General features: G+C 45.2%; 3 protein-coding genes across 4 annotated transcripts; 1 reads left to right on the plus strand and 2 right to left on the minus strand.

Annotated features, from left to right (window-relative positions):
• Positions 1-27,586: 27,586 nt before the first annotated feature.
• STX4 (syntaxin 4) lies at positions 27,587-44,004 on the plus strand. Of its 2 annotated transcripts, none has more exons than XR_010794585.1 (11): positions 27,587-27,947; positions 32,904-33,014; positions 35,247-35,346; positions 35,781-35,855; positions 36,056-36,126; positions 36,228-36,336; positions 39,560-39,636; positions 39,736-39,873; positions 40,279-40,389; positions 41,228-41,363; positions 42,444-44,004. XR_010794585.1 is itself a non-coding variant. In XM_066631109.1 (11 exons), exons 1-10 carry the CDS (start codon positions 27,918-27,920, stop codon positions 41,309-41,311), a joined length of 906 nt encoding a protein of 301 aa, XP_066487206.1. In that variant the 5' UTR covers positions 27,587-27,917; the 3' UTR covers positions 41,312-41,322; positions 42,444-44,004. The 2 variants fall into 2 exon arrangements, 1 of the variants encoding a protein (XP_066487206.1); XM_066631109.1 differs by having other exon boundaries at positions 41,228-41,322.
• Positions 44,005-47,810: 3,806 nt separating this feature from the next.
• On the minus strand, positions 47,811-49,966 carry LOC136653517 (perforin-1-like). The gene is made up of 3 exons (XM_066630410.1): positions 49,952-49,966; positions 49,169-49,773; positions 47,811-48,882 (listed from the first exon to the last, which is right to left on the minus strand). Exons 1-3 carry the CDS (start codon positions 49,964-49,966, stop codon positions 47,811-47,813), a joined length of 1,692 nt encoding a protein of 563 aa, XP_066486507.1.
• Positions 49,967-61,402: 11,436 nt separating this feature from the next.
• Positions 61,403-68,337, minus strand: LOC136654180 (perforin-1-like). Its single transcript, XM_066631095.1, has 3 exons — positions 68,269-68,337; positions 65,446-66,008; positions 61,403-62,588 (listed from the first exon to the last, which is right to left on the minus strand). The coding sequence occupies exons 2-3, from the start codon at positions 65,991-65,993 to the stop codon at positions 61,436-61,438; spliced, it is 1,701 nt and encodes a 566-aa protein (XP_066487192.1). The 5' UTR covers positions 65,994-66,008; positions 68,269-68,337; the 3' UTR covers positions 61,403-61,435.
• Positions 68,338-71,073: the final 2,736 nt, after the last annotated feature.

Below are 71,073 nucleotides of genomic sequence, written 5' to 3' on the forward strand. Positions count from 1 at the left end.
CAGGTTTTCATGTTGGTTGGATTTTTTGAGGAAAACAATTGACAAGGAATGGGAAGGCAGAGAGGACTGGAGGGCCAGGAAGTGCGTGTTAAGTTTTACAAGCTATTATCTGCCCCCTTGAGGCCTAGAGACTTAAAGCACATTAAGAAAGAACACTGAATGTCTAAGGATGCTAAATTCCATGACAGCCAGCAAACTGAGCGGTCTGAACAGGAATTCCACATATACTCCTGACTGAAAAAGATGCACTGTACACAATCTGTGAATAGGGTCCCCACTTCAAATTCTTAATAGCAGCAATGGGGAGAGGATTTAGATTGGAGGCCATGCTGTTAGGATTGGATTCACCAAGGCTGGCCCCAGGGATCAACAGTGTTGGGAAGCTTCTAAGAACCCTTCTGAAGGGCTAACTGCTGATCCTTGGGACCACCTCTGTGTCCACAGCTTTTGTGTGGCAGTACTGAAGCAATTCACCTGTTACGCACCCACATAAGATGTGGCCTTGCTGAGGGCCCCCTGAAATCTGAACCTGGCCCCAAGTTTAATTGTCCTCCCATGCTTATATGAGATGCCCACATGGCAAAGAGCAGTCATGGGGGTTATTTCAATCAGAAAAATGGCATGAGAGGTCCCCAGAAATGAAGCCCCAATTTGGACTGCAATGTTTTCTTTTTTTTCATTTTTAAAAAAGGGGTAGATTCCTCTGTGTCACATCTGGTCTGGGACCATCAGGGTGGCTTTAGACACTACCTGAAAAGAGGATATACCTGCCACTTTAAGCATCCTCTTTTAGTTGCTTCCTGATGATGTCAGAAGCTACCCCTCAGAGCTTTGATGAAAATCCTGTGCCTCCTGGAAATGCTAACAAATATGGCTGAAGCAGACCCTAGAGGCTTAGATATTAAAGCAAATGAGACAGAACATAAAAGCCTCATGTTAAAAAGAGAGTCTCATTATCATTGTAGGTGGCTGCCTGGCTTAAGGTTCTAAGAATGTATGGGTTGTCCACTCAGAATCCTTGCTACTGAAGGAGACTGCAACCTGTTGTGAGAGCTGAATGCACATGTTGATTACAACACATGTATATGCACTCAGGCATTTGTGAGAAGGAGGGAGGAATGTCAACAGACATGGGAATGAATGGTATAGAGAAGGAGGAAAGAAGAGAGTTATATAAATGAATTAGCCCTCCCCCCCAACCCTTCTTCATTTTTTTCTGTACTGTGTAGATAATAAGCAAGGGTATGTGTAGTCCTCAGTTCTAAAACTACTGCAAAAACATGACATTTGGTACCGAGAACAATATTCAAAGGTATTCTGATTTCATGGGGAGGGGGGCAGTTTCCGAATGTTTCTGGTTCTTTAGGCTACAGAGATAGGCTTGGGAGTGTACTGACAGGAGATAGAAGTCTAAAGGGGGAAAGATTGGACTTTCCCATGCACCAAGGGTGGGGACTCAGTGTCCTGCATACTACTCTGCCCTTCCTCATGACCAGCAGGGCACAAGGAGGTGCAACAGCAAACATACACTCATCTGTGCCATCTGCATGAGTTGCAGAACTCAGCTTTTCTTGCTGCAAACTATTAGAGGGGAGATTGTAGCTCAGATTAGGCATACCTCTGGTTATAAACCCATTGAGTAGAATGTTTGTTATTTCTTTAGCAGGGATGGTCAAACAAAAGCCCACTGGCCAAATCTAACCCCCAAGACAAATTTAAGAACATAAGAACAGCCCCACTGGATCAGGCCATAGGCCCATCTAGTCCAGCTTCCTGTATCTCATAGCGGCCCACCAAATGCCCCAGGGAGAACACCAGATAACAAGAGACCTGCATCCTGGTGCCCTTCCTTGCATTGGCATTCAGACATAGCCCATTTCTAAAATCAGGGGGTTGCACATACACATCATGGTTTGTAACCTGTAGTGGATTTTTCCTCCAGAAACTTGTCCAATCCCCTTTTAAAGGTGTCCAGGCCAGATGCCATCTCCACATCCTGCGGCAAGGAGTTCCACGGACCAACCACACGCTGAGTAAATAAATATTTTCTTTTGTCTGTCCTAACCCTCCCAACACTCAATTTTAGTGGATGTCCCCTGTTTCTGGTGTTATGTGAGAGTGTAAAGAGCATCTCTCTATCCACTTTATTCTTCCCATGCATGATTTTGTATGTCTCAATCATGTCCCCCCTCAGGCGTCTCTTTTCTAGGCCAAAGAGGCCCAAACGCCGTAGCCTTTCCTCATGAGGAAGGTGCCCCAGCCCAGTAATCATCTTAGTCTCTCTCTTTTGCACCTTTTCCATTTCCACTATGTCCTTTTTGAGATGTGACGACCAGAACTGGACACAATACTCCAGGTGTGGCCTTACCATTGATTTGTACAACGGCATTATAATATTAGCCGTTTTGTTCTCAATACCTTTTCTAATGATCCCAAGTATAGAATTGGCCTTCTTTACTGCCGCACATTGGGTTGACACTTTCATTGAGTTGTCCACCACCACCCCAAGATCTCTCTCCTGATCTGTCACAGACAGCTCAGAACGCATTAGCCTATATTGAAGCTTTTTGCCCCAATGTGCATAACTTTACACTTACTTACATTGAAACGCATCTGCCATTTTGCTGCCCATTCTGCCAGTTTGGAGAGATCCTTTTGGAGCTCCTCACAATCACTTCTGGTCTTCACCACTCAGATAAGTTTGGTGTCATCTGCAAACTTTGCCACCTCACTGCTCACCCCGGTCTCCTGGTCATTTATGAAGAGGTTGAAAAGCACTGGTCCCAGGGCAGATCCTTGGGGCACACTGCTTTTCACCCTTCTCCATTGTGAAAATTGCCCATTGACACCCACTCTCTGTTTCCTGGTCTTCAACCAGGAATTTATTTGGGTCCTAGGTGGTGCTCCCAAATTGTGATCATTGTTAAGATGAGAAGTTGTCAAATTGAACCTATGAAGTTGCCCTCATACAGGACTGTCCACACTGACTGGTAGTGGCTTTCCAAACCCTCAGGCTGGGGCCTTTCTAGCCTTGCTACATGAAGCTCTTCTTAAGTGGAAATTGCAGGATTTGAACTGGAAGCTTCTGTTTCCCCCTCCTACTTGTTTCAAGCAGAGAGACATTGCCTCAATTTAATGTTTCCTCTCTCTTGAATTTTACATGCCATGTGCACATGAGGAGCTTCATCTGTGCAGCAATTTTCCCTTCCCACCACCGCTGCAGACCACTGCCAAAAGAACAGAGTGGGCCACATGAAAACTGACATTTGGCTATCCATGCAGTGCAGCATTGAGACCATTTTTGGTGCTAAATATAACAGCAGTAAGATGGGTTGTTAACAGCCCACTGCTACCTAAGTTCTCCTGTGCCAATGCACCAGCACCAGCATGGCTTCTGCTACATCCTAAGGGGAAAAGTTTTGGCTGCTGGAGGTATCAGGCCATAGGCCCATCTAGTCCAGCTTCCTGTATCTCACAGTGGCCCACCAAATGCCACAGGGAGCACACCAGATTACAAGAGACCTGCATCCTGGTGCCCTCCCTTGCAACTAGCATTTGTCTCTGCAGGGCAAAAGAATATTTGTCCCCTTTCCCCAAAGTAAGCCTCAGCAGCTGCTATGGGGCAACTTGGACTTGCATCAGGGATATTGCTGATGTATGTCCACTCTGCCGCATGTTAGAGGATCAGGCCAGGGAAGGGGGATAGGATACAGCATGTACTAGTGCCACAGATCCTGCCTCCACCCTGCTACATCCCCTCCCCGCACCCCATGCCCCTGAACTGCTTTCGTGCTGAGTTTATCTGCTGTAGCAGGCACTGCCCTTGTGCAGATGGGAAGACTTTGGCCTTCCTGCCAGTGGGGCTAAATGGTGTGCTGTTGTAACATGCTTTACCGCACATTTGTAACAAAGTGCACTGGCGGAGCACTTGCTCTGCTGTATACACTTCAGTTAGGATTGTGCCTTATAATCTTTAACCTTGGCAGACCCAAGTCCTCCACATTTAACACCAGTCAGTAGGAGAATCACTTTTAATTTTTTATCCTATATGTCATAATCTTCCCCCTTGTGTGTGTGTTTTCCTTGCTCTTCTCCTCTTACTTTCTCTCTTTGTCTCCTCTACCCACCAATCTTTCTCTTCTGTTAAAAATCATTCCAAACAGTTAAGAAAATGTTAACACTCCTGATGCAACTCACACAAAGTTGGGTCACCACACAGTTGTGGGTCAGGATACACCTGGTGAAGACCACCCAGACAGAGAATGGGTGGCTATATAAATATGGAATATAAGGGGAAGAAGACTGACCCGGTGCTGAATCAGGCCTGTAAACAGACACTTAACTGATCACTGTGATACCTGCAGAACTACCTTTAGGTGATATGAAAAGATGCTTTTGTAAACTGAGAACATGTTTCTTTGTCCTTTCAGGCCAGTGATAAGCCACAATTCACTTATACTTTCACTTATTGTTTGGAGAGGTAGCTAGTAAATCAGCTATTAGTGTTTTCAAAAATTTCATACATAGACCAAACAATACAACAAAATTGGTACAAGCTTCCATTTTATCACCATAGCTCCCACCAGAATAATAATTTCTAATCCAAAAAGGTAAAAGGGAGAAAACTTGTACAGATTTTAAATAACTCCAGTCTACAGAAGCAACTGAAAAGTTTAATGCATATGTAACTACTGGTTTCCATTCCTCTAAAACTTCCTTATGTTTAGGATATAAGTCTTGATAAGCTGATCGTTTTTTTAAAAGTCAGCAGCTCCCAGATTTTACTGATTCAATCTTTTCCTTTAATTGTGATTTCCAATGGTTCGCATTGATTATTCTAGTTGCAGTTAACTTAAAAAGAAATGCTGTAGAATGCTTACAACTGGTATCAACTTCTAACATCATTGGGAAGACATTCTAAAGGGCCTAGGTTCAGCCGCAACTAAAAAGTTTTGTGGATAATGTTTGGCACTTTCTTATTTTCCAACAGTAAGCTAGCTTGTCACTTTTGTGTATGATCTGCAAAGTTGGGAGAGGGGTGGATGGGTGAGCACTGACTGGGGTTTATTTGAGAAGGATCTCAACAGCTACTTGCCAGTGCTTTCAAAGCCCTCCATGGTCCCCTTCTCCCTGCCTCTCATATCCCACTATCCTGCCTGTGCCCTTTGCTCTTCCAGTTTCACCACCCTCAACTGTCTGAAGGACTCCTGTTCTGCCAACAAGTTCATTCTTCCTTATTTGCTGTCCCATATGCTTGGAATTGCTTCCTGGAATGCCTGTGGGATGCTTCCTCACTTTGTTCAAATTTAGTCTTTCCATGGACTTTGGCATTGTGCCTTAGTCCCCACTTCCCTACTGTAACTAGGGTAAGCAAGCAAAACAGAAATAATCTCATATGCTTCCCTTGCCTACACCTACCTCTCTCTCCTTCCCCTCCCTTGTCACTCTTATGTCAATGTCTTTCTTTCTTTCTTTCTTTCTTTCTTTCTTTCTTTCTTTCTTTCTTTCTTTCTTTCTTTCTTTCCATAAAGTAAAAGGGCTTCCAGAAAGAGGAATGTGGCTTTCATCTGTGGTTCACTTAAACCTAGTAACCCGTCCCTAATAATATCTCATTATGGTAAATGCAGCATGTCCTGCAAATCTCAAAGATTTGTAGGATTTCACCCCCATCCACTATTCCTTCTAAAATTTTCTTCTTCATTCCATCTTTTATTACCCTACTCCGCTAGCAGAAAAAAAAATCTGGGAACTATAAGCTACACAGGGCGGTTATTCTTTGCTTCCACCGGTTTATATTTTCTAATGCCTGGCAATGAACTAATTAACAACTTGTTAACTAGTTGTTAGATTAACAACTAATCTAACAACTAAAGCTCAAACTGTGGGGCTTTGCACCATAACAAGAAACTTGGCATTTGTACTTTGTTTTTTAGTATAGAACAGCCCAATCCTAACCTACACTGGTGCATGCTGTATCCAGCACAGGTTAGGAGGAGGTTGGAGGTCTACTTGGGGAATGGGGATATTTATCCCTTACACCGGATAAAGCCCCAGTCTGCCCTATTAGCTGACGCAAATCCGGGAAGCCCAGTGTAACACCAGGAGGCCTGGGAAGTGAATTACAATACAGCAGAGGAGGCCTCCGCCAATCCCAGCCCCTCCCGAGCTCAATGTGTCCCGTTCTGCCCTTCCCCACCCAGAAATGCCCCCTCCCCACTACCCTTCCCATGCCCCTGTGCAACTCTGCCCCTTACCTGTTTGCACTGGCAGCCCAGGCTCCTGATGCAGCGTTGGTGGGCCGGTGCAGGCCTTCCCGCTGGCACTGCTTGCTCGTGAGTCAATGTAAAAGTGCTTTATGGTGTTTTTCGATGGCTTGCACCAGCGCAGCAACTGCTGCACTGACACAGTACAAGGATAAGTCTGCGCTGTCATACACTTACTTGAGAGCAAGCTCCCATGAAACTAAATGGGAAACTAAACTGAGTAAACGAGTACAAGAGTTCCTGCAACAACCCTAATAAAGTCAGCATTGTTAAACCCATATTGCAAGTGGGGTGGGGTCAGGTGGAACAGAGGCTGAGTAGTTTGTTGAAGGCCATTCAGTAAACTCATGGCAGAGGCGAATTCCCATTTCAGAAGCTGGAGAGAAAAAGAATAGATTCCCAGCCCCCACATAAACCCACGCTATGCCTGTCAAGTGGTCCCTTCCCTGTTCATACTACAGTACTTATTTGTGTGTGTTTCTAAGGCCCAATATCACAAAAGAAACCACTGAACAGCATTATCTTCTTTTTATTCCCTCCCCCCCTCCCCATTGCTCTCCACAGCACATCACTGAATCCTTCAAGTTTCTAGTCCTTATTTTCAAAGCTTATCCTAATTCCAAAGGACAGAATTTGCAATAGGAAGCAGAAGACCATTTCTGAAAATCTTCAACCCTGACTCTACTGCATTCATAGGCTTTCATTTTACTATCCTTTTCATGTTCTTCATTCTCTCCATTCTCATCTGCAGGAAGGCCCATTTTGTCATCTTCTTCCACCTCTATTTCTACTTCTTCTGCCATACTCAAGAACAGCATTCAGCCTCTCTTTCTCAAATCCCTCTTCAAGACCTTCAGCAAAATATTTCCTAGGCTCAGTTTACCTGCATCTTCACCTGCTACCCAATTCTCTGCTCCTCAACCTCGTGATCACATTTCAGTCCCTGAACCTCTCCATCCCTGTCGTGTCCATTTAATGAACATGGTAAGTCCTCTGGGTATGCTTCATATCACTCCTAGAACATTGCCGGCACTTAATAAATAGCTAGAATCTAGGGAGCTATGCATGGTGTCTGGGGAACTGAAGACACAGCTCTCTATTAGGGGGGTCTGCATCTCCCTAGAGTCACTTTCAATTCCTGTCCATTGTAATTGACTACACTGCACCTAACTAGTTGCACTGAACCTGTGGCTGCTCCACAACTATGGAATTCTCTTTTCTTGGGGACTATCCAAAGCCTGAACTTGAGAATCTTTTTAGAGGCATTTAAGATTGACTTTTCCACCTTCTCTTCCAAACAGAAGGCAAATCTCAGTTGACTATTACTGGCTGAAGCACAATGTAGCAGCATAAGAGGGAAGAGGTTTAGTAGCAGCTAGATTTATCTAGTTAATATTCTTTAATGTAGCATTTTCCCTTTGTTGGAGCAGGGGTGGAATGAAATACCAAAACAAAATAGAAAATAAACAAATAGGCTTATAATGATGGGGGCAATATTTCCACTCTGCACCTCTCCACTGAACCAGATTTACAAAGAAATCTTCTCCCTTCTTTTGTGGGCTTAGTAACCCAGTTCAGGATTGTACGTTTTACAAACTTGCACAGCTCGTGGGTTCTTCACCCCATAGGATTCCCTGCTACAACACTGCTCTCATTATCCACTCTTTTCTTCCAACAAACCTGCTTTTATAATCTCCCCCTCCCGCAAAGAAAGCACTCTACATATGTGTGTGTGCACAAACATAACGCACGCGCATGCCTTCTTTGGTACTGCATTCAGCTACCAACATTATCAACACTGATAGGTGGGGGGGGGCAGAAAGAAAGAGAGGAGATAGAGACACATACACACAAGCCTTTGGCTCCTGCAGCAAAACTGTCTCCTCCATCATAACCCCCCCCAACGCACAATGCGCCAACGATAAAGCAATGCCATATTCTCTTGCCTGGCCAGAAGGATAGGCAGGAATGCTGGAACCCATTCTTTGCCCGCTGGCAGAGAGAAGATTTGGGGGTGGGGGTTGTGATAAGGAATTTTTAAATCTGCCTTCAGCAGATCTGAAGCAAAGCTCATCACCATCACCTCATATAAGGATCCATTAAAGATATACCCTGGATTATAACAGTTTCTGGTTTTATCCATGCAGAATCAAAGGGAGGGAGAGAAGAAGAAGGGGGGTTGGAGCTGCACTTATATATATATATCACCAGGATTCCATTAATGTCAGCTGCATCTACCACAAATTACCCTCAACCTGGTTATTTAAAAAGAAAAAAAAGAAAAAGAAAAAGAAAAAAGGTGAGTGGGGGGGAATAGCTGGATGTTGTTGTCTCTGCAGATGGAAGCTTACGGAATGGTGATTAATACCCATCTCTCTGTCCTCCACTCCAATAAGAAAGGCATGGGGTGGGGGGAAAAGGAAAGGAAAAAATTCTACAAACCCTTAGAAAGGTCACTGAATTATTTCACCAACTTTGCAATTAAATTATTTGAGGGCTTCGTTTTTTCCTTTCTCAGTCCTTGGAAAGTGGTGTCACACAGACACCCTTTCGCCACTAAAGCCCTCAAATGCACACAAGCATAAAAAATCCAGAACATTTGGGGGAAAAGCTACCTGATTGGTTATCCCTTCCTCATCCCCAGCTCTGCACAAATCTATTAGACACAGGGAGAAAAAAAAATGTAACACAAATTCTCTTCCCTGCACACAGACACATTCAGAGGAAATATCTCCCCCCCACTCACACACACACACACACACACACTTTCTAAAAAGACATATTTCCTCATATTCCTACAGAAGATATTGAAACGGATCAGAAAAAAACCCACAAGCTGAGTGGTTATGGGGGGGGGGGCAGATGTAAATTAAATGAAATAAAATCTTCCGTTATTTTTCTAGATCATTAATTACCCCAATGTGAGATCTACAAGAAATTACATTGCATGAAAAAATTGGATCCCTCCCATAGGATCACCCCACTTTTCCTGCCCAGATCAGAGCAAAGCCCTCCCACTCTCCCCTTTCTGATTGCTTTACGTATATGAATGACTCCATCCCCCTGGGCGGGTGGCGGGGGGGGGGGAGGGAGGGAGAGACTAGAGCCAAAGATTTGCTATGTGTCTCCAGGCTTAAATGGAAATCAGAGTCACGTCCTATCTGAGCAAACCAAAATTGGGGGGTGGGGGAAGACTGGAGCATAGTGGTTCATGTGGAAGGTGCTAGTTTATAAGAAATTATTTCAAATGGCCTCCCCTTAGACCTCTAACAGATACACAAACTATCACTCCTGCTAAGCGGAAAATGACATTAACTCAATGAGCCATAGAACTCCTCCCCCCCTCCACTTTTCACCCCAAAGCTTTTCCCCTTGAGACAGCATCTATCAGATTCAATTGGGCTCAGCCTTCAGCCGTCCCTTCCAAAAAGGGGGTGGTAGGAGAAGAATGTATCAATCCTTTTATAACAAGAGTGAGGATTGGGGAGGGGGAGAAAGTTCCTCCTCTTGTATCCCCAATTCACACACTTCCTGGAATATTTGACAGTCGGAAGGGTTAATCCTCTTTCTGTTCCCCCACCTTGGGGAGGGGAGGGATTGAATGACCTATAAAAATTAGCGAACCCCCCCCCCCTTTTTACAGACATGCATTGGCTGGGAAAAGGTTTAGAGTTAGAGACTTCACATCTCATTCCTGAGAAGCCTCATGTCTCTTAAAATCTTTATACTCTCCTCATCTTCCTCATACTTTGGGGGAACACTAATGACCTACTAAAATCCTCCCCCCTCCTTTCATTTATACTAATAGAACATTGTGCTTTGGACAGATCCTTTGGAAATCTAACCAGATGCCTTTCCTTGGCTACTAAAAGATTAGCCCCCACCTCAAGCCAAATCCCTCCCCTCCCCATCCTGAAAATGGGAGACATCCTTATCTACAGATTCCAGGGAGACCATAATTCTGCAGTCCAGTTCTTCTTCTCGCCAAATAATCTGACAGTTTCTCTCCCATCCCTTCCATCCTAATTTAGACGCCTAGGGTTCCCCTTGCCACCAAATCCTTGGCTACTCATGATATTGCAATCAAAGGATCATTTTTATGTGATGGGGGGGGGGGGAGAGAAAAAGAATAAGAAATACCCAAAGGCGGAAATGGGGATGCACTGCAAGGTAAGGCTCCTAAGAATTAGACTGAGGTGGAAAAAGGAAAGAGCATCTTACACTTCTTAACTCCTGGGTGCGATCCTTCATTGCGCTTCCTCTTGAGGTTGTGTGTCCTCAGTGGGTTTTCTCCCCCCCTCCCTGTGGCACAGCAGACAGACACGGTGGCTGGCGTGGACCCCTCTTCTCTGGGGTGATGAAGGAGGAGGGGGAGAGAGGTTACTGATAATTGCAGTAACAGATCAACTGAGCTTCCCTGCTCAGCCAAGCTGGGAGGAGAAAGATGCTCTAAGGATGAGGAGAGGTTGGTGCTGATGCAGCAGGGCAGGGTGGGAGGATGCAGAAGAGGGAGCAAAGCAGGGAGGGAGCGAGGGGGAAGCAGAACCAAGAGGCTGGGCATGCTCATTACACCCCCTCCCATTCAGGGGGCTATGGGAATTGTAGTCTGCCACAAGGAGGGTGGCATCACAGGGAAAGATTGGTTTGTAAGAGGTCAGATGCCACGTTCACAAGATCACACTGCCTGGACTCTGCACGAGATCTTCAGCAATGTCTGCTGCCTCTTGGGAAACTCACTTAGGACTACTTAACATAGATTTGTTTCCAAGGAGGGAGAAAGAGCATTCTGAGGAAACCTGATGCAGCAGCACTGCTGAAACTAAACAGGTGAAACCCAGATCAGAAATTGGGCTGGAATATCCCTGGAAATCTCATGTAGAACTGGGATATAACTATAATAAATAGTTCAAAAATGCAGGTTACTTTCCCTTTGATATTTTGGTTTGTGTTCACAACCAAGCTGGTTAAGGAGTAGTAAAAAGGGTGAGAAGGGACAAGCAGCAGTTTGCCCTTTCCACACATACTAATGGATGGAACTTTGGATTTGACATTAGTGGATGCAAGGGAGGGCACCAGAATGAGGTCTCTTGTTATCTGGTGTGCTCCCTGGGGCATTTGGTGGGCCACTGTGAGATACAGGAAGCTGGACTAGATGGGCCTATGGCCTGATCCAGTGGGGCTGTTCTTATGGTGGCAGTTACTCTGCATGAAATAACTCAGAGCATCTATATATAAGCACAGCCCTCCAGCTGGGTGATTCTAGGTCCTGCCTTGGACAGCACTTTGCAGCAGGCCAGAAGTTTGCTACAGCAACTTATGGAAAGCATCTGCTTCTGCTAGTGAATGCATTTCTCCTGCTTAGGAACAGCAGAAAGCAAAGGAAGGCAAGCAATTATTAGTCCTCGACTCCTAAAGAAGCAAAACTTCAGTTTCTGTAGCTGAACTGAACATGAGCTCTTCCTGATTATTCTTGCATGGCTAACAAGCCAAGTTAGAGAGGCTGTGAAGGGCAAGGAAGCTTCCTTCCGTAAATGGAAGTCTTGCCCTAATGAAGAGAATAAAAAGGAACATAAACTGTGGCAAAAGAAATGTAAGAAGGTGATAGGGGAGGCCAAGCGAGACTATGAGGAACGCATGGCCAGCAACATTAAGGGGAATAATAAAAGCTTCTTCAAATATGTTAGAAGCAGGAAACCCGCCAGAGAAGCGGTTGGCCCTCTGGATGGTGAGGGAGGGAAAGGGGAGATAAAAGGAGACTTAGAGATGGCAGAGAAATTAAATGAGTTCTTTGCATCTGTCTTCACGGCAGAAGACCTCGGGCAGATACCGCTGCCCGAACGGCCCCTCCTGACCGAGGAGTTAAGTCAGATAGAGGTTAAAAGAGAAGATGTTTCAGACCTCATTGATAAATTAAAGATCAATAAGTCACCGGGCCCTGATGGCATACACCCAAGGGTTATTAAGGAATTGAAGAATGAAGTTGCAGACCTCTTGACTAAGGTATGCAACTTGTCCCTCAAAACGGCCATGGTGCCAGAAGATTGGAGGATAGCAAATGTCACGCCTATTTTTAAAAAGGGAAAGAGGGGGGACCCGGGAAACTATAGGCCGGTCAGCCTAACATCTATACCGGGTAAGATGGTGGAATGCCTCATCAAAGATAGGATCTCAAAACACATAGACGAACAGGCCTTGCTGAGGGAGAGTCAGCATGGCTTCTGTAAGGGTAAGTCTTGCCTCACCAACCTTATAGAATTCTTTGAAAAGGTCAACAGGCATGTGGATGCGGGAGAACTCGTGGACATTATATATCTGGACTTTCAGAAGGCGTTTGACACGGTCCCTCACCAAAGGCTACTGAAAAAACTCCACAGTCAGGGAATTAGAGGACAGGTCCTCTCGTGGATTGAGAACTGGTTGGAGGCCAGGAAGCAGAGAGTGGGTGTCAATGGGCAATTTTCACAATGGAGAGAGGTGAAAAGCAGTGTGCCCCAAGGATCTGTCCTGGGACCGGTGCTTTTCAACCTCTTCATAAATGACCTGGAGACAGGGTTGAGCAGTGAAGTGGCTAAGTTTGCAGACGACACCAAACTTTTCCGAGTGGTAAAGACCAGAAGTGATTGTGAGGAGCTCCAGAAGGATCTCTCCAGACTGGCAGAATGGGCAGCAAAATGGCAGATGCGCTTCAATGTCAGTAAGTGTAAAGTCATGCACATTGGGGCAAAAAATCAAAACTTTAGATATAGGCTGATGGGTTCTGAGCTGTCTGTGACAGATCAGGAGAGAGATCTTGGGGTGGTGGTGGACAGGTCGATGAAAGTGTCAACCCAATGTGCGGCAGCAGTGAAGAAGGCCAATTCTATGCTTGGGATCATTAGGAAGGGTATTGAGAACAAAACGGTTAGTATTATAATGCCGTTGTACAAATCTATGGTAAGGCCACACCTGGAGTATTGTGTCCAGTTCTGGTCGCCGCATCTCAAAAAAGACATAGTGGAAATGGAAAAGGTGCAAAAGAGAGCGACTAAGATGATTACGGGGCTGGGGCACCTTCCTTATGAGGAAAGGCTACGGCGTTTGGGCCTCTTCAGCCTAGAAAAGAGACGCTTGAGGGGGGACATGATTGAGACATACAAAATTATGCAGGGGATGGACAGAGTGGATAGGGAGATGCTCTTTACACTCTCACATAATACCAGAACCAGGGGACATCCACTAAAATTGAGTGTTGGGCGGGTTAGGACAGACAAAAGAAAATATTTCTTTACTCAGCGTGTGGTCGGTCTGTGGAATTCCTTGCCACAGGATGTGGTGCTGGCGTCTAGCCTAGACACCTTTAAAAGGGGATTGGATGAGTTTCTGGAGGAAAAATCCATTATGGGGTACAAGCCATGATGTGTATGCGCAACCTCCTGATTTTAGGAATGGGTTAAGTCAGAATGCCAGATGTAGGGGAGAGCACCAGGATGAAGTCTCTTGTTATCTGGTGTGCTCCCTGGGGCATTTGGTGGGCCGCTGTGAGATACAGGAAGCTGGACTAGATGGGCCTATGGCCTGATCCAGTGGGGCTGTTCTTATGTTCTTATGCCTCCATGTTTCCTTCCCTCCTTTGTTGCCTCCTCCTTTATTTAATTTTAGATTGTAAACTCCCTGGGACAGGGACCTGGCTCCCTGCCATTCCTCTGTAAAGCACATTGCATGCTGATAGTGCTATAGAAATAATAATAATAATAATAATAATAATAATAATAATAATAATAATAATAATACAAGTGAGGATCAAGTGGTACGCTAACTTCTATTGGCAGGAATACATTCTTAAGAGCACAATTGTTAATAAAAGTTACAACCAGAGGCTCTAGCATTTGACAGTGGCACTGTGTGGAGGAAGAACTTGGAACAGGGAATAGAAGTTAGTATTCTGAGAGACTTCTCTATTCATTAAAAAAAAAAAAAGTTTCTAGCCCCTAAGAGTAAAAAGCAGGGCATGTAAACATACAATCAATGCCTAATGAAACCTCAGAAGCTTGGAGGTGGAACAGAGAAGAAAGCATCTGAAAAGGTTTTCTAGTAGGCTCAGCTTTAAAGTCTCTCCCCATGACTAGCTAAAAACTGACTACATAAGCAAAAACAAAAACACCACAATTCCACTCCCAGTGTATTTACTTAATTTGCATCATTTATATCAGTTGTTCCCAAATGTTTTAGCAACAGGAACCACTTTTTAAAATGACTATTGCAGTGATTCCCACTATAGCGGAGTTGAGAACCAGGTAAGTCTGTGAGGGTGGCACCAGCGCCACAGCGATCGCAGTGCCACAGCAATTAAAGGGCTTTTAAACTTACCTGGGGGTAGCACCAGCCATCTGGAGGGTGGGGGGGGGACTTGCAGCTCCATCTGTGGGCCTCCCCACTGCTCCAAACAGCTCTCTTCGGCAATCATGACCCATTTCTGAGTTGCAATTGCAAAACTGGAAGTGGGTTGCAATTGCTGAAGAGAGTTGTTTGGAGCAGCAGGAAAGCCTGCACAGAAGGCTGTGAGCCTCCTTGGGACCCCCCAGATGGCCAGTGTAACCCACCAGGTAAGTTTAAAACCCCTTGATCAATGCAGTGCCACAGTTGATGTGGTGCTCTCACTGAAATCAATTTTTGGCCCTCCCCTTAAGGGGGATTGGCCTCCTTCCAGTTCCCCTGGTGGGTTGGAACCCATCAGTTTGGAAACCACAGCTCTATTGAGACCCACCTAACTTTATAACACTTTAAAAAAAATGTTTCACTTTACCATTCAAGCCTCTGTTTTTATCCTTTTTACTATTGAGGGACACACCTTCTGAAGCATTATTTTAGCTCCGTGTTGGATCAGGACCATTCTGGTGGCCTTGCTTTCCCCTTCGCTTGGCCATGGATAAGAGCTGAGGCACATTTATCTACTCATGAATAAACGCACACATGTGGCTCAGTTTCATTTTCCATAGGGCTTAATGCATTTTCCTTGTCAGCTTGGAGGGGAGCTTCCTTCTCAAGTGTTGGGGGCCTGCGTTCATTGGATTGGGACCATTCTGGTAGCACTGCACTTCTCTCAGCCTACCCTTCAAAGTGGACTGAAGTATGTTCACCTACCTGAGTAAACACACACGTGTAGCTCAGTTTCCCTTTCCATAGGGCTCAATAAATTTTCCATGTCTGTGCTAACCAACTGCTGTGCTACATCCAACCCCTTCTGTGCTACCAGTTGGCCCCACAATTGATAACCCAAAGCAAAAGTAACATGTGAAGAATAGAGAAGAATGAAGGCTGTGGCTGGAGGATTTGCTGGCCATTCACTTTGATGAATGGAGCCAGAGACTTGATCCACTGACCTCCATTTCCACTTCAAAGTAGTTATTACACTTGTTACTGGCCAATGACAATCTTAGTATGGTCTGTCAGGTGGAGCAGGTCATACCTTTGGAAATATAAAGATAACTGCAATGCATTCAGGAAGACCACTGGTGATATTTCTCTGCAATCTGGAAGTGTTTGGTCATATATAGTTGATTTGAGGGAATGGCAGAAGCCAAATGCTTTCAGGTATACCTGAGCATGTATTACTTGTTTTGCTAATATGTGCTGCTGAGCGTGCTTGTGAGATTATGTCCTGTGGTTGAGGAATGTTCTTGTCTTGGCTGTATCCTGCTGTATGAGAATGCACCACTGCCCCCTGCTGGGGAGAACAAAAGCATACTGATGTGCTTGTAATGCATTGGGATTGTGCAGCTGTGAAATTGGGGTGGGGGGAAAAAGGTCACTGCCTGCATAATCATGGGTGGTTATGCATGCAACAGAAGCATGACATGAAGAAGGGGGTCATGTGTAGAAATGCAACAGCAAACTGATAAATGGGTCAGAAGGCAAATCCTATGAGGAACGGAACAGAAGCAAAGTGTTTTCTAGGGCTCAGTCTGCTCCAGAACCTGTTCTCAGTAGGTAAGGGGACACTGGCATCAGTGGATCAGGGAGCTGATCATTGGGACATGAAGGATGAACTGGGTTTGCATGCTTCTCTGAAAAAAAAAATGCTTTTTAGCTTTCCAGGAATATATCCTAGTAGTGTTGGAGGGGAGTGCTAAGTTTATCAGGGTGCCTCAATGTGCCCTATAAGCCACCCCTCCCCCTTGCTGTCAGAGTCATTCCAGGAGGCAAGAGCAATGTGAAGGTGTCTCCTCCACATGGCTCTTGTCACCCAGAATGGCTCTGACGGCGAGGGGGAGGGGTGGCTTACAAGATGCATTAAGGTGCCATAGAGCTTTGCCTCCCTTCTGGGAATGCTACAGTATGTCTTGTAGCTGCTAGAGCAGCTATTTTCAACCGCTGTGCCATGGCATACTGCTGTGCCACAAATGGTCCCCAGGTGTGCCGTGGGAATTTGGAGAGGGTCATTTCTCAGTAGGGCCATTGGGGGATGTGAACCCCTCATTGATAGCACAGTGTGCCTTGTCAATTATCAAAAACTGATGGTGTGCCTTGACCATTTTAGTGCCTTGCCAGTGTACTGTGAGATGAAAATGGTTGAAAATCACTGTGCTAGAGAAATGGAACTACTAGTTCCACAGTCTTTGGATGGTAGTGAACACTTAATTTTTTGTTTGAAGAATTTTTCTTTAAAAAATGACCAAAAGGGATAACACAATAGACACTCTGATGTGCTGGTGCCCCACTTCTCCATGTAGCAAGAAGTTCCAGGAACTGCAGGACAACCCTGCTATGCATGCCACGACATGCGAGTTCTAAGCATGTCTGTAGCTGCTGGGTGCCAGCTCTTCCTCTTGGCTTCTACTGCAGTTTGTCCAAGGTCAAATTCCTTCTCCAGCTCTTTCTCTTCCAGAAGCTACAACAACCAAACCTCTTAGCCTAGACTACATCCTCTGCCTGAATTCCAGCCTACTGGATTTTCAGCTTAACACAAAGAGCGAACCAACTAGAATTCTATCATGTAAGAGCAGATGATCTAATTCTGGAAGTATAACTCTTCAAACTCATTTCCTAATCCTGTAACAATACATTGAATGTGAAAGAGTTCTGTAATCTCTTAAAAAAAATAAAACCTTTATAAGCTGTAGTAGTATCAATAACTAAAGGGCTTCAGAAGTTCTAAACCAGTGCTTCCCAAACTTTTTTGCACCAGGACCTAGTTTTAAAAATGACAATCTGTTGTGACCCACCAGATACAGAGATAGATATAGAAGATAGCAGAGTTAGAGATATCACCAGAGATAGATATAGAAAAATATTTCATTTATGATTATGAGATTTTTGCACAGTCAGGTAGATGTTATTAACTGGTTTGTTTTACTAGACATCGAATCCTTCCCAAGGATCTGGGATGCTTGGTTTTTATCCTATTTTGCTGTTATAAGTATTGTTGCAAGATGTAAGCTGTTCCCAGTAAAGCTGCTTTTTGGAGTTGGTGGATGGCAATTTTTGTGGCCCCAATGCTGTTCAGGTGCTCTTCAAGGTGTTTTGGAATAGCACTGAGGGTGCCAATCACCACTGGGATCACTTTGGTCTTCTTCTGCCACAGCCTTTCAATTTATACTTGTAAAACTTTGTATTTTGTTATTTTTTTCCAGCTCTTTTTTTCCACTTTACTATCCCCTGTTATTGCTATATCAACGATATATCTATTATTATTATTCATTAATAAAAATTATTATTATACATGAAATATTCTTTCTTTTTCTATCTTTTTTATTCTCTTTTCCAATTAGTATACTTCCAATTAAAGTATGCACATGCCCGATCTCGTCTGATCTTGGAAGCTAAGCAGGGTCAGGTCTGGTTACTACTTGGATGGGAGACCGCTTGGGAATACTGGGTGCTGTAGGCTTATAGCGTACTCTTTCGAGACTGAAGGTTGCCAACCAACCAACAGTAACAATAATAAATTATTTATTAATAATTAGGATTGTGTGGTCCCGTGACTGCTAGAGACCTTTCACATAGTATGTGTAGACGTGTGTAGACATCTGTTAGTCTTTCCCTACAAATGGAGTTCAAGGACTGTTCCCCCAAACCTTTACAGTCAATCCTAGGTACCCAGAAGGCTGAACTGGAAAGCAAGATGTGCAGTTAGGGACTTCCAGGTCAGACAAAATGCTGAAACTGAGTTCACACATGATCTATGGCATACCAATTACTAGAGGAAATAGAAAAATGTGACATTTTAATTTGGGGGTATGAAGATTACCTCATATCACAGGTTAGCATTTCAGTTAACAAATTTCTTCTGCAAACTGGGCAAGGATGCTTCAAAGTAGTTTTTTCTTTTTAATGTAGCAAAAGCTTCGGTTCAAAAATCAGCTCACGACCCACTGTTGGGTCCTGACCCACAGTTTGGGAAACACTGTTGTAAACAATAGGTTCTCAAGGCCCATGACACAGCCATCTTGCTGAAGCTAAGCAGGTCTAAATATGATTAGTGCTCAAATGAGTGACTGGCTGAGATCCCCATGTAAGCTGCCCTGAGTTTCATGATGGAAGAAAGAAACTCATAAATGTCCATTGCAAAAATCTAGTTTATACTTTAGCCTTCGATATCAAACATCTATCAGCTGACAAATGCTGCAATCTTATACACACATACACAAAATAAGTCTCATTGAACTGAATGAGATTTACTTTTGAATAGATACACAGAGGATTGTGATGAAAGTTCATGGACCATTTGAACTTAAAAAAAATCTTCCAAAGATTATTAAGTTCATTATTCTTCAAACCCAGTCCCAAGGAGCATACATCTTACAATGTACAGAATAGGTAATCTATGCTAAACAAATACCACAGAATGTCATAATACTCTTCAAGGAGTAAATATTTTATTTTAAACCTAAACCTAGAATTATTAATAAATTTAAGGATAATGTAACATCTAATACTATGTGGATTGTATATAGTGATGAAAACAACAGTTTTGCTCTAAGTAATATTTTAAAAAAATAAATCTGATCTAAATCTAATATAATCTACCTGAGCTCCTCCTTAGAGTGACAATCCATTAAAATTAGAGGCTGACTACAAAAGCAGACAAAGGAATCTTGAGGGAATGATGGCTTAAATGCTTGTCTTATGATTTTTGGGGTGAAGTGGAGGAGGGTGGGTTGAGATTTTGAATCCACTGCAAGTCAGCACATTTAGCTCCCTGGGCCACCCTGAGCTGACAAGAAGACTCCAGTGCTGTGAGAAGACGTGTCACACTTCCCAACTTGCCAGAAATTAGTTTCCTGAAAATGAAACAGCACACAGGCTGGGTGCCAAAAAGGCACAACTCATGCAGAAGGATTGCAGCTGGACACCAGAAGAAGGCTCTTTTCATTTATGCAATGTCAAGAGCAGCAGTGAGCTGTTGCCTTGGACAGCACATTTGGGGGGCTGTTAAAGGAGGCACTGCCTTGTTTCCAACATTGCATAGCTTACAAAATAGAGGCATGCTAGTAACACCCCAATTCACATACTAAAGAGCACTCCTGAATTAACCCCCTCCCCCTTCATGCACTATTTCACAATGCTGGTGTATTCATTTACTCCACAATTGCCTGTCATCTGCCAGTTTAAAGATTAAAGAGGGTTTGTTATTTTGGTTAATAATATACTTAATTAGGGAAAAAAATGGACCAACAAAGGTTTTTAACCATTCAAAATCTACCAGAGCTACAGCAGGTTCTGCAGCGCATGAAGGTTTAGAGTTCATGCACATGCACTTACATGGACGTGTACAAGAGATAAGATGCATTCCCCCCCCCCCAAAAAAAATTCATCAAGAGACTCTTGGCAGGGAGTGGAACCCTAAGGAATGAATATTCTAGTAGCTCAAACTAAATCTTTTAAAATCTCTTCCCCTCCCCACCAGGTTAAAAATAAGGAGAGCAATGAATGGAACAGGGACTAGAAAACAGCGACTGCCCTTGATAAACAGGACCAGTTGGAGTGTGTTGCACTGTAGAAAGACGGAAAGGTCTGACTGATAAGGAACAACTCACTCCCCTCCCCAAAAAGCAGTTCTATAAAAACCCCACATAAACTATAGGGAGCTGCATGAGAGTGCAGTGGCTATCTTTCAGGAATGCTCATGCTGAAGAACTTCTATCTGGATTCAGCCCCATGATAATGAGAGTGGGGCAGGTGGTTTCACTTTGGGCACCAACATGTCTGGATTGGTCCTCCCTCTAGCACATAAAGATACACAAAATGCTTAGGCCAGTCTTAGCCAGCACACAGCCGTGATACCATCTGCTTCTCCTGTTAAGACCGATGTCACAGGTAGATGGCCCCCACTGCGGGATGCAATCTTTCATATCCTGCCTGTCTGAACCGTGTTTGTGCATCTACTCCTCCTCCTCTCCCCCCTCCCGCACCCTTGGCTGCAGGGTTCCATTCATCCCTGTTCCTGTCACGAAGCTTTGCAACCTCCTGAGTCACTGGCTGCGCTATTGACACAGACAGCCAGGGCACACTGCCAAGGCAGCCAGCAAAGGGACTGGCCTGACGCACGGCTGGAGCTGCCAACACTCCTTTGGTTCTCCTAGCAACAAAAAGCCAAGCCCTCTACCTGCAAAGCAGCAACCCCTCCAACCTTGAACATCACAGATTTTACCAGTAAAGGTACTTTTCTGAGAAGTAGGGCATTCAAGAGGTTCACCTTTTAACATTTATTTCCTTGCAATATAAGGAGACTTAGGGAGGGAGGGAGCACTGAGTTGTACTTGCTCATGGGAAGGACTGAGGCTCAGCGGCAGAGCACCTGCTTTGCATGCAGACGGCTCCAGGCTTGATTCCTGGCATCTTCAGGTAGGGCAGAGAAAAATTTCACTCTGAAATCCTGGAGAACCACTGCTAGTCTGTGTTGACAATACTGACTAGACAGACTAATAGTGTGATTCAGTATATAGCACCATTCTATGACTCTCAAGACAAGCAACACAACTCCTAATTCGGCATTGGACATTCACACAACAATGGTTTAGTATAGCACACACAGCCAGGCTACATACTGCACCCACAATTTCACTAAGGGCACAATCCTAACCAGGTCTACTCAGACGTAAGTCCTATTTTGTTCAATGGGCTTACTCTCAGGAAAGTGTGGTTAGGATTGCAGCCTAACACTGTCTAAAATACCCCCCCTCTCCCTGTGTGTGTGTGTTCTTACCTAAATTCAAATTGCTTTGGGGGGGTACAACCCTCAAAAAACCCCACTGGTAGAACACTGATCACAGGGCCCACGTTGCAGGTTGCTCATTAAAACAACCGAATTGTAGCCCCTGGTTCAAATCCTGCCTCTGCCATGATTTTTTTATGGCCTCTCACTCTCACTCAGCCTGCTAGCCGAAAGGGCTGCTGTAAGGACTGCAAAGTGATAAAATGCTTTGAACAAGCAAAAGTGACATGCCAAGTATAATGCTGCAAAGACTTCAGTTGATGTATTTATGTTTTGCTGCTGGCTCTCCTTTTAGTGACTACTGTTTAAATGAGTGGCTCATTCTGGAGAGTCTCTTCAGAATGGTGTTGTGATAATGCTGTTTCAAGCAAATGCAACTGAACTGGCTGTTGAATTGAGATTATATGGAAGCAGTGGCAGCACAACCTGGAACACTCTGAAGCCACCTTCAGATGTAGAAATACAGGACTTCTAGTCTGATTTAAAGGGACCATGCAAATGAAGAGCTGCTTCATTTGCTCAAGGTCTGTATATTAGCTTGGAAGCACTGCATTTCTGTGTTTGAAGAAACTGCACCTAGAGCAAGGTAAGGAGGCAGGTGATCCACTTTCCACTTGCTTTTAGCAGGTAGAAAGTGGATCAGTGCAGGTGGTCTGCGGCAGATTGGAGGAGGTGATAGCAGACTCGAATCTCCCCAAATCTGCCATCCTCTCACCTTTTGGGCACCCAAATCTGCCACCCTCTCACCTCCCTGCAATCTGCCACTGATGCAACCCACATCACCTTGCCTAATAGATGGGCCACTTCTGTATAGAATCACTTCTGTATAGAAATGTGGAAGAGTAGCATTTAATTCATTTATCCTTTTTATTCAGGATGGATATTCTAAGGCTATAATCCTATACAACCCTGGAAGCAAATTCCACTAAACTTAATAAAACTTACTTTTGTATAGACACATCTAGGATTGCACTGCAAATAATAGACAACAGGCACAAACTCTACCAATGGAAAGGAGCGCAGGAACCCCATTAGTTTAACAGTTGTGTAGAACAGGGAATTTCAGGAGGCACAGCATTTTCTCAAGATGCTAACCAACCATTCCTCCATTTCTCAAGATGCTAACCTTCAAGATAGGAAAATTCCCTTTCCTATACCACTACCAATGAATGGTACAGGAGTCTCTGTCCTTTATTCAAACTGGTTTCCCTTTTTACTGTGAATGAAAAATACAGAATATTATCTATTTAAAATGACACATCATGTCCACATAGACAAGCAATTCTGAGACAGGGCTGCAAATCTTGCAAAAATGAAAACCTAAATTAAAAAATGAAAATGGCTTGCTGGAATTCGTATACATTATTTTATCAAGGTGAAAGAATGAACAAATATACCCCATGAACAACTGTTCATAATATTTTAAAACTGGTCTTTTCCAACTTTTTCAGGGACATAATAAACAGTATTATTGATTATCCTGAACTGCTTGCCAGTAAAGGGCCCAATCCTATCCAACTTTTCAGTGCCGGTGCAGCTGCAATGCAGCCTTGAGGAAAGGGAACAAATGCTCCCTAATGTTATGTGCAGAACTTGGGCTCAATCTGAGTTTGTCTGAGGAGGTCCAGAGGGAAAACCAGAGGAGAGGAGGCTGTAGTACCAGGGAAGGTAGAGGCTGCTGTGTGCAGAGGCCTATAAAAGGGGCTGCACAAGCAAAGAGCAGGAAGACCACCAGGGAAGAGTTGCTGTGAGGAGCCTTGGAGAGCGAGCTCTACAAAGGAAGGAGGACAACTAGGGAAGCTGACTAGGGAAGAGAAGGAGCTGCAGGAAGGAGCGGGCTGGGGGAGAGACCAAGCTGCAGAGCTAAAACCTGAGAGTTGAGGATAGAGCTGCAGGGAAGGAGCCCCTGGAAGAGGCTCTGAGAACCAGGGAGCAATCACCCAGCCTTTCATCTCAAGTCCTGCTGCCTCCTGCCTGCATAGTGCCTGCCTCAGGTCCTCTCAATTGGGGAAAATTTGGAACGAGGTTGTTTTTATTTGGTTCAGATTCCATGCCTCATAATAAAAGCCTTAAACTTATGTTGGTTTCAGTGGTCTCTTTGATCGTGCTAACTTGAAGGACTAACTTCGACTAACTTGAAGGAGGCCTCCATGATTGCCCCCCTACTACAGGATGCAGTGCATGCCTCATTGGCTCGGCTGCAGTGTCACTGGAAAAATTGGAAAGGATTTGGCCCAAAGTTAACTCAGGAAGACAAACTAATAATAATACAATAATAATAGGTAATAATAATAAACTATAGGTACTTGGTCTCTGATCAGGTTAAAAGGTGGAATGATCCCTCCAATCCTAAGGATTGGATTCCAATCCTAAGGATATACAAAATCCTAGTTATCAGATATCCAAGGCAATGCCATGCCATTCCTAAACAGGATGGTTGGTATCCCTGCTCTGAAAAGGAAAAAAAGGAACATGAAGAGAGTATAGGTGACAGAGGGATATGTATATGCTACCATAGAATGTATCAATTAACAAGGTACAAAAGACACCTTTAAGGTAGCAGAGTTACAGCATATGTTTCAGTTACCTGAGGAAAAATTACCACTTTAAAAATTCCATTTATAAGATGAAAAATGTCAGAGCAAGCTTACTGTTTGAAGATTGGTAACAGACAGTCAGCTGGTCATTTGTAGTGCATTAAGCATTGTTGTATCATCTGGGCAGCTTTCAGATTTAAAATATATGAAGGGAAAAAGAGAATTCATCACAAATTTGGCAGGTACAAACTGTACTACAAAGTCTCCAACTCCTCTTGTGTTTACTGTAAGTCAAGTTAAGTTAAATGCCACTGTAACAGTAACTGGCAGCACAATCCTGTTGTGCACTGGAACAGGCAGGTCAGGAGGCCTGCACTGTATCCAGCACAAGTTGGGGGCCAGAACTAGCTCAGTTGGAGGCAAGGGGAAACTCTTCCCCTTACCCCTGGGTATGCCACCACAGCCCTTTTGGGTCTCCTCGGACCTGTGCCACCTCAGGAGTCCAAGGAGAACAGAGCGGCTTGGAGTCGCTCCATGCTGCTTGGGGAACGCGGTTGGGATCCATAACTGCCAGGTCCCAGCCCCACCTCCTGCTCGCCAACCCCCTGGAATGCCCTCTACCGCCTTCTCCTGCCCCAGAACGTCTCCCTCCCGCCTCCTCCCCGCCCTCCCCAGACTCCTGTATCAGCCGAACTTAGCTGATGCAGTCGTACCTCTCCGCATCGGCGCAGAGACTGGATGCAGCCTCTGTGGGCCAGCACGTGTCTCTGTGCTGGCCCAGTCAACACACAAGGAGGCGCAGATGTGCTTTACAGCATGTTTGCGACCCTCCTGGGCTGGTGCACAGGACTTGCGCCGACCCAGGGTGCACTTAGGATTGCGCCCTGGGTCTTTCTCCTGGGTTTCTCTCCCTGTAGCAGTGATATACTGTACCAGTGACTGTCAATCACTGTGACAGTTGAGGAGAGCAGTGGACAAAGGACAGTTGCTCAAGAGCAGTTGAGAAAGTGACAGTTGAGGAGATTCATTAAGAAAAAACAGTTGCTGCAGAATAGTGGAGGAGAACAACTGTGAAGAGAGAACAGCTGTGGAGAACACCTGGGCCAACCAACACTGTATCCATATCTGGGCATAAGCTTTTATCTGGGTATATCAGGGCATGTAACACAGTAAGGGTACAATCCTAACCAACTTTCCAGCAGCGAGGTAAGGGCAATGCAACTCTAAAGTAAGGGAACAAACATTGCCTTCCCTTGAGGAGGCCTCTGTGACTGCCCCCCAACTGCAGGATGCAGCACATGCCCCACTGGCACAGCTATACCAGAGCTGGAAAGTTGGTTAGGATTGTGCCCTTAGTGACAGCTGGAACACCTGGCCCAACTGACCCCATGGCCTTATAAGGGCAGGAGTCTAGAACCTTCTGGTCCATGACCAACTATGAGCATAAGCTTCCTGCTTGCTGTATAAAAGAGAGGCTCAGCCTTGTTCAGACTCCTCAGTCACTCATACAAGGGAGATCCATTTTCTTTCTTTCTTTCTTTCTTTCTTTCTTTCTTTCTTTCTTTCTTTCTTTCACACAAGCTCTCTACCCTACAGTTTAGAGTAAGGCACTTGTTAGTCTCTGATCTTCCCTGCCCAAGAAGCCATCTCAGGGGTGTTGGCTCTCAGAAGCCACTGGAGCCATTGAGCTTTGGCTGTCAGCTCTGGATATCACCAGAACTGTTAGCCACTTGCTTTCATAACTGCTTCTCTTCCTCTACAATAAAATTCAGGCTGTGTAATTAAAAACCTTGTCTAAGCTTGTTTCCTTTGGTCCTTGTGGCCAGAACTGACTTATCTGCCCAATACAAAGCAGGAATGTTGTGGTGTGGGGGTGGCAGGTGAGGCAGAACTGCCCCATTGTAATGTGTGGTAAAGTACCACAGCCTTCTTACACCTTCTTACACCTGAGGAAGCTTTCCTTACACTTGAGAAAGTGGGTGTAAGGTGAGCCTCCTCAGGTATAAGGAGAACCTCCTGGGGAATAAGCAGGTGGAGCAGCTGTGGTACTTTTCCATGGACAGCAATGGGGCAGTTCTGCCTCACCTGCTGACCCTGCACAGCATGTCCCTGGCACAAAGAGTCCAGCACATTAATCTATGTTTGGGCTTCCATCCCAGATTGGTTCCCCCCCCCACCCGTGACTAACTGCCACCGAATAACCAATGCTCCATGAATTTTTCTTGTCCACTTTTAAGTTCTCCTAAATATCAACAAATTTTCTGGCAGTAAATTATATGCATTAATGATGCACGCTGTGAAGAAATGCTTTCATTTCCCTGTCCTGAATCACTCATCAGTCAACTTTACTGGATAACCCCAAGTTCTAGTATTATGAGACAGAGAAAAAAAAACTCCCTCCACTCTCTCACCACACCAAGTATAATTGTATAAACCTCTGTCCTGAGTCTTCCCTCCACTGCCTTCCTTGTCAATCAAACAGCCTTATACACAGCCTCCTTTCTTGGTAAGGAAGGTGCTCCTCCAACCCCAGGTTCATTTTAGTTGCATTGTCTTTTTCAGCTCTCGGTATCTCTTTGAAGTTGTATGCAGCATCCCAAACGTGGCCACACAGCCAACAAAAGTGAGGGCCCAACTGTTCAGCGCCAGCACAACCACAATGTAACATGTTCCCCTACCTTGAGGAGGCCTGCCCACCACAGGATGCAGTGCATGCCCCACTGGAAAATTGGATAGGATTGGGCCCTGAGTCACTGGGGATATGGTGGCCAACTCTGACTTAAGCTTTTCCTGGAGGTGTTTTGTTTTGTTTTTTTTTAAATTCCAACCTGGCATGATGTCAGGATGGCTCTGTTAAGATCTCTTGGATTGCTTTCAGTTCTCTCCTAGAGATTGGTGCTGATTCCTGGAAGGCTGGCAACCCTATCTGTGACACGTTTAGGTCCAAAGGAAAGTGGTGGGGGGGAGAGTGAGGGAGAAGGGGTGGCAGCCATTCTTTTCCAATTTACAAATGGAGGTTGGCCTCTTTAACCCCTGGAAGAGTCGGGTGACAACCACATAATTGTATTCAGCTGTGGGTGGAGGTTTTTCCCATCATACATCAGGGGCATGCGGTGGGTGGGGAGGCAGGTGAGGTAGAGCCTCCCCAGCGGAGTCCTTTGAAAAGTGCCGCCACCACGTGAGGTTCCCAAGCACCCTCAACCCACCCTGGGTTGAGGGTGCTTGGGCACCTCACATGGTGGCGGCGCTTTTCGCAGGACTCCCCTGGGGAGGCTCTGCCTCACCTGCCTCCCCGGGTCTATGTGACTTTCAGTGGTGCACTGCCCACAGCCAGCAGTGGAGGGGAGCTTCCAAACTGTGAGCTTATGGGAGTGACTTCAGGGCCTCTCCACCCCAAGCCAGTTCCCTGAGGCTGTCAGGGCAAGGGGGGGAGGAATAGGTGGGGGACGCTCTATCCGCCCAAGTGGCTCTATGGTGTCACAACATCCGGTAGGGGTCGCTGGACCTCCGGTGCACCTGAGGCGGGAAAGGGGGCAAAGAGGAGGGAGGCTGAGTGACTTCCGGCCTTGAAGGGACTTCCGGCTGAGGGGATAGACTAGGCCGCGCACAGGCACTGACACTCTACTCGGAGGCACGGCCAGCGGATGGAATAGGGCTTCCTCCCAGGGAGGAGCGGGACTGTGGGCGGTTCCCTCAGGCCCCTCCCCTTTTCCCACTCCTGCGCAGTGGGAGCAGGCCGGCCGCGTGTCCCTCCCCCCACCGCTCCAGGGGCTTTCCTCCCAACGCCCCACCTGCGAGGAGGTGCTGAGGGAGCGCGAGCGCGCCAGCCGGCTTGTTTTCTGTGCGCATGCGCAGTACTTCCCGGCCCCTCCATTAGGACCGTCTGTCCCCGGGGTGTGAGGTGGAAAGAAAATAGCGCCAGCCATGCGGGACCGGACGCACGAGTTCCGAGAGGTGAGCACGGCGCCTTCCCGCGGCGCGGAGGCCACGCCCACAACGGTCGCCCTGCCTTGCCCCGCCCCCCACCTCCCTTGGGACTGTGCGCCCCCGCGCGTGGCTCTGCTCCCTCAGCTGGCTCCGCCCCTCTGGGCGTCTCACCCTCCCCCAGCTGCCCCTGCCCCACTCCAGCAGGGGCGGCCCCTCCTGCGCCCTGTCCAGGCTCTCCCCATAGCTGCCCTCCCCAGGCCAGGAGGGGAAGCCTTTTCCGCTCTGGCAGCACAAGGGGGAGGGGGCATCTCCTCTGCCACCTGCCTCCTCCTCTGCCTGTCCCCCCACCCTTGCTCTGTTCCCCCCCTCCAGGGACCCTTCCCCTGAATCTGCCCCTGCTCCTGCCCCCGTCTCTCACACCCCTTGCCTCTGTTGTCCCCCAGCCCCTCTCTCTTCATGTGGCTCCCACCCTCCCCTTGCTCTCTTCCGCTTCCAGAGACCCTCCCCCTGCCCCCTGTCTCTCAGACCCCTTGCCAGTTGTCCCCTGGCCTCTCCCACCCTCCCACTGCCTGCTGCACACTTGTCCTTCAGCACAACCTCTGCAGAGCGCCCCAGGCAGCTCTGCCATCCCTTCCTCTCGTTCCTGCCCCCTTATCTTGTTCCTCTACCTCAGGGTGGGCAAACCCCAGCCGGGGGCTGTTTGCGACCCTTAGGCACCCCCACTTTGGCCCACAGGGAGCCCCCACTATCCAGTGAGCCTCTGCAAAGGCTGTTGAGCCCACACCATCCCACAACTGTGGTTTAGGTTGTTTTATACCCTGCCTTAACTTTTCTGGCTTGGTCTGCATGTCTGGAAAAGGCGCATCCGTAATTGTCCCGACTGCATCAGTTCATGTCTTCATGTGTTTTCTGCTTTTCCCTGGCATTATTTTACCCCCCCCCCCCCGCCTCTGAACAACTTATGTCTCCCTGTGTGTCTGGCTTGGTCTGTGCAAGAGTTGGGAAACAGTTCATAGTTCTCATTTGGTTCTACATGCCTGTATTGTCGTTCTCATGTGTACATAAATAAGCTCAGTATAATTCATTCATTCATATGTTCTGTCTCTAATGTATTCACTTATGTAAATTTATGTACATTTATTCAAATTTGAAATGTAAATCCTTTTTTCCCAGCCCCCACCACAGTGTCAGAGAGATGATGTGGCCCTCTTGCCAAAATGTTTGCCCACCCCTGCTCTAGATCAGTGGTTCTCAAACTTTTTACACCAGGACCTACTTTTCAGAATGACATTCTGTCAGGATTGTTAACCTGGAAGTGATGTCATCCGCCAGAAGTGACTTCATCAAGCAGGAAAAAATTTTAACACCTCCATATAACAAAATCAACTCAATTAAGTAATTAAACATTTATAATAAGTATAAGCTTAAACATTTATTTAAAATAAAGATCCCTCTTAACCTTCCGAAGCAGTTGCTGATCTGTTTAAAAAAATTCTCCAAAGATTGAAATCCTATCTACACTTACCTGAGAGTATGTCCCATTGACTGTTGTTGTTAAAAGCATATACACTGTAGCCTGTTAAAGTACAGATCAGTAACATTTCCCCAAATGCAGTCACATACCATGTTAGTAGCATCAAGTCAAATGTAATAAAATACACTTTGAAATGAATGGGGACCCACCTGAAATTGGCTCACAACCCACCTAGTGGGTCCCGACCTACAGTTTGAGCCACACACTGTACACACACACCATACCACAGAAGAACATCCTGAAAACTGGAGAGCATTTGGGGCTTATGTCTAGGGTTTCCACAGATTGGGCGAGATGTTTCTTTTCATTGTCAAGGCAATATTATAAAACATTGTAACTCAGAACAACAAGAAATTAAAATGTCTTGAGGAACCCATACTAGGGTAGTTGGTAGCCTTTGATTTTTGATTAGGTGATCTGGGTCTGCTTGGCCTTCAATCAGTCACTACTGTGAAGCATAATGTACTTTGCAGGCTGTCTGTGAGGCTAACCTGGGACAGCACACATGGATACTGTTAGTAGAGTTAAGCTATCTTTCTGCGCATGCCAGAAAGACAATAAGATTCCATAAAGGGGCAGGAAGTTCAGTAAGGGCAGTTAGAGGAGAGTGGGGAAGAGAGCATTTTTTTTTCCCCCATCTGTGACTGCAGGTTGTAGACTTGGTAGTATATGATTCCTCAGTATATTGCTGGTCTTCAGTAAAATTGCGACTTGTTTAAGCCATTTCTGCTCAATGTTGCATATATGTAATAGGGACCAAATGTGTACACCTGTGGACTGGGCAAAAATGGGTTAAGCCAGAGGTTCTCATACATTTAGCACCAGGACCCACTTTTTAGAATGAGAATCTGTCAGGACCCACCGGAAATGATCTTATGACCAGAAGTGACATCATCAAGCAGGAAAATTTTGAACAATCCTAGGCTGCAATCCTACCCATACTTACCCAGGAGTAAGTTCCATTTACTATCATTGTTAAAAGATTATACATAGTAGCTTGTTAAAAGTACAGGTCTATAACATTTCCTGAAATGCAGTCACTTACCATGGTAGCATCAAGTCTGATATATTAAAAATAAAATATTGAAATGAATGGGGACCCATCTGAAATTGGCTCACAACCCACCTAGAGGGTCCTGACCCACATTTTGAGAAACACTAAGTTAAAAGCTTTCCTGTTTTCTGGGTGTTGTTGGGTTGCCTCCAGGCAGAGTCCTCAATCCCCTTTGTACTGCTACGGAGTGAGTTGGAAGTGATTTTTCTATCAGTTCTGAACTGCTTTGAGGAGAAGCTGGATAGAACTCATCCTCCCACCTCCCCATGTTTATCAATATTGTAGATAAATTCAGAATTAAGACGTATTGTCTTCTGCTTCACTGAGCACAGTCAGTGTTTCTTGTTAGAAGGGAAACCATTGTGGTTTCAAAGGGAGATACCAAATAACTACTAGCTTTGTGTATAATTGGGAGGAAAAAATAATCTCTCGTATGACCTCTCTCCTTCCTGTGTCAGGTTTTACATCTACATGCTGTCTGTGATGGTATGCTCATTGGCTCCACCAAAGTAGTTGGATCTAAATATCTGTAGCTAAAGTTTAACTGATTAAAATTTGAAGCTGAATACTAACATTTCTAAAGATTTATCTGATAAAGGAGGCAATTGGTCTTTGTAATGTTATGATGCAGATTTAAACTAGTTTGCTTTGAAGTTGTCACTGCAGTTCTTGGCAACCTCCAGAGTTGTATATTTCTCTGAAATCTCTATTTTATAATTGCTTCTTACCGGACACATGCAATTTAAAAATCTGAACTTCAGAAAATTCTGCACCTGGCGTAATTGAGCTCTTTGTGGCACAGAGTAGTATGCATTTGGAATCATGTGAAGTGCCACTGTGGCAACCGTACCTAGCTCTATGGTTGATAGGAAAGGCTAGCTTGTTTTGTTACTGCACTCCCAAGCTGTTTGGAGACAAAAGGTGGTACTTGTGTAATATCATAGCTGCTCTACCTAGGTATCCCATACTCCTCTAGTTACCCTTATTGTGCTCCCCAGGAGCACTGTAACAATGAGTCTGCTGCTTTTTTCAGCTGAGAGCTGGTGAGGCAATCAGGAATTATCTTTACCATTGTGTCTGGGCAAAACAGCTATGAGGATTCTATGAGTTAGGGCTTGTGTTTGCACCTCACAGTTATAGGAATGTTCTTTCCCCACTCTCCCACCTGTAAGCTAGGGAGCAGGTAATTGCCCCTCATCTTTTACTATGTTTTAGAGATGATGTTGGGTCAGAGATAAAAATTTGACACTTCAAGATGGGGTCTTCTCTGATTGCAGATATTTGGTTGGACATCAAAATCAACCAAAATTTGTTGATTTCTGCTTTCAAGGCTGTCACTGAAACCATGATGGCTGGAAATGTTTTATTTAAATAGAAGTTAACATGCTCAGGAAGCTGGAATTTAAACCACGTATTACATGCTGCAGGTTTTCTGTGCTCCACCAGAATCCCAGGATGCACTGAGTTCTGCTTATATTTTAGCCTCCTTTTCTGAGGGAAGCAAAAGTTTACCTTTTTGTTCACAAGTAGGAATTCAAGGTCCAGGAGAGAGGGAAAAGAATTCATCCAAAATACATGGAAGGTTAATGCCTCATGAACTTCAATAATTGAAGTCTTTGTCTCCAAGCCCTCGCATACACTTATCATTGCCCATTTCTAGGCTAGTAGCAGCAGATAGCTGTTTAGCATCTATATGTAAGAGGCTGAAGCAAAAGTGCTTATCCAACTGGAGGCCCATGGTGCCTGTCTTCTCTTTCAGTTCCCCCAGGTTTTTTTCTTTACATATATGTAAGAGCACAAATTAGTTAGTTGACATTGTTCAGTGATATGTGGCAAAACTTTGTGACTGACTTTGCATTCACCCTGGAAAATTGGTGGTAATTACTTCAAGCCTAATGTCACTGACAATTATAGGTTTAACACTTGCCTAGTTATGTGTTTCATTATTAAAACAAGTGATATTTCAACACTAGTGCAATTAGTTAATTTATGTGGTAGCTTTTCATGTAGAATTTTCCATATAGGCATTAGGAGACACTGACATCTACGCTTATCTTGACACTGAAATATTACTTACTGCCTTCAAATGTTCTATATTGGTCTAATAATGCAAGCAGGAAAACTGGAACATGCAGACTCTGGGTACAAAGCAGTCTCATCTGTTCACCACAACGGCCAGCAAACACAATGGCTCAGATTGTGCTGTGTCATTTTTGAAGCAGCTTTGATATGCTTAAATTTATTCATTTTTGTAACACATTTCTTCTACACTGAATAAAATCAGCCTGAGGAACATGGATTGTGCTTGTGCCTCTTTCTCTCCTTTTCAGCCCAAGTGCAACACATGCTTTCTTGTATATACTTGATCTTTCCCCTCTGCCTCTCTCTTTCCTAGAACGATGATGACTCGGACAGTGAGAATGCGGAACATGTGGCTCTGGTCGTGCAGCCAGGATCAGCAAAACCCAACGAGCCCCCAGATCCTACTGATGAATTCTTTCGAACGGTACTGTAGCCTCTCTAAGCACTTGGGAATTGAATATACCTATCTTCTTGGGGTGTGAAAATGTTTGTGCGTGCACGTTCTTTCTTTCTTTCTTTCTTTCTTTCTTTCTTTCTTTCTTTCTTTCTTTCTTTCTTTCTTTCTTTCTTTCTTTCTTTCTTTCTTTTATGTACATATTCATCAGCACTTTAGTCTGTGTTTTCCTCTTTTCCCACAAAATCTTTCTGACCCCTTCTCTTGATGCAATTGGCGGATCTCTTCTGATACTGCAGTAGGCATAGGCAGGCAAAGGGATTCACCCCCTCCCCAAATCTGCTTTGATGTATCAGAGGGTTCAGGCATCTTTAGGCCACACAACTGAGGTGTGAGGGGGATATGAGGCCTTAGAATTTTAATTTTAACATCCGTGAGTGATTTTTGATCAGTTAGGGCTGCACTCCTGTACGCTAATGGTTCTCAAACTTACTTTTGCCATTACCCACCTCATCTCCCGGTGCTGGCTTTGCAGCCCTCTGTGGAGACATGACAGGCCCAAGGAGGCTTCCATGGCCCTCAGATACCTCCAAATGTATGGGAAACTGGATGTGACCCAGAAGTCACTTCTGAAGGTATTCCAAAGTCCATGGAGGCCTCTGGAAGCCGTCATGGGATTGTCGTGTCCCAGAAATGGCCTTGGGTCACAAGTGGCCTTGAGTCTGCTCCAATTTGGATTGAGAAGCACCGCGGTATACACTTTCTTAGGAGTAAGTTCCATGGAACACGATAATGGAACTTACTTCTGACTAAGCATATCTAAGAAGTACAGATGGGATCTCTGTATCCACTGATTCGACTCACTGCTGATACTGGGGTCCACATTTAAATGCCTTGTAACAAGATAAAAGCACCAAAATCCAGTTTCCTACTTTGGTGCTGTTAAACCGCCCTGGTTGCAAGCCTCTCTGGATTAAAGAAAGCTTTAAATCCACTTCCAAGTTTCTTGCTCCTCCATTGTCGCCCCAGAATGCATTGGTGTATATGCTGTACTTCATTCAGCCAGTAAATGGGGTGAATAAAGGAATAATTTCATTCCATTAGATTTCATTATTCACCCCCTCTAGTGGCTCAATGAGGTACAATTTCTATACTATTGCATTCTGGGGTGACAGTGGAAGTAACCTGGAAATGGGTTTTTAAAGCTGTTTTTCCACTGATTTGGTATCCACTGATTTTTTTTTTTAATCCTCTGGGGGTTCTGGAATGGAACCCCGTGGGATAACAAGGCACAAACTGTATTTTGTAAGCTGCCTGCACATAGTGAAGTGTTCACGCCATATCTTGTGGATTCAATTTGCTCAAGCAATTTCCAGCATTTTTTGGAACAAATAGATTACATTTTCTACTTAGTTGTATGGTAATACAGTGGTTCCCAAACTTTAGCACTGGGACCTACTGAGCTTTATGAGGCTGAAAACAAAACTTCATTTTACCAGCCACTCAAGCCTCTATTTTTATCCTTTTTACGATGTTGAGGGGGCCACTTTCTGGAGCATTTGTTGAGCTACATGTTCTTTGGATTGGGACCATTCTGATAGTCTTGTGTTCCTCTTTGTCTGGGCTTTCATAAGAGCCAAGGCATGTTTATCTACTCACGAGTAAATGCACACATATGGCTCAATACATTTTTCTTGTCGGCTGGGGGGGGCTTCCTTCTTGAGTGTTTTTTGGGGAATGCATTCATTGAATTGGGACCATTATGGTGGCATGACCATAATGGCATGACTCTTGGTCTGCTATTCAGTGTGGGCAGAGGCACATCTGTCTACTTGTGAGTGAATATGCATGTGTGGCTTTCATTTTCCATAGGGCTCAATTCACTTACTTTGTCGGCTATCAACTTGTCAGTTTCACAACCCACCAACAACTGGGTCAGGACCCACTGTTTAGGAAACACTACTATAATATATATTCAGCCTCTTGCTAATGCTGGTGTTTTGCAATGAGCAGCCATGAGAGATGGGGTGAGTTTTGTGCTAGAGTGGTACATGTTAAATGGCTATCTGTTTTAATAGCTTCATTTGAGATGAAGATGTTGATCACAGATGATACAAAAGAAGTATTTTCTTAGCTGCTGTTGGTAAATAGGCCACTCCAAAAGAAGAGGAGATTCACTCAAGTATCAAACATTCTGACCTATCTTCAGGATGACATAAAGATTTCAGTAACTGGTATTGTCCCTTCTCATCCCTTCTTTAGACTCGTGGCATCCGTGAAGCCTTGAAGATGCTAGAAAGCAAAGTGAAAGATCTAGAAAAACATCAGACTACAATTTTGGCCACACCTCTCCCTGAGGATAGTAAGTTTTCAATCTTGCAGGGTAGGGTGTATGAGAAGATTCAGAGATTGTTAAAGATTCAGAGATTGCCTTGGGCTGCATTAGTTTATGCTGCACACCATTGGTGTATATAGTGCCTCACAAAGTTATAGGCAAAAAAATTAGGTCCCTGCTCCCAAAGAGTTGGCAGCAAGAAGGATACAGATAGGGTGGGAAGAAAGTGGCCAAACTCTGTGAACTCTCTAAAAATGTTGTTACAATTAAATAAGTGGCTTAAGCTATGTTATCTGGCAGAAGTGGGGGTTACTGCAGCGATAAGGCTTGCAGGAATTGGAAGTGGTAAGGACGCATATGTGACTTACACTTTCCACACTTTGTAAAAGTAAAAGCCCCATGCAAATTTTCCCTCACCCTCCTGTTCCCTTGTATCAGACCATGACTTTTTCTGTTTTTAGACATGAAGCAAGACCTACAGAAGCTACGTGAGGATATCAAGGTTCTGGCAAAAGATATTCGAGCTAGCCTGAAGAGTGAGTGTGGTCAGAGGGATGGGGCTTTAATGGGGAGTAAAGCTGCTTGGCAAGCCATCTGGGCTCTGTTCTTCAGCTCAGGGTGAGCATGTCCAGTGAGCTTGGACCAGAGTATGAAAAGACCTAGGGATCCTGATTTGCATTGCTAGCTCTGGGAGGAGGTAATATGTCCTAACTGTAGTCTAGCTTTTTTTACTTAGGAATTGAGCCAACAAAGGATGAAGAAGATGAGAATAGAAACTCTATCAACACTCGTATGAAGAGGACACAGGTGAGAGGCAGCTTGGTTGGCTAACATGGCGGGGGACGGACAGCTGATGAAGAGGCAAACAAGGTGGGCTTAATCTTTCTTTCCTTTTCTGATTGTCTCAGCATGGAATCCTGTCCCAGCAGTTCTTGGAACTTATCAACAAATGCAACTCAACACAGTCAGATTACCGAGACCGAAACCTGGAGCGCATCAGACGACAACTGCAGATCAGTAAGTCCATCTGCCTGCTTCTCAGAGAGAAGCTCCAGAGAGAGAAGTATTTTTAGTATGCAACAAGTAATCTGTTTGTTGCTACTCTGTAGCATTGCCCAGAAGTCATAAAAACAAGTGAAGTTGTTACCTGTGGAGTAGTGAAAAGGTCATGACTTGTCTAAAGCTCACTTCAAACAACTTTGTGTACTTTGTGGCTCAGGTGAATCTCCCCAGCCCAAGCTTTCTGTTTCTGTTTGGATTGGAATGTGCTGAATATGCTGCTTAGGGCTGTGTGTGTTTCCTGTATCTGCATTTGTGCCATACAGTTGGTTTGGGCAAATTTTTCTGGGTTTTTTCAATTTGATGTCCGAGAATGTATGTTGGACATACCTGATGAAATTTTGGACACCATGGGGGCACTAGTAAATAAAGCTTCCACTGATCAGGGTCTATGTTCTAAGTGATACTGTTTAACCCATGTCTCACATTAGAAGCAGAAAAAGTATTCAGGACAATGAGCATGAACGTTTAATTTGCATGATATTTTAGGATCAGAATCTTGCTTTTCATAGTGCAGAAGATGGGTCTTGTTGACCTTTTACTTTTCTTAAGAGCATAGAACAGGGGTGGCCCTGAGAGGACAGCCATGCAGAGCTTGAGCCCAACTATTCTCCTGCACTGAGCTCTCTTAAAATCCCCAAAACACAGGACATAGTGTCATCATGTCCAGCGTTTTGGGAATCTTGATGCTGTGTCACATGGCAAGGGAGAACTGTTCATGTTTCCAGAAGCTGAGAATATTGCTAACCTTCTTGAGGAAAAGAATTGCTGCATTCTTCCTCACTTCAGATTCCTAACTTCAGATGTGAACTGAGCAACGTACGGCAGGAGCACCTGCCTTCAGATGATTTGCTTCAGTGCATCTCTCTGGAGGACTTTGTGGGATGTGATTTGGGAGACAAGGGACCTGGAAGAAGCTAGGATATAGATGTAAATCTAATTCAGCCCTTGGGAATGCATTCATTCTAGGGGCCTGAGTTCCTTTAAAACTTCTGGGGTGTGCTTGTATTGGTATTTTCCTAACTCTAAATAAACCCCTGTTACTATTGTTAAATCTTGAGAGATCTTTTGCTCTGCCTTGGAACGTGGTGCTTTATAAAAAGCTTCAGTGACATGCTACTCCTTGTATGCTAGCCAAGTCATCTTCCTGTGGAGACTGATAGCAACTGCTATTGTCCTCTAGAGGAAGATGACCTTGATGTCTTGGATTTGGAAGGTAAGCTGCATAAATGCACAGCTTGGTGTATTTTACAGCCAAAATGAGTAGATGATGGAAGGAGAAAGGCTTTTAATACCCCCTTTCTCTTCAGATAGCACAGCCAGCCTTAGATCATCCAAAACAAACCATTAATACCCCTTTTCTCTTCAGATAGCACAGCCAGCCTTAGATCATCCAAAACAAACCATTATCTGAAATTCCCGACATGCAGGTTCTGCTAGTCTTCAACAGCAAATAAAGATTGGTTGTCCTCAAGTGTAGGTAAGGTAAATATCCAGAGAGATCATCATGTCAACTATCAAGCAGATTCAAAATCTTGAAAAATTGTTTGTATACAGTGTTGAATGGTGATAGGGTTTGTTGAAAGATGTCCTGAAATGTTCCATAGGTAGAGATGGATTTTTTCGGTGATAATAAAATAAAAACACATTTCTGCATTTCTCATTTTTGTGTTTAAAAAAAAATCTGATAAATCAGTGAAAAAATGAAAGCATTCTCTAACATCGGAACTAATGTTCTCTAACATCCTTGTATATTCTCTATCACCTCATGTGGCTGCATCTGCTGACACTATATCACCTACCTAGTACAATTTTAAAACTACTATAATTTATAATTATATAATTTATAAAATGTGCCCTTGAAATAAAAACACAACATTACTTTCTTCACTTTTCATTTTTGTCAAATGAAATCTGCAAAAAAAGAAAAAAAAAAACCCGAAAAAGCACACCTCTATCCATAGGCCTGTCTGTGGTATTAACATGAATGATATGAATGATCTGCACAAGAAACATGAGAGAGCCTTGCCCAGAACTCCTGCTTACAGATATTGGAAGGCCATTCGTCCACTAAAGGCTCCGTCTTTGTCTAAACAGGGTTTGGAGCAAGCTATGAAGATTCATAGCACAAGATCTAACTGGGAACTTGAGTAGAATGTTACTTCCCCTCTGTCCATCCTTGTAGTCTCTCATAGAAGAAAATGTGAGTGGCAGGGATTTGAAGTTCTTACTCTGGAGAACCCACAGACACCTCATGGGGAGCCCTGTGGAGGCGTCCACAGGGATCCCCACAATCCCTTCCCAGAGGCTGGCACTGCTGCCAGGTAAGGCAGAAAATCCCCCTTTGTCCCTAGCAGTGGCACAGTCCTTGGGACTGTGTACCTGCCATCCCTGCAGGGCACACCCTTTAAGGGGGAATGCCCTGCTTCTGGGTTCCCTGATGGGTCACAACCCACCAGTTTGGGAAGTGCTGGAATAGCTTTCTTGGCTAATGTTTCACCTGGTATCTGGCCCATTGGGTAACTAAAGTTCCTAGCTTCCCAGTTAGCCAAAAAGAAGTCACCAACACGGCTGCAAGGGCACTGCACCAGAGAAGTTCTTCCCTTCACCATGAACTTAAGAGAGTTCTGCCCTCCACCGTGAGTTTAAGAGGTGTTCAGTTCTGAGAGCAGGAACACTGCTGACTTTATCAAGTACTGTGTCCTGAACTTGAAGGTGAGAGCAAATGTTTCATTTGGGTTGCTGTTTAGCAGAAGATCTTCTTGTGATCAGGCTGTACATGGAAAGCTAGGTAGTCCTCACAGCATATGTTTACACCGGGAAACGAGGATGACGGGTTGCTTACCTGTGACTATAGTTCTTCCAGTCTATCTGTGACCCTTGGGTTCTGTTCTAAGATGAGTGTGAGGTCTAGTGCATCTGACTAAGTGAAAGATTTTGAGAGTCTTAGGTTATGTTTCCAGGCTAGGACTAGTGTTATGAATAGAGGTGAGAGAATATGGTCTTATTTTTTGTGGATTTTGGTGTTTTTCAAAAGTTAGAAGTGCAGAAAGCAGTGTTGTGTGTTATCACCATTTTTCTCCCACCTCTGGCTATGAAGGTTCATGACAGCATGGGTGCCTGGGTTTGATTTCTCATTTCTCAATACTGTGCTGAGGCTGTACTCTTTGTTCTGCCTTAGCTGGCAGCGGAGGGGTGTCAGATGAAGAGCTGGACCAGATGCTGGAGAGTGGTCAGACGGAGGTGTTTGTCTCCAATGTGAGTACTGGAAGATGGGACCTCTGAAGAGGGAAGATAGGAGAGTGCATGCAGTCTTTTGAGATGGGACTCTTAGCCTCTCATCCCATGTCTGTGCAGATCATGAAGGACACACAAATGACAAAGCAAGCTCTGAATGAAATTGAGACGCGGCATAGTGAAATACTTAAGTTAGAGCGCAGCATCCAAGAGCTGCATGAAATGTTCACATACCTGGCCACAGAAGTAGAGCTGCAGGTAAGTGTGAAGAGAAAGCAATGACTTCTAATTCCTCTTTTTTAAATATTCTGTCTTCCTAGCAACCTTTGGCCCTTTCCTGTGTCAGATATATGTGCCAGTTTCAACTTGGAAGTAATGTGAGATTAATTTAATCTTAACTGGAGTTGGAGGTGTCTCCTACGGTGTGGTTATGTGCTTACACCTTTGTTTTCCTCCTTATATTCTTTCTCTCTTTTTTTAACCCCTAGTGGTCCCACACACACCCAGCTTCCTTAGCCTACCTCCCCATTCTGGAGCCTCATAGCTGCCTCATCTTTCCTTGGCTGTCTGCTGTTGCTGCAAAGCCAGTTGTTTGTTCACCCATTTACCTCAAAGGCTTTTCCTTACCTGAACCTCACCCCCATCCCCTTTGGCTGACTGTAGGGAGAGATGATTGACAGAATAGAGAAGAACATTCTGGATTCTGAGGACTATGTCAAGAAAGGTCAGCAACATCTTCATTCAGCCCAGGAGAACCAGAAGAAAGCTCGCAAGGTAAACCACCTGTGTTATTGGCAATTATTTAAGTGGCATCTTGAAACAGGGCTCTCAAAACCCTGCTCTGGAGGATTTTATCTGGCCCACATGGTTTCTCAGCCTCTCAGGGCTAAAAATAGCTCAAAAGATGCACTTCCCACATATACACATGCTGTGGGTGTATACTTCATTCAGCCACTAGAGATGCTGAATGTATTGCAATGTAACGGACTAAATTTATTCTATTACATTCAGCACATCTAGTGGCTGAATGAGATAGGTACCCAGAATATTCCAGGTCTCCCAGCATTGGTGTGTGTGTGTGTGTGTGTGTGTGTGTGTGTGTGTGTGTGTGTGTGTATATATATCATTCAGCCACTAGAGGTAGTGAATGTAATGCAGTGGGAATAATTCCATTCTATGCAGTATCTCTAGTATACCTTGCTTTTTCAACCCTTTTCAAAATGCATTCCCCCTTCTTCCTGTGCAAGTTGGTTTTTCCTTCTGCTCCCCTCTCCATTCATCCCCACCCACTTATTGTATTCAGTCAAACTCTCAGCACATCGTTTCGCAGTGAATTTATGTTTCTGGCCCTTGACACAGTATCAGATATACAATGTGGCTCATGTACCAAAAAGTTTGGACACTTGCCTTAGAATGAAAATAATTCATTTGTATTACGTATGTTTACCTGCAGTTGCTCCTTGATGAGAAGAACTAAGTATCCTGAGAATTTCTCTGCTTTCATTTAAGGGGAGGGGCACCCTGTGTTTTTGACTCTGACATCCTTCTCAGACTGCTTTCTTGTCCATCTGCTTTACCTTTTTTCCTGTTCTCTTTTATTGGAACTTGGTAGAAGAAGTTCATGATCGGCATCTGCCTGACAGTCACAGTGGTCATCATCATCATCATCATTGGTGCAGCTATTGCGGCTGGCTAGAAGCGTTCCAGGTTCTGCCTCTCTCTTCGTGCTGCATTGTCGGAGTTTGATGGTGTGTGTAGGGGTGTCTGGAGGGTTGGGGGAGAAGGCAGCTTCTGCTTGTGGATGGTCCCTGTTTGGGACCCTTCAGGAGGCCACAGGTTGGCTCAGGGGGAGGGGGTTAAGTCACCCTGGTCCTCCTCCCTGGCATAGCCCTTTAGACTGAGTCCTAAGCAGGAGCTGTTGGAGACACAGCCTTCTGCCTCTCCAGTCCTGGCTGTCTGCCCTCATCATGGGCCTCCTATCAGTTATATAGGCTGTTTCCTTCTCCAGTCCCGCCTCTTCCTTACTGGGGAAGGCATAAAAGGGACCCTGCCCAGGGCCTCTCTTCCTGGTGTTACCTCCCTTGTCTCTCCCTCCTCTCTGACCTCTTACTGGGTCAGGTCCTTCTGGCCTCCCACCTTCTCACCTGGACACCAGGTGCTCCATTCAGGGAGAGGTGCCCTGTTAGCTAGTCTCTCCCCACAAGCTGGGGATGTGGGAGGTTGTCAGGCAAACTTGCCTGCGCCGGGCAGCTCTCCCTCTTGCCTGACCAAGCTGCCTTTCCCTTGTGTCTCCTTGGCCCCCTCGCAAGGTAAGTCTGGGTCTGGCGTGGAGGAGGGCACCCAACAGTGTGTATAGCATTTAAACTACAAAGGGCAAAGATGTGAGAAGGAGCTGAGGAAAGACCTGATTGGCTGGATTTGGTGGGCCTTCTCCTTCAAAAATGCATTGTCGTGTATAGGAGAGTTTAGTAATGATGACAGCTCTTACTCATATGTGTTGTGCCTTGCTTGCTGTAACTAAGTGCACCTTTGCAACTATTTGTTGCTCTTGCTTCCCTAGAGCAAGTGCAAGCGACCCATGTAATGCAGCAAAACCCAGGCACACAGTTCACGTATTGCTGTCAGCAGCTAATGAAGGTGCAGGAGGAAGTCTCCTGTTTGCCTGAGCACCTAACACCTCTTGCAAGGGCACTTTGGCAAAAAGAAAAAGTTGCAAGTGTTGGTTGGTCTTTGTGGTGGTGGAATGCTGTCATTGTAAAGTGGAGCTCTTATGTGTGGTCTTACGTAAAGTGTGACTGCCCCTCCTTTTCTGTGTTCTAAATTTTCAGGGTTTCAATCTCTGGCTTCATTTCTGACCTGGAACTGCTGCCCCCCTGCTGGGAGATCTTTGCACTGATGGCTGGCTGTTGGAAACACTTCATGCCTTCACCCAGTCCTGAAAGCACATGCTGCCTGTGGCTGCCTACTTCCCTGAATCAAGGATCCCTCCTTTCCTCACATCTGAAATGCTTTCACGATGCCCCCAAGTCCTATGCTGTGTTCTCTTTGGCATCCTGATTTATCTTTTTTATGTGTGTCTGCAGCATTTTTGGTATATTCTCTTCTCCCCCACCCCAAGAGTTCTGTGACCTTGACCCATTCTCACACACAGTTATTTCTTGCCTCAGCCACTTCCTTTATGGAGTTTCCCCTAGTATGCATTCCCCCCCCCCCCCGTGAATTTAAACATGCAGAGTGCTACCCTGAGGCAGCTCCACTTCTCCCAACTTCTCAGCTGTGTCATGGCATTTTTTCTTGGTGGCGAGGGGGGGGGGGGTGTTTCTCTTTTCTAGTCACTGTGGCAGGCAACTTCTTTGCCTACCTTATTTGCTTGTTTTTCTTTCTCTTGGTATTCTTATTTTTAAAGCTTCCTCCTCCCTACATGATATTGTGTGCCTTTACAAGGAAGCAAGGGGGCAGATGGATATTCTGCAACAATTGGTGGGAGTTGGGTGCCTGGTTTGTTATACCCCACAGATGAATCCCAGTGTCATGCCTATGAGAGAGGCATCAGAAACCTGAATTTGTAACTTTTCACCTATTAACTGTTAACTTAGTGTTAACACCTAATGCCTTCATCCTTAGCAGATTTGTTGGGATTTTGAAAGAATCCTTTCCATCTTTGATAGGAAAGTGGGATTGCTTGACTGAAGCAGAGGGAGGTTGCTTGATAGAAGCAGAAGACTGAAAGCTAGGACTTCTGAGTTCACAGGTGTTTTGAATATTGGTCTATTTTTTTGACAAGCTATATTCCTACTGCTTTCTGTTTTAAAGAAGGGGCCTCTCTGTGCCTCCCTCTCCATGTCAACTTTGTCCTTTTAAGTGGAGTGTTTCACAATTCTGTTGACCACCCACGCTTGTCCCTGGTGCCTTGGGAATCGCACTGTTTACCTTCCATGACCCTGTGTGTGTCTTCTTTGGATCTCTTTCTCCCTTGGCCAATGAACTAATACACATCCCAGTGCCATCCTGAGATTATTTGGTCTGAAGCCAGAATGCAGACCTTGAACTAGTGGGTTTGGGAGCATGACCAAGGTACTTGGTAGAATCAAAAATTGTGAGTGTTTGGAGTTTATCGCAAAAGAATAATAATCAGAATACCTGAGGACTGACAGTCTTCAGTTCTAGACGAACTGGGTGGTGAAATCATGGAGGGAATAGAAACCAACCACTTTTTGGTCTTACTCCTGAAGATTTTATATTTTACTACTTTGGACAAAAGAAACTTTCTGAATCAAAGCATTACGCAACATGTTCCAGTTGCCTTGGAGACTGAATGTTTAAAAAAAGGAAAGCAGCCTGACTCAAATTATTTTGTAATATAAAAATAAAAGCACTTTTAAAAATGTTTGCAAAGTATTGGTCTCATTTTTCCTTCCAGTTCTTAGTCTTTCGGAACTGGGGCACTAGGGCTCAGACCTTCATGGGAGCCATGTGGTCAGGCTTGGGGAGTCCAGATCCTTTTTGGAAACTGATGGAGTTGAGTTATGGTAACAGAAGGGAGAAGCCCATACCCAGTACTCATTGTTTTATTCTTTTTTGCACATTCCAGAGCTTAGTCCTGGTATTGGAAATAATGTCTGACCCTGAACCTGACACACGTTAATGCCCTAGTTCAGCACTTCTGCATGACTTGTATTCCTGCCGTTGTCTCCGGCTTCAAAAGAAGTTGTTTCAGTAGTGGGGGATGTACTTCTGCCCTTGCTGAGTTGCGGAGGGTGTTATCTACATTTGATAACACTTTGGAGTGGGGGAAGAGGCATAGTTCAAGGGGATCTTCTAGAACAGGGCCACTGCCTTCTGAATTTGAGGGCTGTTCAGGCTTGCTCAAGGCCATTTTAAAGAGCAGCTGGGTTATACTGTGTTTTGTTTCCCCAAAAAGCTTGTAGAAAATGAAGGGAAGATGCAGATTGCTAAACAAAGCTTGTTAGGAAGCCTCAGGCATATTGCATTTTTACAATCTACCATGGCACACACCATGAAAAGTCCTTGGGTTCATTATAATTAAGTCATCTGGATTGTGTTAATGCTGGTTGGCTAAGAGGTAAACTAAAACCAAATATTTTCTAAGCCTTTGTGAGGAGGGTGGAAATAGAAAGCATACTTTTCCTATTTTGATACTAGGGAAGGGGGCTTCAACTTAAGATAATTTCCATATTGTATGTATTGAGGATGAAGAAGTTGGCAACTTTTAGCCATTGGGCTTTTTGGGAGGTCTGCCTGCATCTGGCAAGAATTAGCCATGTTGCTTTTATATAGTAAAATTATTTGGTAAGATTTTGTGTCTGCCAGTGGAGGGTTGTGTTATCCTGCACTTCTAATATTTGAAAACAGCAATTAGTATTAAGATTGCAACACAACTCCCCCTCCCCCTTGCAGCTCAGCCAGGAGCTGCATCTATCTCATCCTGCGGTTCTGTGCAGAATTTATTACTGGACATCACTCAGCATTTTGAGAATCTTGACTTGCACACCCAGAGGCATGCAAGTTTCCAACCATAAGCATATGCCGGTAGACCTGAATGCTTGAAGAAATATCAAAAGCAGGATTTAAAATACCTTGCTTTTGATATTTTCCTTCCCTCTTGCCCTACAAATAAGAGTTGGGAAGAAAGGAAGCCAAGGTATCTTAGGTCAGTTGCCATCTCTAAAATTCTGAGGTAGGGCTGTTCCACTGTAGTTGATTTGGCTCATTTGCTTTTACATCTTTACCCACTTCCTGCCTTGGCCCCTTTTACTGGAAGGACTGTGGTGGAGGGGACTGAGCTGTGATGTGAACTGTGTGGTCGCCATATGAGACCTGTGGGTGAATATTTGGTATTGTGACTTCGAAGATGACGTCCTTCTTTCTGTTCAAATTTAAACATTCAGAAGAGCGTTGCAACCTTTCACACGGAGCTTTTGGACAGAGCTTTCAGTTAGTGCTGACCAAGCAAAAGAGAAATGATCAGCAAAGAATTATCAACTTGGATTTGACTTGCTCTCCTGCTTCTCCCTCTCCATGAGAGAACCTACCTAGGAAATCCTGCATAAACCTATGGGGGAATTTCCTACTGTCAGCCTTATTCTGTCACTTTATACATATAGCAATGGGAAGACAGAAGCCCTCTTCCACCCCTGGATAGCTTAGTAGCAGAACAGATGCTTTGCATGCAGAAGGACTGGTTCAGGTCCTGGCATCTCCAGTTAGGGCAGGGTAAGATCTCTCCTGGGGTTCTGGGTCTGACTAAGCTGGCACCCTAATAAGTTCATGCAGCCATGATTCACAGACATCATTAAACTGGGTCTAGCATTTTATGCTGTTCCCTTACTAAGCTTTTGATATCCCTGGATCTCATAGAGGAGATTATCCTATGGCCAAATGCTCAAATGGCCCTTTTACCCAGAGATTGTGTCTCATTAATCACATTTCAAACGTTTCCTCCACCTCCACTTCCTAAAATTAAAACCAGTTACATCAAACCTATTGGAAAATATTTTATGTTAACTAGAAATAAATTCTAGAATATGATGCAGTTACAAAAAAATTGGTATAAGCAGTACATATAAATTCTTAAATACTGTTGATAACAAACATTTCTTTTTGCCAAATGAATTGCAGTGGTGGTGAGTGTGTGTGTGTGTTCTTTTGCTGGGACTACAGTTATTGACAGAAATTGATGCTGAGAAAGAGAATAAAAGATATTCTAACTCGGGAATGGAACCAGTACTGAACAGGTGAATCACTGATACATTGTGATAAAGAAGCCCTTAGATGCAGTGCTGTTGCCTTAAATCCATATCCCATCCTTCCTTCAAGAAGCTTGGGGCATTTGGGCATCATTTGATGCGTGGATCTGAGTTGGCTTCCAAACTGACTTAACAGATGATTCTCTGGCCTTTGACTATTTTACCTCTCAGCATGTTAGATTCTGGTTGCGTCTACCTCTAAGATAACTTCCATATAACACTGACTGTTGAAAGTAATATATTTCTGTAATTCTTACAACAGCCTTGCAAGATATCGTAGGTTAATACTGCCATCTCTGCAAGGTGCATGTGTGAATATTACATAATGCCACCATAGCAGAGGCAAGATTTGAATCAGGGCTGCCTAGATGTGCTGCTTGGTTTTAGCAAACTAATGCCTTCTGGCTGCTGTGGGTCTCCTTGGCCTTACACTGCCTATTAGCTGGCATAAGTCCAAGGAGGAAAGGGAGTTCTTGTGGGGGTGCGGAAACCAAAATTCCTTCACTGTGGCCTAACTGGGCCATTGGCATGGTCAGAGAGCCTCTGGCCACTTGTACCAGCAACTCTGGAGCACTTGATGGTGGCTTACTTATCATCTCACTATAGATTATGGCAGTGAAATGTGAGTTCTGTTGTAATTCTTCAATAGGCTTGGGCTTTCAGTTACAGTAGGCATGTCTACTCAGAAGTAAATCTCATTGAGTTCAATGGAGCTTACTCCCAGTGCAGCCTAAGTTTCCTGTTAACAACCTTCACTAGCACCTGAGAGGAACCTTGCTGAACTTCAATGGAACTCCTAAGGAAACAACTATGAGGTGTAGCCTATAAGTATGTCAGTATTATAAGGTGTAATGTGATCTTTGAACTGTCCATACATGGGAAGTGGGGAGCAATAACGGGGAACATGTTGGTAGGCATGACTGAGATAAAGTTGTTATGGACACAAAGTACAAGCATTATGTGCAATTGCTAAGTCTAAAGGGTTGCTTTGCTCCCCTCACAAAACTACCATTTCTAGGAGTTACTTGTGAGGGATCCATGTTAATTAAATCATGCTTGAAGTTTATACAACTTCCACATCTAAAGAATATTTGCATTGTTTTGCAGCAAGTTCTGCTGCCATGGTGTCTGACAGTGGCCCCTTAACAGAACTGCAGTTCCTTACTTGAGAGACATAATGGCTAAACTGCTTTAATATAGATTGTGGGGGGAAACGTAATCTCTTCAGTAGTTAGAGATAGGAGAGATTCTCAAGCAATAAGCCCCCTATGACACAGGTCCTTCCTTCAAGTGGAAATTCTGTCTAGTTTGCTCTCACCCATAGCTCAATATTTTCTGACTCACAATTATTGTATATAAGGAAATGCTTTTTTGGTCCTTGTTTTGGGAGGCCAGTTTAATTGGGCTGCAGAGCAAGATTGGAACATTCTAAAATGGCTTCTGGGGGACATACTTTTGGCAGCTTTTGCCACCAAGACTGGGACCACACCGAACCTCATAAGAATACCTGACGTATCCATATTTTGGATAGCAGTTCAATGACTTAGTAGGCCCAGCAATCAGAAGTTCATAACATGTTGCCAACAGATCATCGTATCTGACATCATTGTCCCAGACCTCCACCTTAATATAGTCAAGGCCTGTCAAAACCACTGGCCCAAAGTCCAGGGTTTCAGACCACAGGGGCTCGTTGGTGTTGTGGATTGTCTTTGTCTTCAGTTCCCGCCCTCGGAAGAAGACTTTGACGTAGGCATCGGTGGCAGAGAAGGAGTCAGCCCACAGATCAGCTCCGTTCTGCACTTGGACTGTGAGGTGGGCAATGCCCCTCTCCCGGGCACAGCACATGGCATCACTGATGCTTTCATCCTGACACACGCACATGCAGGGGTCTGTTGAGCTCTTGTAGCTTCCACTGGGGCACTGTTGTGTGCAGTTCCTCCATAGCGCCCTCTGTGCTATGTAGTCCCTCACAGCTTGTCTCAGCACTTCCCTTTTTGGGTCACTGCGGGCTATCAAAGTATGTATTGGTAAGAGGGAATATGAAACCACCCCAGGTCTGATCTTAAGCGTTTCCATCCATTCTGAGAACAGCAGGCTGTTTCCAACCTGTGAGAACAGTATCTCTGCCTGACTGTCCCCTCCCACTACATCAGTGCGCCGCTGGCCATAGGCATCCCAGAAGTTTCCTTTGGCTTGGCCCCTCCACATCTCATGACACTTGGCCCTCAATGACTGTAACAGCAAGTCAGGGCCTACAGAGGTATTCATGGTCAGGCAGGCCTTGATGTCAAAATCTGTTATGCCTGCCAAGGCTGCCTTGCATGTCCGGATGGCCAGCGTGTTGAGCACTTTCCCCCCAAGCTGCACTTGGCTGATGTAGTGGGTGCCATAAGTGTCAATGATGTGCTGGTACTCTTGAGAGTCATACTTGCTTGGCAGGTTCCCCACATCATGAGAGAAGTGAGGGGTCAGCAGCGAAGGCCTCCCCAGGAGCCTTAACCTGCTCAGGGAGAGAACAGGAGGAATAGAAAGTTAGAAAACACTTAGACTTTCTCTGTTTCAAAGGATGTGGTGATGTAAAATTAAATAGCAAGGCCCATAGGTGCGAGACTGATACAGCATACGTTTTCCTTTGCCAAAGTGTGCACCCAGAGAATGGCTCAGGACAGAATAAATTGAAAATACTGATGAGCCCCAGGACCTTCTTTCACACACATCATTTCCCCTTTTCTTCTTGGATTAACCCCATATCCTCGCTTCTAGGGCTGCCCCAAGCTAACACTCACCGGTAGTACACGCAAGAGACTTCATGCCTCACAAAGCTATATCTGTCCTGCTGGGCCTTCTTATGTGCATAAATCGCCAGTTGAGATTGAGATCCAGCAAATGCCACATGGACCTTCAGAATGGACTCCAACTCCTTGGGCAAGCCTAGGTTTATTTTCCAATCATTATTTACTTCCCCAGCTACTGCTTTTGCCACATCCACATCTGAATGCTCCACGGAGCCACTCTCTTGCCGATAGCAGGAGACACGCACCCGCCAGTCCACGCCAGCCAAAGGGAGTCTCTGCAGCTGTCCATCCATCAGGGGGTTCTGGCACAAGGTGCATGTTCCATTTGGAAGCTGCCACTGGCTAGTGTCCAGCAAATAGGCCCCTTTTCTGGCCAAGGTGGTAATGTCAATCCCCTCACCAGCCAAGTTATGTCCAGGCACAAAGGCAGTATGCTGCTCACAGGTGGACTTGGGAAAGAGTTGACAGTGGCTGGAGCCCCTTGCTGGGAGGAGGAGTAAAAAGAGAAGGCAGATAGCTAGGAACAGGTGCAATGTGGACATAATTCCTTGAGTGGGATTCTTCACCCTGGAAGGCTTGTTGACATCTAAATGTCCCTGGGGAAAAAACAGAGGGTCTGTTTAAGCAAAAAAGATTTGGTGGTTGTCTCATGTCTCTGGAAGTTGTTACTAGTTAGAGTGTCAAACTAGGATTGGGGAGACCCAGATTCAAATCCCCAGTCAATCATAAAACTCACTGGATGAACTTAGACTGGTCAGTCTCAGCCTAACCTACTTGCAGGACTGTCATGAGGATACAAACAAGGAGAACATTGTACACTGCTCTGATTGCCTTGAAGGAAGGGTGGGAAAGAAGTGTTGATCACAATAATTTCCTGCTCTACAAAGTGTTCATCTCAAATTATTGTGTGAAATTATTGCCACAGCTGAGTGACACTTTCCAAAGTGTAGGGGTGCGTTCCACTGAGAGAGTCTTCATCCTAGGGCTGCTCCAAAGCTAGAGCCACCACTGTCTTTATTTCTTGTTCCCAAATGCCTGTGACCTGTTCAGGCAGTGTGTACTTTTTGCTTAACATGTTCCAGCAGTTCCTAAATTGTGAGTCTGGCACCCATCAGTGGGTTGTGACCCAATTATTGTTGGGTCACGAAAGTGACAGGCCAGATTAGACTTGGTGGACGAACGGACTGCTGCCCACTCATGATTATAGCACACCCCTTGGCATTTATAAATCAGGCCACAGCCTTGTCTAGGACCTCTAAAAAGTTTGGGAGCCTACTGACATATTCTATCCTAGGCATGCTAGCACAACTCTGGTAAAAGTGAGGTCTCTCTCTCTCACACACACACTCACACTCACACACCTTTTCTGAATTTTTTCTATGGAAAGTGGAGAGGTGACGCTATTTTTTTGCAATTTTTTCAGCATGTTAGGGTCACCCCATTTTTTCCGCATGTTAGGGTCACCCCTTTTTATGCCCCCAGAGGCCAAAGATAACTGATTTAGGGAAATTTAGGCACTGGAGTTGTTTGCAGGGTATCTTCCCCCCACTGTAAAAAATGAAACTTTGGTATTTTGTTTATGCTGAGGGACGAAACTTTGCAATCTACTTTGCTTGGAGCCCTTCAGTGCAGGCAGGTAAATACCTGTAATCAGCTGTGGAACAAACTGGTGCACAAATGCACCCAATGTAGGATCAGGTGTCAAAATCTGTAATGTGAGAAATATTCAGTCACTTTTCCTAAATTCCTCACATGGGGGGGGGATATCTGCTGGTTTTTATTCACATGTCATTCTGAGGAACATAGTCCAGACACGGCTGAAGTTTCAGGCATCAGCTTGAGTCAGTCAGGAGGAGATTCCCACCTCTACTGTCATTCAGATGAAAAATTAGTTATTCAGTGTTTCAGGTTGCCTTCCTTCCCAACACTGATGAACTGACAGCATATTATGCATATCAAGGTTTTCATGGCCAACCATGAATTAATAGTCCAATTAAAAATGACAGCATATGCCTGCTCAAAAGTAAGTCCCATTGAGTTTGCTGGGACTTACTCCCAAGTAACTGTGCATAGGATTGCAGGCTGAGTCATTTTCTTCATTGAAAACTTGTTTCCAGCAATGCAGAGGTTTCTCAAAGTAGGGGAGTTATCTCAAGTTTTGTCTTACTGAAGACTTGTCTTCCCAGCAAGTGACATGGTGATGACAGGCTCTTTGCTGCTTCTATTCTGAGGCTGCAAAGCAGATGAGGCACCGGTTTCAGTAGATAGCTCAACAGTGAAATATAAGTTTCTCTTTTCCCCTCAAGATGTGCACAGGGTCTTCAGAGGTCAAAGAGGCATCCCCTCCTTGAGGCTGGTGTTACTGAAGGAACAGGTGACCAGCTAAACACAGAGTGAGCCAACATACAGGTAGAGCCTCTGTGAGGGATCTGTTCTCGGACCCCCGCCCCTCATGGAGACCGAAATCCATGGTTTCGTCCCCATTAAACCCTCTGAAGGACTCTGGAGGGCTTTCTAAAGCCCACAGAGGCTGGGCACATCCACCTCTGTGGGCTTCAGAATGGCTGAAAAGGTAAAAAAAAAAATGCTACTTCCAGTTTCTGGAAGAAAACCAGAAGTGACTTTTTATGCCTTAGAAGGCATTCTGAGTCCTGGGAAAGCCAGGGGCTTCCCTGGGTCTTAGAACGCCTTATAAGGCATGAACACATCACTTCTGGTTTCCTTCAGAAACTGGAAGTAGTGTCTTTTTGGCCATTCTGAACCCCACAGAGGCCACGGGTGGATGCGTGTAGCCTTTGAGGGCTTCAGAAAGCTCTCTGGAGCACAGCTCTGGTTCACCTTCAGAGGGTTCAGCTTGGGCCAAGTCTGGCTCAACATGCGTCCAGGGGACCCATGTTGAACCAGATCCAGGAATATAAAATCAACAGGTTCCACCTATAATTAGATGAGCTTCTGCAGCAGCAGCTCAATGTAACATGAGGGTTATTAACTCAAGCTGTTTACAGGGTACTCACAAATCAAGGAGTCCTCCCCTGAGGCTATGCTCTGCAGATCTGGAAGAGCTAGACCTGTGTGCCCAGTAAAAATTGTTTTTGGGGAGGGTTTTCTTACGTGAGGCCAGTTTATATATTTATTTATACAGGTATTTGTATACCGCCTTTCTTTGGTCATCAGATTTCTCCTCAGACTTTAATCCAAGGCGGTTTACATAGGCAGGCTGTTCTAAACTCCTGTAGGGATTTTTACAATTGAATAGTTCTAGTCTTTCATAGAACTCCTCCTTCCAGCTGGATTCCTTCCCAGTCTGGCCTCTCTCTGGCCCTTCGCCTCCCACACTCCACTTGACGGCAACTCCTCTCTGCCACCAAGGGTCAGCTCATCAGTATATCAGCGTGTCGTCAGTTCTCGGGTACTTCCGGTTGTTTCGAACTGGCAGCCTCAGATCTTCAGGCATACAAGGCAGCAGCTCTAGCAACTGAGCCAGACCTCCTGCCCAGTTTCTGAATATGATTTACATAAAGACCATGGACAGTACTGGGGGGGAAAAAAAGACAAGCCCATTTCCTACTTTAGGTGCATGTTCTCACCACTGCTGTTCCAGGTGTAAGGAAACACCTTGAATTTTTTCTGAAGACATTTCCCCCATCTTGGAGATCCCCTTAAACTGTGTCCATGATGCAACTTTGGCAGTGGTGCACAAACGTCACTGGGATGTGGGTTGGCACTCACATGTTGGTGGGATGTGGGATGTGGTAGATAAGCCCTCCCTGGATAAGCTGCCTAGGGAGGTACGTGGGGCGGCTGCAAGAAATAGGGCCTTCTCAGTAGTGGCACCAACGCTATGGAACTCCCTTCCCCTTGACTTAAGAATGGCTCCCTCTCTTGAGACCTTTCGGCGAGGCCTGAAGACCCTTCTGTTTAAACAAGCCTTCTGAGTTCTCGGCCTTTTAACATCTTTTTAACATCTTTTACAGGCCTGATTCTTTTATGACTTGCTGCTGCTCTATGCTCTTTTTACCTATTTTTTACTCTGACTGCTGTTTTTTATGATGTGTTAAGATGTTTTTATTTGTTTTTAAATTATGTTTTTTAATATGTTGTAAGCCGCCTTGAGTCCCTTCGGGGAGAAAGGCAGGGTAAAAATAAAAGTTATTATTATTATTATGTTGGTGGGATGTGGGTTGGCACTCTCCTCTCCTTGAATCAAGAGAACTCTTGCTGCAGGCCTGCATTAAGAGCCCTGCCAGAGAGATGTACAGAACCCTGTTAATAAACCAGTCAGGAAAAGGGGGAAATGGCTATGAGTAACCATTTTAAGTCTTAGGCAGGGGTAGGGTAGGATGCTTGCTGCTGATTTGCATTAACAGAAGGTGTTGTAATTGTGTGTGAGAGAGGCAAAGGAGCAGTCCACCCTCTGAGGAGGGAGGTTGATCTGCTTTAAAGAGTTGGCTGAAAGGAGACAACAACAACAACAACAACAACAACAACAGTATTTATATACCGCTTTTCAACAAAAAGTTCACAAAGTGGTTTACAGAGAAAATCAAATATCTAATGGCTCCCTGTCCCAAAAGGGCTCACAATCTAAAAAGATGCAACACCAGCAGACAGCCACTAGAAAAGGCACTATGTTTCCTCTGCTCATTTAGGACAGATTGGGGGTCTGGAAGGGAGAGTCTTGTTGCATACACATCAACACCCACTTTGTTCTTCTTACAAGAGCATTGACAAATGTGGGGGAGTACTGGGTCCCCGCAGCCAACACGCTTGCAAAATGCGCTTCTCCCAGAGTGACTTCCTTGCTGCAGTGTGTGCAAACTGTGGGTGGGAGGCACTGACGGCAGTGGATATGGGCCAAAGGTGGCCAGTTGCAGTTGCTGTGAAAATGAAATACATGTTTTGCTGCGAGAAGAGGAAATGATAGTGTCCCTCCCCTAAAACAGAATGGGAGGTTTGGGTGGCAGGCTTTTAGCAATCCATCAAAAGTTGGTTTGTGACCCGCTGGTGGGTCACGACTCACAGTTTGAGAACCACTAAGTTAGGTGACTAGCACCTGTGTGAAACCCAAACTCCGTACTCAAGGTTCAGCAGATAACATCCACTAACAGATAACATCCAGATAACAGATAACATCTGTTAGATAACTAACAGATAACATACTCAAGGTTCAGCACATAAGATCCACTTCTGAATTAAGCCATCTCCTGTGTCTTCAGTTCCTCCCAAAGCAGGTCTAGTTTTCACAAACAGCACATGAGGTAGTAAACCTGCCATAAAATTCCTTGCACACAGAAAATGAGATGTTAAGGTTCTGTCTTACCTTCTTCCATGATATACTAGTTTTCTACAGCAGGGGCAGTGCAACTGAGTCACTTGCCTGCTACATACCTGACCTGCCATGGCTGCTTCCCTTATAGTGTGTTCCAAAGGTACCTCACTCTATTACATGGTTTTCTGAAACCAGGAAATGCAGGAATTTGTTGCTTTATTTAAAGAGACTGTGCAATGAAGGTACAGCTCAGCCACAAAACAGGTTGAACTCTTCCAGTAGCGGACCTCCCCAGCCCTGCGCCTGGGGCAAAGGTCCACAATGGTGCCCCCTGCAGGCTATCACCACCCCCTGTGCAAAAATCCACCCCCACCCCCCACTCATCTGAGGCTCATGGAGCCTCGCACTACCCAGGACCACATTGGGAAAACCTCTCTGAGTTTCCCCGAAGCTATAAACTGTGCTTCTGGGAAACCAAAAGCACAGTTTCCACCCCAGTTTCTGGCTTCTGCTGGGTCCTAGTGGCTGGGGGCTTTTGCCCATCAGACCTAATAGTAGGTCCGCAACTGACCTCTTCATCTGTTGTTTGTGAGAAGCAGGCTGCAGTCTTGTAGCCCCCTCACATTTCCTACAACCACCATTCACCTATGCTGTCTTTCAAAACCAGAGTCATTTTCTGCCAGGTTATCTCCTAGAATTTGTTTTACTATATTATTTCAGTCCTGGAATATCACAATAGTGATCTATACAATTCCCACATCACTGAGCAACTGTCACCATTGGAGGTTAGGACTTCAAGGGTAGAAGGCAGAGCTTCTGTTTAGAAATTAAACATCCTCATGTACAGATGAAGCCATATTCTCCACACTCAAAATATCTGGGCCAACCAACTCCTTCATAACTGCCCTTCTGCCTGTACTAACTTCATCTGCCTAACAGGAGATAAAATAGCATGGTTAAGAGACTGTGATGGTGCTGTGAACCAAGCAGAGCATGATGCTGTGAATCAAGACATTCCCACTTGAAACTTGCTTCAATTATAAAATCATTAGCAAGCTGCTTTCAGCCTCAGTTTCCCCATCTGCAGTATGGGGATAAAAAATATCTTCTTGACCTTACTGAGCCACAGCTGACACACTACAATGGAACACTACACAATCATCCATTTCTTTCTTATCCATTTCTTTCACCAAACAGCCCCTTCATCTCTGATTGTTTCCCTCTTTTCCCTGATCCCGCCCTCTCTCCCACTGACCCACTTTCTCCTTCTCGAAACAAAGCTTTGAAATTGAACATGTGCACCTCCCCCCATTTAAAGACAACAGGGCAGTTCCCTATGAGACCGCTTGTAAATAAGACCTTGGCATCTTCGCAGCTGGCATACCTCTGTCTCAGTGGTTCCTGGCTTGAATTATGTGGGAACCGGCTAAAGTAAGGGGGCTTAAAGAAAGGCCTTTTCCACTGGCTTCTTTGAGGAATGGGAGAAGAATGGAGATTGAGACTTGCACCTTCCGTGCCATCCTCGCATTATCCAGTCTGCTTTTGTTAATGCAGAAGGGAAGCATCTGACATCAAAAAGAATTTTAATTTTCTCCTAGTACTACTCCCTGCTCAGTCAAAAAACAAACCCTTTACTGCCAAGATCACAGAGCCAGAAAGGTTCATGGATTTGGGGAGCTATAAATGTGTTACCCTTCGTAGAGTCCAGCAGCAACCAGTGAGGAATCTTTGAGGTTTGCAAGGCTGAGATTACTGCTTCAGTGTCTTCTCTTCAGAGAGTGAAACTTCAAGGGGAAGAGATACAATAACAATACATGCCAGAAGAGGGAGGGCCCTTGCACAAGAGAGGGCGGGTCTGCTTTTCATGGAGAGAGAGAGTTATATATTTAAAGGCACTCTGTTTCTAACGGAACTCGGTTTTTCCATGAAAGGGCTTCCTGAACGTGCCAAGAACCTGTCTTTTAGAGGAAAAATGACACCTGTGTTGTTGTAACAGCTATTAACTGCGAGTTGCAAGGCACATGGCTTGGTTGTGGACTGATTTTCTCCAAAGTGTCCTCCTTCATTCAGGGCTCCCCGGTTCACAATTCAGTGTCCTGGCCACTACTTAATTACCTGACCACGACTTGCTCTGGTCCAGTGTTTCTCAAACTGTGGGTCGGAACCCACTAGGTGGGTCGCGAGCCAATTTCAGGTGGGTCCCCATTCATTTCAATATTTCATTTTTAATATATTAGACTTGCAGCTACTATGGCATGGGGAAATCTGTACTTTTAACAGGTGACTCTGTATATGCTTTTAACAATGATAGTAAATGGGACTTACTCCTGGGTAAATGTGGGTAGGATTTCAGCTTAGGATGATTAAAAATGTTCCTGCTTGATGATGTCACTTCTGGTCATGACATCACTTCCGGTGGGTTCTGACAGATTCTCATTCTAAAAAGTGGGTCCCAGTGCCAAAAGTGTGAGAACCATTGCTCTAGTCAAATAGAGTGGATTTTGTTGGTATACAGGTACACACACAAAGTGTAGCTTAGTGGTCAGCAGTGAACCAGTAAGTCCTTACCTGGTTCAAATCTTATTTTTGCCATGAATCTATGTGGCAGCCTTGACCAAGTCATTTCTCCCAGTCTTAGGAGGTAATCCTATGCACATTTTTCTGGGAGTAAGCCTCATTGAACTCAATGGAACTGACTTCTGACTAAACACGCATAGGCTTGCGCTGTACATCTTCCATCTGCAAAAAGGGATATTGAGATGGACCTACCTTGCAGGTAGAAAATGTGTGTAAATTACTTTGAATACTTAAAAGCATTGCATTAATTCTTCTGCTTGTAATGCTATGATTATTCATAACAAATTTTATTTATTTTAGCTATGATTGTACTTATTTTCTGTATGTGCATAAAAGGACAGACCTATGATCTCCAAAGCCAAGATAGCCCATCGGCCATGTATTTAAATGAATGTCTTCCAAGTATCTGACACTTTGTTTCTGCAGCAACCCCAGGAAGGCATCAAAACCCTGAAATATTATACACACACCCATCAGCTGCCATCAGCAGCTGGTCAGATGTATTTGGCTATGCAGAGCTGAGCGAGGGGTCTGCTGCATGTGCTTGTGTCAGCAGTGAAGCATGTGGCTTGGTTTGTTTGTGTGAGTCACTTCATAGGATGAACTCTGTGTGCACTTTTTTTTGGAAACACAGCTGCACACTTCCAGTAGCATGGAATAGGTTCTAACAGAGTGGGGACAGGTGGGTGAGAAGTTTTCCCTGGGCAGGGATGGCCTGTGAGAAGAACATAAGCCCTGCTGGATCAGGTCAAGGGCCCATCTAGTCCAGCTTCCTGTATCTCATGGTGACCCATCAGATGTCTCTGGGAGCACACAGGATACCTGTATCCTGTTGCCACTCCCTTGCACCTGGCATTCAGAGATAGGCTACTTCTATAGGCAAATGGAGGTTGCACAGAGACATCATGACTTGTAACCTGTGGTGGACGTTTTCTCCATAAATCTGTCCAACCCCTGTCCATGAGGCTAATTGGGGTGGTTACCTCAGACAGCAGACTGGAGGGGGCTCTGTAAACTGATGCTGTAGCCCACAACTCTCTTGCCCTCTACATTTCCTCTTTCACCCCATTCTCTCTTCTGTTTGAATCCAGGGAATGGGAGAAGCAGGAGTGACAGAGGTAGTGGCTGGTGCAGTGCTGGATGGGGGGGGGGCTTAGTTTAGACTGGACCCAACACAAGCTAGACTGGGGGGGGGTGCCGTTGCCTATCTCTAATTTCTTCTGTTTCTCTTGCTTCCTTATGAAAATTCCCAGGTAATAACAGGCCAGAGATGGCAACATTCCTATATAGGAATCTTGAGAACAATTGGATTGAACTGGACCTGCTTAATGTGATATAAGCTGTCTGCTTAAGCAGAACGCATATCATCTTTGTACTTGGGCCAAGGATTGTTGTTGATTGGAAGAGCCTCTGCTTTAAATGTACAAGGTCCCAGTTCAATCTCCAAGTAGTGCAGAAAACAATTCCTGCCTGTAACCTTGCCAAGCAACTGCCAGTCAGTGTCAACATTACTGTGCTAAGTGGTGCAAGGGTCTGATGAAGTACATTTCTCTGATGTTTTCCTTCAATTCCTTGCCATTCTTTAAAAAAAGGTGATTGGTTCACCATCCTTATAGATCCCAATTTCAAAAACCTAATTGGTATAAGATCAAAGCCATGTATCTAATGTATCTAATGACAACCTTCACTCTCTGACTGAAGGTACCAGTGGGCCAAATTGCTCATGCTATCAAAGATGCATGAAAGCATCTTCATTAAAAAAAAAAAAAATTAAAAGCAGGTCCATGTGGCCCTGATATGGAAATAAATATAACATAGAGAAGATAGAGTCAGGCCTTTGACCATGTGAACTGTTCAGAACCTGGAGGGGGCTCACAAAGGGATCTTTGGAGTGAGAACAGGGACCCATGTACCTATTTTCATCTGTGAAAAACGTTGGAAGGTACATTGGCATGTGAGAGTTTTGTGCTTGAGAAGGAATGGAAGAGAAGGTGGTGCTTAACACTTCCTTTGCCCCCAGAAACTCTCCCTCTCTACCCCACACAGTTGCATTTATCCCTGCCAGTGTCTGGAACCCATGCTTACTTTGTAAACACAGGTCTGGAAGACTGCAGGGTTAAGCAATTGCTTGGGAGAATTTTGGGGGGAAATGAAAGGCAGGGAAGGGCTAAGCACTCTCTCACTGTGCAAACCATGATGCTCTGTGCGTGAAGATGGGATATCAGACCTTCAATGCTTTATGCTTCAGCCTAATACAGTATACAGTTTTGGCACTGAAAATCAGGTTCAACAGTGGCCCCGGTTCACCCAAAGCCCTTGCAAAAAGCAGGAAAGGCTGGCTTTGGGGGCTGGTTGTGCTCTTCAGTGTTCGGCAGTTCCACAAACATACCACACAGTTAAAAATGGATATTCTGAAAATGTCAGTTTTCATTCATTTTATTCAGGGCCAAACTACATGCAACACTAAGCCTGACGGGCTTGTTTTTAACTGTGTTTAGAGCATCTGGATTGGGGCCCAAACTGCTCAGACCGTACAGTGGGAAGGAGAATAGGGGACCTTGAAACTCCTCATTACAGTCCCAATCTGAATACTATTTAATAAGGGAGAAAAAAGATTTTTATCCCTTGTTAAATAGCACACACAGGGGAATTGCTGCAGATCAGACCATGGCAAAGGTAGGGTTAAAGCCCTCCTATCTGATTCTGTTGTGATCCTGATCCACAGGGGGGCCCTTAATTACAGAATTAAAAACAAGCCTGCCTGCTGTAAGAACAGTCTTGACATCATGTGTAGTTTGGCCTTGAGTTTCTAGACCTCATGGCAGTGAAGGTTTCTTAGAGCGCGATCCTACCCTTCACTTTGGCAGGTGCGCAAAGTCCCTTGTGCTGGCCCAGAAATGCAGCAGAAGTACTGTAAAGCATTTCTGTGACAACTCAGGAGTAGACTGCGCCAGTGGAAGTTGACATGCTGGTCTGCTCCCACGAGATCCAGCAGTGGAGGGGGTAAATAAGGTTTGGCAGAGGTTTCAGGAGGGCGGAATGGCAGTGTTTTGCAGTGGGGGGAGGGCAGGCAGTGGGTGAACCAGGCCCGGGAGTGGGGGACTGGCACTTAGGCTGGATCCAAAGCCTCCTCCTGAGCAGCCCAGCCTTACACCAGGCTGCTCAGATCTGCGTCAGTGATGGGCAGCCCAATCCTGAGCTGCCCAGGGTGCCCAGGCTCGGCGGCACCGAGAACAGCTGCCACCGGATCCCGCGCACCCCGGGCTACTGCGGGAAGCGCCTTGGGAGAACAGGATTTTCATCCCCTTCCTCTGGGTAAGGTAAGCAACCTCGCAATGGGGCTACTCACTTTACCGCCAACCCATGGTCAGCGGTAAGGTAAAGGCACTCGGGTAGGGCACGGAGCCCTCCACGAGTGCCTTGGGCCCACCTCCCATCCCCCCAGGCATGCCTCCAGCCTGCCCCCCTCCCCACATCACACCTCTGCATCACGCCTCCCCCCGCCCTCTCTCCGCGTCCCGCTGGCCTCCCCCTCCTCGGAACTCCTCCTTCCCGCTCCTGTCCCTGCCCCCGCTTACCATGCTGCAGCTTGGCGGTCCGGGAGACCAACGAGCCATGGAGGCTGAGTGACCGCCCCATGCTAGCCCAGCACCAGCCGGCGCTGGGCTAGCACAGGCAGGAGCCTGGTGGTGAGGCTCGTAAACGTGCCTTACGGCACATTTGCGACAGTACTCAGTGGCACAAAGCCGTGCTGCCAAGCACAGAATTGGGCTCTTAGCTGGCACAGATATGAATAGACTCTATAGAATAGAGGTAGCTGGGGCATTTCTCAGGGTAAAGGGACATAAGTTCCCTTATTCCAAGTTGTACCAGGTCCACCTCCAACCTTGTGCTGGATACAACGAGGGTCAGTTGGCCTGGTTGTTCCAGCACAGGATAGGATTGGGCTGCCCAAAACATAAGTGTGCTTAGTAAAATGTCAGCTCTTGGACAATCAAAGGTCAGCAGGCATGGCTTCAGCACTCTGCAAAGAAACTATGTGATTTTCGTGCAAGTTACTGATGTAGCGTGAAACCCAACAGGTATGTGAACGTCCTACTTTATTTGTGCGATTTCTGCCAGCATTTTGATGCAAATTATGACTGGCCTTGGTGTACAATGTTTTCTTTGTTCAAATTTGTTCAAATAACTAATTTTCATGAAAGGTGAAATAGAAGAAAGGTGTTCTGGACACTTTAAAGACTTAAGCAATGATTTGCATTGATGAGATGTATTCCTGATGGCATTTGGTCATAAGCTTAATCAGTTAAATAACAGCTCATGGTGGATGGGGAAGCTGGATTCTGCTTTTGAGACAGATAATGCTCACAGGAAAGATTGAAAGCTTCCATGTGGCGGAGGGGGGCTTCCCATCAGGTTTTCTTTTGTTTCACAGCCCCTGCTTTGCCTTTACGTTGCAACAGGGCTCCCACATATCGTGGCTGCTGAGGCACATAGTCTAAGCAATATGGACCACCCAAGTAGGGGCCACAGAGCAAGTGGTACTGGAAATCTAGGCGCCCGTGATCCAAATAACATACTTCAGAGTGTGGTTTCCCAGATTCCAAAGGCACCTTACAACTTCCCAGAAGGTCATCATCCCATTTGTTGTCCTCATCCCAGACTTGTACTAAGAGGTTGCTGGTCTCTCCCAGAAGCTGTATGTTTCCATAATTCAAGTGGACTTTCCATGTTGGGTTGTCATTGTTCCACACGGTGTAGGTGCGCATCTCTCTCTCTTGATAGAACACCTTGACGTAGGCATCAGTACGGCTGAAATAGTCCCCCCATAGATTTTGAGCGTGTTGAATCATCACTGTCAGCTTGGCCAGGCCTCGCTGTCGTGAGCAACACATGGAATTGGTGGTCTTCTCTTCAGGGCACACACAGGAACAGGAGTCCCGAGCACTGCGTTGGGTCCCTGGTGGGCAGGGCTGAGTGCAATTCCTCCAAAGAGCTCTTTCTCTGACATACTCACTCACCGCTTGTCGCACGCTTTCTCTCCTGGGGTCCTCCTTGGCCACCAAGGTATGGATTGACTCTAGAGAGTAGGAGAGCAGGCCAGGCATAGATTTGACTCCTTCCAACCATTGACTGTAGGCTTCTTTGTCCACATCAGAAAAGAGCAGGTCTGCATGCTGCTTCCCACCCACAATCTCCGTATGCCGCTCATTGTACATCTGGTGAAAGCTCCCCTTGAAACTTCTCTTTTTTTTCTGCTCTTCACACGCACTGTAGGCTGCATCAGCCTTCCCTTTGCCTTCACCAATACTGACGGCTGCCTCGATGCTCAGGCAGTCTTTGACCTCATCAGCATTCATTCCATCCAGCACCGCCTCACATACCCGTATGGCTGTCACATCCTTCAGGCGTCCCCCCAAGTGGAGCTGTGTTATAAAGTGAGTCCCATAGGTCTCAATCAGCTGATGGTATTCCAGTTGTGAGCTGAGGTGGTATTTTTTAGGAAGGACCTTCACAGCATTTTTGAAATGCTGGGTGAGTGGCCGGTGATGGCCGATACGGAACCTGAAAGAAAGAAAACAAAACAGGACGATCGTGCAGAGAACTGAAAGGAAGAGCATCTGCTACAGACAGATTATCTCTCGTAATCCCATTATCAAAGCTCTATGAATATAGGCACTACGGACATAAGAACCACTTTGCTGAATCATAAAAAAGTTTCAACTAACCCAGCCTTCCATCTATCACAGTGGAAACCAAATGTCCTTTGGAAGCTCAGAAGCAGAACATAATGGAAATAGCCATGTCATATTGCTTGTTCCAAGTAATAGACTATCTATACCAGGGGTGCTCAATAGGTGGATCGTGATCTACCGGTAGATCGCGAGGCAAAATGAGTAGATCGCGGAGTGCTGACCCCCCCCTTTCAGGTGCCTCTGGGAGGAAACGCCGGGAGTAAGGCCCATTGTACTCAATGGGGCTTACTCCCAGGTAAGTGTGGCTAGGATTGCAGCCTCACAGCCTAATCCTAGGCATGTCTACTCAGGAGTAAGTCCTGTTATACTCAGTGGGGCTCAAGGTACACCAACACACATTGTACACATAAATGTTATATGTTATGATGGCGCGAACATTGTAAAAAAACTCTGGTAGATCTCTGGGCCTTGCTGGGTTTCAAAGTAGCTCTCGAGCCAAAAAAGTGTGAGCACCCCTGATCTATACTATAGTGCCTCTGAATATTCATAGAATCCTAGAGTTGGAAGGGGCCCACATGGTCATCGAGCCCAACCCCCTGCCTGTAGCAGGAAATCCTCTGAGAGCATCTACAGCAGGTGCCTCTGCTTGAAGGTCTCCAATGAGGGAGAATCCACCACCTCCCTTGGTAATTTGTTCCAATGCTCAACTTCCCTTACTGTTAAGAATTTCTTCCTGGTAGCCATATTGTAGTTCCATTCATAGCCATCAACAGCCACTGATGGTTCTGTCCATCAGACTTATGCATTATGAACAATGTGGAGAGAGACAGAGAACATAAGAATAGTCTACTACATCAAAGGAAAGTGAGTTTAAAAAAGAGATAAATCTCTCTTTCTCTCTCTCTCCCTTCCCAAAACAATAACAATTGGGGCCCTTCTACAAAATTGGCTGTAGAACCTTTAGCACAAACAAAAAGACATTGTTCAAGCAAAACACCACTAACTTATGGAACTCTGGATTGCAAAGTGTGCTGAGGACACATAGTTTAATTGCCCCTTTCAAAGGTCTAGATCAGTGTTTCTCAACCAGTGGTACTTGAGGTGGTGTCTGGTGATACTCACAGGACCCCTGGACACCTGCCACCAGGCAGTGAGACCAGGAATGTGACACAAGGTAGGCTAGGTAGGAGGTTTATGCATTCATAAACCCTCCCGTCCACCCTGTACCTTTTGTTGGTGTTTGTTGCATTGCAGCTAGCCTCCCAACCCAAAGTAACAGCCGATGATGTCATCGCCTCTTACTTCTGGTGGTACTCTGAATAGGTGGACCATGTGACATGGTACAGAGGTGCACAAATGCTGACAAACACTGGTCTAGACAAAGACTAGATTAGACATGAATGGATGTGTGCCTAATCCAACCCACCCAACCCAATCATCACTGCCCCAAGACCCATCTTAGTGTAGATTTTTCTTTTTAAAAAAAGATCATTACTATCTTTATGCTTTTTAGTGAGTATGAAAAATATTTCCCCCTCCACCTTAGCTACTCTGTGAGCCTGACAGGATACATAAAGAGAGTAAGAGGCAACAAAAAGCAAGTTCTTATTCATTAAAGGAAGGTTCTCTGTATGCATGCCTACCAACCAATTTGAACTGGGTTTTGGAAAGAGCCCACCTTCTGGCAGGGATATTCTGAGGCAGTCAGGAGAAGGAATGAAAGTTCTGAGTGAGTGAGTGAGGAGGAGACTGAAAGTATGACAATAGTAGTTGAATTGATCATCATGAGTTATTTGCACGCAGTCCAGTATATTGATTTATGACTGATCAATTTTTCACTAATTAGTCACAAGATGTTGTTTTTCTAAATAAGAAGAAATGTTGTCTCTCCTGCATCTCTGGAGAATAATGATTATTCTGTATGTTCTTCAGGGTTCGCTGTTGAAGCTGAGGACACTTTAAGGCCCCAGGCAGATGAACCCCATTGGAAATGGATGACTAAAGAGCTCCTGGAAAAGTGTGACCCATGTAGTAGACCAGGGTGTCCAAAGTTTTTGGCAGGAGGGCCACATCGTCTATTTAACACTGTGTTGGGGGCGGGGGGGGGAAGAATTCATTTACATTTAAAATTTGAATAAATTTACATAAGTTTACATAAATGAATATATTAAAGATGAACTTATATGAATGAATGAAGGTTTTTCAATAGCTCATGGCCTATAAAAGGCCTAACACAATGCAAGGCTGGCCTTTCCTTTGCTGCAGCTACTGCATCACAGATGTGAAACAACAAGCTGTGGAGGGAGCCCTCATCCCACAGCTCACGTGAGAGGTCAAACAGTCGCCCTCACGCTGAGAGCAGTTGCGTCAGGCCAGTGTGAGCTCCAACAAATCTCTGGACAGCCAGAGGCTCATTGGAGACTTGCCTCAAAGCCTGAGGGCCGCTTTGAGAGGCCTCGAGGGCTACAAGTGGCCCCAGGACCGGGGTTTGGACACCCCTGTAGTAGATGAATGCTTTTGAACTTAAAAGTAGTTGTTCTTGTTCCGCTCGTGCACTTCTGAGACTACCCAGAGACAAAAAATTCCACAGAGACATGAATGGCTTGATGCTGTTGACAGGGTTCTAGAAGTGTCTGTTGGTTGTGAGGAAATGACTGATTTGCCAATTCCCTGCAGCTTTCTCAAGCCCCCTGCCCCTGATTCTTCACAGCCCATGCCTTCCTCACCTGTAATATGAGCAGGAGACTTCATGGCCAGCAAAACTGTACTTGTCCTGTGAACTCTTGTCTGCACTGAAGTCAGCCATCTTGGAGTGCGATCCTGCCAGTGCCACTTGGGTATTAACCTGGGGCTTCACCTGCACGTCCAGCCCCACCTTCCAGTCGTTTTTCACATCTGATGCTGCCGCCCGGACCACAGACATGCCCGACTCCTGTAAGGAAGTGTGCACTTTCCGCTCGCAAGAAACTTTGGCCTCCCAGTCAGCACCAGCTAATGGAAGCCTCTGGAGTGGCTTCCCTTCCAGCAATGGATTCTGACACAAAGTGCAGGTCCCATCAGGTTTTTGCCACTGATTCATATCCAACACCTTTGCCCCCTTCCTCTCCAGCGTGGTTATGTCAATGCCCTCACCAGCCAAGTTATGACCTGGCACAAAATCCCTATTCTCCTCGCATTCGTCATCTGTGCCTGTACGGCATTGCGGAGAGACTGGCACGAGAAGGAAAAATAAGAGAAACTTGCAGGCAACAGAGGTATGGTTCCCTTTGGGCATGGTTCGTCCAACACTCTGAAAACAAGATGAGAAAAAGGAGGGATTTTAGAGATGTGTTTGTAGAGTCATGTTAGTCTATTGAAGAGTTGGGTGAAAGCAAGAAAGTACTTCTTCACACAGTGGACTGCTATGAATTTTGTAGCCACAGGATCTTGGTAACTAGTTTAAAGGTTTTAGGATGAATGGAAAGCAGTCATCCTATGTTTATAACCTATGTTTAAAATGGAAGCAGCCCAGCTCAGATCTGCCTTGTTCGATCTTTCCATTAGGAACTCTTTCCTCCACACATCACCATATTATTACCTGGTGTGCTTTTTAGAACATGCATAATATATACATCTGAAGGAAATCTGCTGCATGTGGAGGAACTGAGTGCAATGACCAATGACAAACTCAGTGGAACAGCATAAAAGAAAGCAAGGCAAAGGTGAAAGTTGGCACAACAAAGAACTTTAATTGTGGAGATAATGCAGTAGCAGGAGGGGGGATGAAAAATAAAAAGCAATGCACTGAATATTCACTGCTCACTCATATGACTAAGCCCTAAGTGAGTGGTTCACAAAAACAAGAGGAGAAAGAGATTCCAAGTTCTGGTCATAGCAAAATACTGTGGCTGTTCACTGTAGGCCAGTGGTTCCCAACTGTTTTAGCACCAGGACCTCTTTGCAGGGTAATTTGCAGGACGAGCTCTTTGCAGGGTAATTACAGGTGGGGCCTTGGAATCTGTGAGGGATCCTTTCTTGAACCCCCACAGATACCAAAAACCATGGATAATCAAATCTGTGGTTTTTGCCTCTTTAAGCCCTCTGGAGGCTACCAGAGCTGTGCTCGAGTTGCCTCTGGAGAGCTTCAGATTGGCCTTTAAGACTGAAAACATGCAATTTCAGGTTTCTGGAGGGAAATGGGAAGTGACATTTTTTGCCCTTAGCAGGTATTCTGAGGCTTGGGGATGTGCGTGGCCTCTGTGGGTATCAGAAAGCCCTCTGGAGGCAACCACAGCACAGTTCTGGTCACCTCCAAAGGGCTCAGGTTGGGCCAAGTCTGGCTCAAAATGGGTCCAGGGGACCCTGCATTGAGCCAGATCCATGAATGCAGAATCCACAGGCATGGAAGCCTGACCTGAATTAGCACCTACAGTATCTGATTTTTGAATACCTCAGGGCTTGAAGTAATTAGGTATCCTTCCAGCACCCTTTGGCAACCTACCAAAAATCAGGTTATGACCTACCAGCGGGTCCTGGACCACATTTTGGAAACCACAGCTGTAGCCTGAACCAGGGCTACAGCTAAGGACTATAGAGAATATTGCCATTTATTGTTTGCCATCCAATGTTGTTAACGCCTCATTTGGAGACTACCCATCTTCGCCTACAAAAGCAGAAGAGTGCTGTGGACAGGTGGTGGCCTGAATCATGTTGCCAGGTGAATAAACTCTTGAAAATAGGGCTGCTGTTTTTCAACTTGATACTAGTATTGCTTGAGTAGATATTGGGTCAGAATTGGCACTGCAGTATGTTGCAGGGATTGGGTCTGTGTCTGGTGGTCCTCCATAGTTGATGAATGGATGTTTCAGGCTACCTTTTAGCAAGGGCTGATCTCCCCCCTCCCTGCACCACCCCTAGTTCTGCATTAGGCTCTGAGATTTAGGGGATCTTTGGATAAGAGATCCTCAGTGCACCCTTTTAACCTGGAATAAGTGGATTGTGCAAACTGATAATTTTCTCACTCTGCCTGTCTTTCTTGGGTGTTTCAAGCAAACAGAGCCTGGCAGCCCTGCCTACTGTAGTGTGCCCTCTACTATGGGGGAGGTTTAAAACATTAAAAATGTAGTTAATGAATGAGGGTTTTTTTTTGTCATCATCTACACTGGGCCTATTCTGTGATAGCCTCACTCCTAGGTAACCAGGTTTAGCTAGTTCCATAAACACAGCCCGTTGTAAAAGAGATCACAGTATGTAAGAAAGCAGCAAAGGGCAGAGAGTTCAGCATCCTGAGAATCTTAGCTGTTAGTTACAAACAAAGCAAGTTTCTAGAACTTAACCCTAAGGAGAGTCGTTTCATAGTGTGTGGAAAATGCCTGCTGAAATCTGGGGGCTGTCCAGGATTTTTTTGGCATTGAGGGGGACATCAGTATCCTGCATAACAGCCCCCCTTCCCATTGCAAGTAGAAACAGAAAAAAATGATGTAGATCGCTTATCCCAGTTTCACTCCCCCACCACTAGAACACCCAGACCCCAATCTAACATTCCTCTATATCCCTCCACAAACACATACCTGTGGCAGCAGAAAGAGGAAGCAGGCTTCGTAGCTAGCTGCGTGAGTGCTTATGTGACAGCCTAATGGGGCTGGTGTGTATGTGACTGTCTCCCAGAGACAGGATGTCAGTTTAGAAGGGGGAAAGAGAAACTCAGTCGCAGATGTGACAGAGTCACTGATAAAAGGAGGCTGAAAAATGGATAGAGGGTGTGATTTTGAGGTTTCCACTCATCACAAGTACATTGGGGAGTGGACTGTATCACTGCAGAAATGTTGTGGTTGGGGAGAAGGCGACTGACATTCACACCTTTGCTAACGCCTGTTGGTGCAGGGCTCAATTCTTGAGCTGTGTTCTTCAGAACTTCTTTTCAGTTCCACGGCACAGTGCAGAAATACTTAATTTAAAATTAGCCTTGCAAAGGTGCAAAAGAAAGCATCTTTGTGACTTTTCCCTAGCCTGGTTGCCTACAACATACAAATGTTTCATCATGAATGGCACATCAAAAGCTCTCAAATATGTAAAGAACCACCTCTTCTTGTTTACAAAAAACTTCTAGCCTGTTCAGCTGGATACAATTCACGCCCGTCCTTTGTGAGTAGGCAAATCATGATTGGCAAGCCTGAATCAACCATTTCAGAACATGTTTCTCCACCCACTGGACATAGGTTAATTTCAGACAGAACTGAAGACTGGAGTTTGTACCTTATGACCTGGAGACTCTTCCTTCACATCCCAGATAAGTCCAAGTAGCAGGTCTAAGGACAGCATCTGGAAAGGCTAGCAGCTTGCTGGGTACCATAGATTTTTTTGACCCACTGTGCTGAACTTCAGACATGTCTAGTTTTCTCTCTCTCACTGGTCTCCGTGATGGGAAGAGTGGATTGAGATTTTGGCAATGAATGATCAGCTTTGTTTCATGTGAAAATGGGATTGGGAATGGGAATGGGATTCACAGATTGAATACCACAGGCATAGACCATGGAGACTTGTTATCATCATGATTTTTGCTTTTATGTATATTAATTTTTTTAAAGATCTCAGATCATACCTAATTCATTAAAATCAACAAAAGATTAATAGATGTGGAATTTTTCATAATTGATTCAGCTTAGACACACACATAGACAATAAACTTGAAAAAAACTCTTGTGCAGCAGTCTCTCTCTCTCTCTCTCTCTCTCTTTCTCTCTCTCATTGGCTGACTGATTAGTTTTTAATGTTTTATTATTTTAAATTGAATCTCCAGTATGGAGGTAGAAAAAATGAAATATAAATACTTAACAAATAAACATAGGATAGGGGAGGGAGTTTCGAAGGCTACATTCCGATGCCCACTTACCTGGGAGTAAGTCCCATTGGACCAAATGGCTCTTAGTTCTGTTAATAGGATTGTTCTGCTAACCTCACAGCATTCATCCTCCCAACCCGAATTTCCATATTGAGGATACTATAAACTGAGCAGACCAGTCCCCCGTATTCTCCCTGCATCCTTGCATTCCTCTTCGCCCCATGCCTTTTTTTCCCCAGCAGCATCCTTAGTATTCCACAGATTCCCACAGTATTCCACAGAGGGCCCAGTCTGTGACCGACTTCACATGGGCCTGTGACCCACACTTTCGGAAAGGCTAGGCTTAGAGTTTGGAGGCAGGTGGGGGTGACTTATAGCCCAATTTTATCAATTCCCTCCCGCACTAAAGCAGCCATGCCAACAAGGTGCATGTTGTATCCAGCAGGGGAGTTCAGAACCTAGTGGTCTCCTTTGGGTAAGGGAATATTTGTTCTCTTACCTAGGGGCAGGCCCTTGCAGCCTGAATGGAATCAGCCAGCTACTCGAATCAGCCAGCTACTTTGCTGCCACAAATCCAAGTAGATCCAGGAAGTCAGACTGAGGCCAATACTGACCCCCTACCCAGTCTTGATTTGTCTTCCTCACTGCCATATCCCCTCTCTGTTCCACCCACCCAACCACCATTGGACTTTCCCTCTCAGGTCCAGTGGGAGTCCTCCTGAGCTGCCGCCGATTGTGGCAGCACTCTGAAAATGACTGCTGGTGGCATGCTTTGCACACCTCCAGAAGCCAAGAGTGGAACTGTGTCCCACTGTTGTAAACCCCTCCATGTGCTAACACAATTCTGCATAGAATTGGCTCCTTGGTTGGCAACCTTCAGTCTTGAAAGACTATGGTATAAGCCTATATCACCCAGTATTCCCAGGCGGTCTCCCATCCAAATACTAACCAAGCCTGACCCTGCTTAGCTTCCGAGATCAGATGAGATCAGGCATGTGCAGGGTAACACAGGGTAAGGATTGTCCCCTTAGCCTTGGAAATTCTGTGTCCCATCCTGAGTTGCTCCTTTTTTTGGCTGGAATGGCACAGCAGTATTTTTACTTAACATGAAGAAATTAAGAAGAAATTCTACTGGTGTAACTATTCCAGCCACATTCCACGCCCAGCCTTGAGTCAACCTCAACCCTTTGAGTCAGAGTTCCTCTCCCAAGCCCCCCATCCAGCGATGAAGCTAAAGATGGTCCTTTTGTTTGAGTACTTCCTGCCACAGATGATTTCAGAGATTACCACAGTAATACCTCATGAGACGTGTTACAGGAACCTTGCTCTTCACATGGTTATTTAGATTCCCTCAATGTCAAGCGAGGGAGAGAAATGAGCAATATGAAACCCAGAGGAAACTACAGGGTACAGAAGCCATTGTGGCTCACAGCATTAGTGCAGATGAGGCTGACATGATCACAAGGAGATGTGCTGGACTTCAAGTTTAGGGCAGCATCACATTTTTCAGTTCAAGAGTTCCATACAATGTTCA

This window comes from Tiliqua scincoides, chromosome 5 (assembly GCF_035046505.1).
Source record: "Tiliqua scincoides isolate rTilSci1 chromosome 5, rTilSci1.hap2, whole genome shotgun sequence".
NCBI lineage: Eukaryota > Metazoa > Chordata > Lepidosauria > Squamata > Scincidae > Tiliqua > Tiliqua scincoides.

Excerpts from the sequence above, each read along its gene's own strand:
- STX4 (XM_066631109.1), top strand. The coding sequence starts at position 27,918 with ATGCGGGACCGGACGCACGAGTTCCGAGAG. Across the intron at positions 27,948-32,903 it reads GGACGCACGAGTTCCGAGAG|AACGATGATGACTCGGACAG; the intron begins GTGAGCACGGCG and ends TCTCTTTCCTAG. Across the intron at positions 39,637-39,735 it reads CGGAGGTGTTTGTCTCCAAT|ATCATGAAGGACACACAAAT; the intron begins GTGAGTACTGGA and ends ATGTCTGTGCAG.
- LOC136653517 (XM_066630410.1), bottom strand. Across the intron at positions 48,883-49,168 it reads GTCTCTTGCGTGTACTACCG|GTTAAGGCTCCTGGGGAGGC; the intron begins GTGAGTGTTAGC and ends CTCCCTGAGCAG.
- LOC136654180 (XM_066631095.1), bottom strand. The coding sequence starts at position 65,993 with ATGCCCAAAGGGAACCATACCTCTGTTGCCTGCAAGTTTCTCTTATTT. Across the intron at positions 62,589-65,445 it reads GTCTCCTGCTCATATTACAG|GTTCCGTATCGGCCATCACC; the intron begins GTGAGGAAGGCA and ends TCTTTCTTTCAG.